At 34.1% G+C, this 65,000-nt stretch overlaps 2 protein-coding genes across 3 annotated transcripts in view; one reads left to right on the forward strand and one right to left on the reverse strand.

Moving 5' to 3' along the window:
- The window catches only part of LOC144976964 (zinc finger protein 830-like), a 20,008-nt gene extending 3,370 nt beyond the window's left edge, over window positions 1–16,638 (forward strand). Inside the window, exons 2-9 of the mRNA XM_078921621.1 lie at window positions 3,924–4,023; window positions 4,870–4,981; window positions 5,495–5,519; window positions 8,202–8,395; window positions 10,791–10,900; window positions 11,479–11,556; window positions 13,704–13,780; window positions 14,794–16,638. Of these exons, the coding sequence (XP_078777747.1) occupies window positions 3,924–4,023; window positions 4,870–4,981; window positions 5,495–5,519; window positions 8,202–8,395; window positions 10,791–10,900; window positions 11,479–11,556; window positions 13,704–13,780; window positions 14,794–14,953 (856 nt within the window). The 3' untranslated portion in view covers window positions 14,954–16,638. The remainder of the gene's footprint in view (window positions 1–3,923; window positions 4,024–4,869; window positions 4,982–5,494; window positions 5,520–8,201; window positions 8,396–10,790; window positions 10,901–11,478; window positions 11,557–13,703; window positions 13,781–14,793) is intronic.
- Window positions 16,639–18,347: 1,709 nt separating this feature from the next.
- Window positions 18,348–35,836, reverse strand: LOC144964158 (uncharacterized). Of its 2 annotated transcripts, none has more exons than XM_078898114.1 (6): window positions 35,754–35,836; window positions 35,047–35,213; window positions 30,893–30,979; window positions 25,235–25,401; window positions 23,176–23,376; window positions 18,348–18,899 (listed from the first exon to the last, which is right to left on the reverse strand). In XM_078898114.1, exons 2-6 carry the CDS (start codon window positions 35,100–35,102, stop codon window positions 18,832–18,834), a joined length of 579 nt encoding a protein of 192 aa, XP_078754240.1. In that variant the 5' UTR covers window positions 35,103–35,213; window positions 35,754–35,836; the 3' UTR covers window positions 18,348–18,831. The 2 variants fall into 2 exon arrangements, with proteins under 2 accessions (XP_078754240.1, XP_078754230.1); XM_078898104.1 differs by having other exon boundaries at window positions 18,348–21,340.
- Between the last annotated feature and the right edge of the window lie 29,164 nt (window positions 35,837–65,000).

Below are 65,000 nucleotides of genomic sequence, written 5' to 3' on the forward strand. Positions count from 1 at the left end.
GTTTTGTTGTTATAGTTATTGCTTTTCAAAAATTTTTTATCATGTTTTTGAAAAAAAATTTGATTTTAATTTTCAAAATTATTTATTTTTTTATATTTCGGTCATTGTGATCAGTATTTGTGTGCCATTTTTCTTGTTACCTTTGATTTATAAAATAATAATAATAATATTATTATTATTATTATTATTATTATTATTATTATTATTATTATTATTATTATTATTATTATTATTATTATTATTATTATTATTATTATTTAATTAATATCTTTGTATAAACGTACATCTGTATTCACTAAGTAGTGTGCTAAACTACAATCTAAAACAAAAACTATCTAAAACTTATGGATGTAGATGGGCCTATTCACAGAATTAGATGTTTACACCCCCAATGGCAGTACATAAAAATGGTGTGTTAATTGATTTTATTAATATTTATTGTCATATTTTAATTCATACTTCCTTACAAAGGGGTATTCTATTTCCTGTCCCATCATTGTTTTTGTTTATTCTTGTGAACTACTTCATTCACTCATATCTCTCTCGTTCTTAGTGTTTTATTCGTGTTTTGTTGATAAAGGGGAAACCCGGCACATCCACAGTAGCTGTCTCCATCTAATAAATGGAAGCTTACAATTCAACACTTATCAATATTTTTTCCTTTGAGCTTCAAGTAGCAATATTTTCGTAAATTAACCAGCACTGTCTACAGAGGTGCATAAAAATGGTGCGTTTGTGTACACCTTCAACGAAGGTGCATAAAAACGCCACCAAATAACATAAAACCTTGAGTAACTTTTAAACTACGCTGTGATTATTGCCAGACACTGTCTGGCAACAACAATGAACGGTTATTGCCAGATACATGTCTAGCAATAACAATGGATGATTATACACAGACACTTTTTTGAAACTCCACTCTTTTAAACATATATCCACATTCCAGAATATGGATAGGAAATAAGTAAAGTTGATAAAATATCGATGAAAGCATAAAATTAACCAACAATAAATCTGTCAATGCAAAAAAGGTTACTATATATACACGATATGCGTCAACATTCATGTGGGTGTCATGGCCGAATGGTTAAGTTCTCTGTCTTTGAAGGCTTGTCGGAATCGACGCTGTGTGTTCGAATCCTGGTTCTGCCCCCCCCCCCCTTTTTTTTTTTTTTTCTTCTGTCTTCTATCGACAGAGTGTAAGGATATGAAATAATTTAGCATATAAATCTAATAAAAAGATATATACAAATTAGTCTAAAATCTCATTACAAATTTACAATTTTTTTTCTGGAACATTTTGGTAAGTCGTACAGCATATTTCCCTTTCAATATGTACTTGAGTACTTAGGTTCTATTACGGATTTTATCCAAATCAGTTAGCAAACTCACAATTGTGGAATAATATCTCTCAAGCCTGTGTATCTTGCATTGTAGTTAATCCGTTTGGTAGTGCTGTGGTAGTGGTTGTAATGATGATGATGATGTGGTAGTTGTGATTGTAATTGTGGTGGAACTGATGATGACAATGAGGATAATGATGTGGTGGTAGTGGTTGTAGTATTAGTGATAGTTTATGATGGTGGTGGTGGTGGTTGTTATATTGATAACGATGTGGTGGTAGCTATGATAGTTGTAGTATTGATGATGATGTGGTGGTTGTAGTTGTAGTAGTGGTGGTAACGATGATGAGGAGGAGGATGATGTAATGGTGGTGGTGGTTGTTATAGTTTTGATAATGATGTGGAGATAGCTGTGGTAGTGGAAGTAATGATGATGATCTGGTGGTGGTTGTAGTAGTAGTGGTAGTTTATTGATGGTAACTATTATTTGCAGGAGCACTGAGATATGAGCAACAGAGAGAGTGAGACTATTGAGAGAGGAGAGAGAGAGAGAGAGAGAGAGAGAGAGAGAGAGAGAGAGAGAGAGAGAGAGAGAGAGCTTATAACATATATTTAACAAACTGTAAATAAAATAATAAACAGGGACATACTTTTCAGGAAAGTAATCTATGATATAAGGTCAAATAGATTTCAAGCTGTGAACAAATGATCAAGTCAGAGAGGTGAAAATTTTTTATTGGATTGGATTGAGGTAACAAAAGCAAAACACGTTCTAGTCAAGTTTCAGACTTGAAGGAAAACATGAAACGTTCGAAATGTCAATTCTCAGTCACACTGAACGTTACAATCATCCCTCCTAATCTTTTCTTCTCAAACTAACACACCCTCATTCAACTTCAATCCATTCGACAGTGCTACCATTTTTAACAGAAAGTAGTACTAATGCAAATGGTGATTTTGCCTTGAAAACACTTTTTGCAGTACTAATGCAAATAAGCACTCCGAAAACAAAATGGTATTGATATGATTTGAGTTGAGAAATCAAAGATTTGGTTCTGATTTTTGGGCTGGAATTTGGGCTATTTAACTTTAATTTTCGGAAAGACATGCCACTGTCAAGTTGAATAATTTTTATCAATATTTTGTCCAACAACTGAGTGGTCTCATTAGATTTTTTGATATTAAAAAAAAAATCTTCTTCCGGAAAGACAGGTCATTTTTTAAAGAGTTCTTGTAATTGCAAGGGGGCTGGCTACCCAGTTAGTTAAAAATTTTTTTTTTTTACTACAAGTGGCAAAGCACTTGATAATTTCAAGTACCATATATGAAACTTCGCTTATGTTATATGAGAAAATATTGTTTTTTCCCCTATATGATCAATGATATACTGTTATACAATATATTGTAAGTAACATAAATGCATTAATTTTATTATATGATCATTTGTCAAAATTTAGATAAAAATAGTATTTAGCCTTTTATCATATTCTTATTTTTTTTTTCACTCAAAATTGATAATTTATATTGTAAAGTGCCCAGAGCTTGTGTGTTACACGAGAATGAACGCTGTATAAATGTGTAGTATTATTATTATTATTATTATTATTATTATTATTATTATTATTATTATTATTATTATTATTATTATTATTATATATTATTATTATTATTATTTACTATTATTATTATTATTATTATTATTATTATTATTATTATTATTGTAATTATTATTATTATTATTATTATTATAATTATATTATTATTATTATTATTATTTATTATTATTATTATTATTATTTTATTTTAGACTAATAGTCTTCACTATTTGGTTGTCAATTTAATTATTTTTCTATTTTTTTATTTTTTTTTATTTTGGTTTTTGTTTTTGTTTTTTGGCAGCATAAACCATCTAACAAATCATTGGAGAAATTACTCTGCTTGGCAATGACTACTTCTTTCCAAAAGTTCCGAATTTTTAATAGATGAATAGATGGTCCTTAGCGGTGACAAAGTCCATCAATTTGGCTAACTTAGATTTCATCATGTCTTTACTTCTAAGCAAAATCTCTTGTTTAAAAAAAAAGAAAAGTAGGGGTTGAGGAGGGAAGTGATTTGTGATGGCTTTACAACCCTTGAGATGGGAATGCCTGAAAATCATTGATTTAGCTATATGCAATTGATGGAACGAAATACTCATAAACGAATAACTTTGAAACAGAATGAAAGGATACTGTTTACTTTTCTCTATCTTTAATTCGCTCTCATGGACTTTCCCTGTCTTTTGTGTTTTTTATTATTTATTTTTTTGTTTTTTTTATTTTCATTTTAGTTTGCATTTTACAACTCGAATTTGAATGTGATAAATACTTCATAATAAAATTCAGTTATGAAAAGTATTATGATGTCTCAAATTTTTATTCTGAAAAGAAAAATAATGATAAGATTCTTCGATTTTATTTTCTTATTCTCTTATTGTGCTGCTTAATAAGCACACCATAACACTATTAGTGAGAAGCTATATTTTATATCCCAAGTGGTGTTTTGCTTAATTTCTTTTTTTCTTTTCTATTTTTTTATCAGATATAATAGCCTTAATCAATTAGTCTGCATACTGTGTAAAACAACCTTGAAAAATGATCTCCTTTGGTCAGCACATATTCAAAGTAAACAACATAAAGAGGTTTGTCTTCTTCTTCTTCTTCTTCTTCTTCTTCTTCTTCTTCTTCTTCTTCTTCTTCTTCTTCTTCTTCTTCTTCTTCTTCTTCTTCTTCTTCTTCTTCTTCTTCTTCTTCTTGTTTCTTCTTCTTCTTCTTCTTCTTCTTCTTCTTCTTCTTCTTCTTCTTCTTCTTCTTCTTCTTCTTCTTCTTCTTCTTCTTCTTCTTCTTCTTCTTCTTCTTCTTCTTCTTCTTCTTCTTCTTCTTCTTCTTCTTCTTCTTCTTTTTTGACTATGGTTTTAACGGTATTACTTGCAGATCTCCATTAAACATATGCTTTTTTACAATTCATTTAGAGCAATCTGTAATGTTTAATTTATATGTTATTTTAAGGTAGATGTTGTGTACTTCATTGAATGATATAGTAATATTTAAAAGTTTCTTTTCTTTTTCTTAACGGAATGTTTCAAGAATTTGATATCTTATTATTAATATTATTAATAATTTACTCTTTTTCTCTTTTAATTTGGCAAATTATTGGCATGTGATTATTAGAAAGGAAAAGAAGTCAATCTAATGTTTACATAAATAATAATATCTAACAATTAGTGCCAGTTTTTCTTTGCTGTGAGATTTATGTTTTGTTTGTCATGAGGCCACATTATTATTCGAATTGCTTTGGATTTGATGCTGGATAAGGATAAACATATAGCATGAGAAATTGTACAGGTAAAATTTTATTAGAAAAATACTTGATCTTAGGTGCTATTGGACAACAGAATTCTACTCTGATTTTATTCACGTTGAATGATAACTACATCTGCATACTCAGTTTATAAACATTAATATGTGTATTTGATAAAATCTTTCAGATGGTGGTTGCTGTCAAAACACAGGGACCTACAAAGCCTACAGAATTACAATCATCTTCACTGAAGAGGAAAGCTGAGCACTCAGTACAAGACACTGCAAAGAAAAAGAAAGGTATGAAAATTTGCACATATGTGACCCCATGCCTCGAGCGGTATTGTATTAAGTCCGACTTTGGAAAACGAAGAAAATTGAAATTTTGAAATGGTCCAATTGATCAAACTTCTCTCTCTCTCTCTCTCTCTCTCTCTCTCTCTCTCTCTCTCTCTCTCTCTCTCTCTCTCTCTCTCTCTCTCTCTCTCTCATTCTTTCTCTCTCTGTCTATGTCTGTCTGTCTCTCTCTCTCTCTCTGTCTCTCTCTCTCTCTCTGTCTCTCTCTCTCTCTCTCTCTCTCTCTCTCTCTCTCTTTCTCTCTCTCTCTCTCTGTGCATGTTTGGTCACTACCAATAAAGATTACAGTCTTCTCTGGATTGTTTTGATTTTTTCGTCATTTATTTTTTTTCAATTGTTTTCTTTTGAGTTATAGTGCTCACAATCAACACTTGTTGTTATTAAAGTATTGATATATAAATGTAAACATGCACATTCACATCAAATGAAATATTTTTTACCGATGTTTTGTTCCAGATTCCTCAGATCCAAGAAACAAAAGGTATTTGTAATTATTGTCTCGGATGATGATTTTCTAGTGTCCTTTTTTTTTTAGCTTACTTTAATCATTTAGTTTTATGTTCCTTTTCAACAAATGTTACATGATTTAAAATGTGTTTTTATAAGCCAGTGATAATACATATTTATGGAATGAGGCTATAAGTAGCCAATCGACTTAAACTTCAAGTCCTCCAATGGGATGGGATGGTAGTATATGGAACTCTTTGTTCATTATTCTTTATAACTATACAAGTAAGGAATGTTATGGGATGGAGACAAAAAATGTTGCTTTAGGTTTCATTTGTTCTATAAAAAGCACCAAGTTATATATAAAAATGACACACTTTTCAAACTTTTCATCATTTTACTGCTTAGCCCTCATGAAAAAGGATCGTGTTTTGCTAATCTTTCCCTCACATTTTGCTTTTTAAAAAATTCATCAGTAAGAATAATTGCATATTACTTACTGACTTACTTACTCCTCTTTGGTGTTCCATAAACACATAAGGTCGACAGTAAGGAGCGACAGTGACTTCTGTCTTCTGCCAGATTCCGGACCTCACCCCAGGTCCAACCTAAGAATGGCATCCCTCTTTCCATCGATCTTCTCCAAGTTTCCAGTGGTCTTCCCCTATTGCGATTACCCTGCAGTGTCCATCTGAGCGTTGTTTTCAGGATTGCTCCCTCCTTCATCTGACAAACATGGCCAATCCATCTCCATCTTCTTGATCTGACTGTTTCAGAAATGGGGCATGTCAGCCTTTTGTAGATCTTTAGTTGATATTTTGTTACACCAAAAAATGTGGAAGATTTTTCGTAGACAATTGTTTTGGAAAATATCTAATTTGCAACAAACAGTTTTTGTTGATTTTCAGGATTCTGCTCCATATAAAAGAACTGATAAAACATTACTCTTGGATATGCGCATCTTTGTTTTTGTTGAAATTTTCTTTGCATTTCAAAGTTTGTTTAAAATATTATGAAATTGTTCACTCATTGAAGGTTTTTTTACATTTCATTAAAGAATTCATGAAATAAGAATTATTAATGTAACATTTTGTTTTATTTGATAGAGGAAATACGATTTCAAAATGCCAAAAGTTAAAGAATAGTTTATGATTTGAAAGTACAGTTTTGAAACTGCTTGAAGTGAGATGGACAGAGAGAGAAATATCAAGAAAGAGGATGAAATAAAAGGAATGAGAGAGTAAAACACTCACACTCACACACACAATCACACACACCAGAGAGAGAGAGAGAGAAAGTTTCACAGGCTTTTTTTAACCTTTCATTTATTCCCTTTACTGAGTTCCCATCGTCAGACAGTTTAGCTCCAAGAGAGCGAAATTCATCCACGTTTTCTATCTCATATCCCAATAGTTTAATGGGTTTTATTTTTATTTTTGTTTTGCATTTATTCTCATTATTTTTGTTTTTCTGTGTTTATCTTTAAGCCTATTTTCAGGGTATTGTGGGCAATCTTCTGTGGTTTTGTTTCCCATGTCCTGAAATTTTTGTGACAGGAGAGCAATGTCATCTGCAAAATCCAGATCTTCCAATATCTCTGAAAAAGTCCATCTGATTCCTGTTTTGGTCCCATTCATCACTCTTGCATTACCCAATTGAGTGCCAATAGGAAGTGAAATGGGGATACTACTCAGCCTTATTTTACACCAGTCTCTATTTGAAAGTTTTCTGAAAGTCCTCGTTTGCAAATTACTTTTCCCTTGAAGTCAGTATATAACATTTTTACAATGTTAATTATCTTTTTGGGGCAGGTTGTAGTCTCTCATGAGGTTCCATAGTGCCTGGCGGTGAATGCTGTCAAATGATTTTTCAAAGTCTAAGAAATTTGCATATAAAGTTGCGTTCCATTCATTGCTCTGTTCAATGATATGCCTTAATGAGAAAATATGGTCGGAGCAAGACTGTCCTTTCCAAAAGCCTGCCTGCTTTCTTAATTGTGGTATTTTACTTGGATACATCTGGTTTAGGAGTATCCTGCTGAAGACTTTGCTTTTGATTGAGAGGAGCATCATTCCACTCCAATTTATTCATTCAGAGAAGGTTGCCCTTTTTTGGGAAGTTTTACTATAAGACCTGTGCTCCATTCAGCTGGCATTTTCTCAGCATTCCAGATATCTTCAAATATTCTTCTAAGTTCTAAGCAATTCCAGGCTGAATTTCTCATCGGCTTTGAGCGATTCCGCAGTAATTTGATCTTCTCCTCTAGTTTTCCTGTTGTTTAGGGAGTGTATTACAATTTTAATTTCTGTCACTGTTGGGAGGTTTGTTATTATATCAAGATCTGTGTCTGCCTCTTTGATATTGGCTTTTAGTTTTGGAGCACCTGTTCAAAACAGATGAAAAGTGATTTTTCCAACGTTCTATTTGAGCTTTTTCATTTTAAATGACCTCTCCGTTTGTGTCTTTAATAGGTACATCATTATTGTTGAAGTTAGATGATAATGTTTTGGTGATTATGTTTTAATGTGTTTTTTTTTTTTGCAGCTGCATTTTCTGCCTCCAATGCAAGGTTTTCATGGTATATCCTTTGTCTGCTTTTGTTGACTTTTTAAAACATTTTTTTTACTTTTGTACTTCCTTGTAATTGCATATTATGATTATAATAACCATGAATTGATGATATCACTAATTTTAATTCCAAATCATACATGGTCAGTCTACCCACAGATTTCTTTGATGACAGTTCCAAACGTCCAAATGACGTGAAAGAAAGAGCAAAAGCAGCTTTGTTGGCGGGTTATTCATCATCATCAAGTGACGATGAGGACGATGATGCTATTAATCGAAGGTTAAATAATAAGGATCCAAACCAAAAAGCCCAGACTCCTTCTGGCAGTAATCTACCTTCAGGTCAGTAGATATTATTAACATTTATTTAGATGTCAAAAAGAAGTAGTTCTTTTATAACACTAGTTAGCCATGATATTAGAAAGATGAAAGTGTACATGTAGACTGTCATAATATTAATGTAAAGGAAGCTAATCATGCTAGAAAATTCTACTTGATCTGGGACACAATGATGACAGAATTCATGATTTTGATGTTAAAAGCAGAACAACAATTGCCGGAGAGCATAATATTGTCATATTTTAAAAATAGATAGGCGAAATTCGGTTGTCACTGAATTGAATGTCATTTTGTCCCCCCAAGTGACTTTTTCCAAGTTGCAGCTCTCGGTATTATGTCATAGTAAACCACCTGCTAAACAAGAATTTCAAAGTTAAAAGGACAAGAAATGTATTTGTCAGTTTAAGAAACAATCTATACATTTTCCTCAATAAAACGTAAAAACCTAACCCAAGTCATTTTTTACAATAAATTCAATCTTTATCATTTAAACCACCCCATCATAATTAATACTGTTACAAGGTGCTGGGTCAAAATTTTGTTTTAAAGTGGGTAAATAAAACATTGTAATAGGCTTCAACAGTCGTGACGTCACTTCCCTCGTAATGACGCACAGGTTCTAAACTATCGGAACAATAGCGGATGCCCTAATGAAATAATTCTCTGAAGATCATAAAAGTTTATCCAAAGGAGAAAAACATTATATATCTGATCATGTTTTGTTTTTTATATGTTCTGATCACATGACATGAAGAATGAAATGTACCGATTTTCTTTGTTTAGAACCAAGCTGCTTGTTGCTGGGCGGACGTGACATCAGACTATTGGATCCAATTGTAGATTGTTTGGGGGGTTTTTCATGTTGAATCTGATGCATGGGTGAAAGTTAACCGCCGGAAATTCCGTTTTTTTAGTAATTATAATAATCACCTACTGGCATTTTGGCTCTTTTGCTGGCTTTATCATTATTGCACTACTGGAAGGTTAACTTTTAATACCAGAAAATACCGGTGCACCGGGCTTGTGTAGGCTATTTTAATTTTCTTTCAAAGGTGACAATTTTACACATGTGTCACTTTTCTTTCATAGATTTGATTTGTTTACATCTGACACATCAGCTGATGCGTCACATTTTGTACTATACCATTTATCTTTTCAGTTGGTTATGATACGCTGGTGTTCACTAAAATCTTTCCCTCCATTAATGAAAATTTGCAATGAATTATGCATATAAACTTATTTTATACTTCAAATGGTCTCACATCGCATTTAAGCTTCTGCTTCTTGTGAAATAGAACTTGTTAAGTGAAAATAAGATAAAACCAACATCTTTGACAATGAAGCCTTCAATCAAGGACTATTGCCAATAAACATAAAACAGAAATGGGTTATATCCCTTTGTAATACAACTGAAAATACTTAATTTTGATTTCTTAAATTATTGTTATAAAGTGGGGAGCTGTAAGAACGCTGAATGTTTAAATTAATTGCACCATTTTTGGGGGTATTCTACTGGTATCTTACATAAATGGGTATTTATCATATTTGAACCAAAAGTAGTAGTAGTAGTAGTAGTAGTAGAAGTAGTAGTAATAGTAGTATAGTAGTGGTAGTGGTAGTAGTAGTGGTAAGAGGAAGAGTAGCACTAGGAGGAGGAGTACAAGTTATATTAGTAGTAGTTGTGGTAGTAGTATTAATCACCACTGCTACAACAACAATCACACCATTGGCACTGCCTCAACCACTATCACCACAGCATCATCATCATCACCACCACCACTAGAGCTTCATCGCTACTACAACCTATGGCAACACTAGCATCAAAACAAGTACCATGGTTGGGGTCTCTTGATTACTTTTTGTGATGTTTTGAATTGCAATAGCCCGAGTTAATGCAATTTCTGAAGATTATACTAATTTAAATTGATGACTTATCTTGGTGTCACCATTAACTAGATAATTCTATAACCACTAGAAATTGCTGCGAATCGAATGAGTGTTTAAATGACAACGATTATTTATTTTAATTTGGGTATGGTGTTAGCTTTTGTATATAAATTTTGCATTTTGCATCACTCAATTTTTGCAATTTTGTTTTCAATCGTGCAGGCAAAGTACTGTGTTGTTTTGTTGTTTTTTTTTTAGGTTTTTTGTTTTTGTTTTTTTTCTTTAAAAAACCAAAGCACTTTTAAGATCATAGGATTAAATACACTTTTCACTCTGTGAAGGTTAGCTCTCAAACGACGAGTGGCAGATTGCAAAAAATTAAATTAGCATCTTTTTCAGGCAAACTGGCTTTATCGGTCTGTCTTTCAGGCAAATTGATCCCTGTTAACTTATAACCTTTCACCCATGCACTGATGACATGTCAGTTTTAATTGTTCTCTCCTCCCATCAGATTTCTTTGACAATGATACAGAGTCAACCGATAATGAAGAGAAAAAGCCTAAATCTATGGCTGATATTTTGCCAGAGGGATTTTTTGATGATCCAAAATTAGACGCAAAGGTAAGTTAATGGGTATTTCTGGACTTGTTGGATATCTTGCTGATTGAAGCTTATTTATTTTCTCTTTGGTAAAATGTCAATAATAAAATTGGTGGTTACAAAAGGTTACCTATATGTAACCCGAATCTGGTCAGAGTGGTGAATTATTATGTTATTATTTTTGTTTGTTTGTTTTGTTTTGTTTTTATTTAAAGAGAACAAGTCCAATGTCTTAAATGACCAAAAAATGGATTATTTTCACTTGAAAATCAATTAGATCATACTTAAGGTTATACTCAGATTCAAACTTAAATATTAATTTATTGAATCCACTTTATTATTTTACTTTGTCATCAAGCTTTTGGATTATCTTTGGTACTTTTGATCTTAATTTGATTAATCATATTAGAGATTAAGGTATCATCATCATCATCATTATCATCATCATCATCATCATCATCATCATCATCATCATCATCATCATCATCATCATTTTTATTCTTATTTTAGTAATCATTATTTTATTTCATCATCATAATGATTGTCATCATGATTTATATTAAAAAACAAGTTGCACAATTGCTGTTATCCACCATCAGGTTCGGGAAGTGGAATATAAAGATAAGATGGAGGAGGAATGGGATTTGTTCCAAAGGGCCATGAAGGAGGAAGCTCATGTAAGTACTTTCTTTAAAATAGTAATATTCTTTGACTAAGAGCACCTATAATGAATCATTTGATTTCATTATATGTCGATTTCATTATATGTCGGGATGATCCTGATGATAAAACTTGAATTTAAGATCAGAAATAGGAGGTTTAGGTTAAATTTTTAAAATGATCTTTATTGCAGAGAATGAATATCGTTTCTTAAACTGAGAAAAACTAGAATTTAACTACTTCGGTTCTTTTAAGTTTAAAATACCTTTTTGGCTCACTGTTCACCCAGACATAATACTGTTTCTCATATTTCATTTTGTTTTTATTTATTTAAAACTGTTCTTATCTCTTGTTATATTGTTACTCTAGTTTTGTTGAATTCGGTTTCCTCTATTATCATTTGTTTGTTGAGTCAGCTGTTAGTGTCGTGACTGTGACATACATTCAAGTATGTGTACCTTACCAACAGGAGATTGCCTTATTGTAAACAAAGTTACATCTCATTGTTTGTTGAGTCAGCTGTTAGTATCTTGACTGTGACATACATTCAAGTATGTGTACCTTACCAACAGGAGATTGCCTTATTGTAAACAAAGTTACATCTCATTGTTTGTTGAGTCAGCTGTTAGTATCTTGACTGTGACATATCTACATTCAAGTATGTGTACATTACCAACAGGAGATTGCCTTATTGTAAACAAAGTTACATCTCATCTCAGTAAATTTCTTGTTCAAACAATGAATAATGAAGTATAAAATGTCTGATTCGTCATAGTTGTTAAAATTAAAACTGGTTCTTTCTTATTTCATCGCAATTAGATGTTGATCCACAGGCTTGTCAAACAAGTATAAGTATAAGATTAATTACAAATGCAATTTTTGTTTGAACATAAAATAATATGAGGACATTTAAAGAATAAGAAAAAAAAGAGTGAAGAGTGGAATTGTTTAGTTCTCTTGCAATCTAACACAAGAAATGATTGGTACTTCCAACCATCATTATTTTTTATGGAAACCATATTTTTCACATCTTTGGGGGAGGGGGGGGGGGGGGGGGGGGGAGCTGCTGTAAAAAAATATCAGACTTTTTAACTTTCACCTGATATGAGCATTGGTGTATACATCTTGGTCTCTAGTGAGTTAGATATTCCATGTGTGTTTTAGTAAGTTGCTCTGATTCTACATCTATCTCAGCCAATCTGTTGTCAAGACTTTTATTTCTTCGCATTCCCTATCTTTCTCTTCAAAACTTTGTCTCTATGAGTATCATGTTTTTGGTATAAATGACGTTTGATTTAAAAAAGACAGGTTATAGCCATAGTTATTGTCTGCAAACATTTTTAATATGCTTTCAGGAAATATGATTTTTGTCCCTCTTAAAGCACTTTTCATGAATTCTTTGGGGGCCTTCAACTTCACCCCCTGAACCTCCAAATCGTCGGCAATTTTCCTTATTTTTTGGATTTGGGCATTGGTAGCACTGATTCTGTATTCTGAACTGAACTCTTCAGAAGAGTTTATTTTGACAGCTTATGTACTTTACTTTTTTTGGGATTTTTTTTATCAGAGTAGATTGTATAGCAATCTGTATGTGGATAAGTGTGCATGTATGTCTGGGTGTGCAGGTGTATTTGCATGCTTGTGCTGGTATGAATAATTAATTTGGTCTTTGTGTATTTTAGGGCAATGGCATATTCGTTAGTGGATTAATAGTTGCTATATAAATTTATCATCATTATCATTATTCTGAATAGCAAGACAGACCTAGGGCTGTTGAGGGATATTCAGGCTCTCCTATCTCTGTTGCCACATCTATTTCTGAAGTTTCTTGACTTGTTTTTTTTTTTTTTTAATCGTTGTCATAAGATTGTTTTTGGGAAAGAAATAAGGGAATGCAGCTCAATAGCTCTATTAATTTGATGTTTGGACAGTGGATATCTTTGCTCCAGTATTAATGTAATAAATTCCCAATGATAATCGAAAAATGAAAATAGGGTGTCACTGGAAAACAAATAAATGGGTTGAATTAATTTTTTAAAAACATTTTTAAATATTAGATATTCTTTTTTTTAAACTTTTGTGGTGAAAAACATTTACATATTACCTTTAGATTTTACAAATTTTCATTGTCTCGCATTTATTAATTTGTTTGATATTCCAACAGGTTTCTGAAGTCATTATAGAAGAGGAGGATGAGCAGGCAAACCTAGGTAGAAACATTGATGAAATAGATGATCAGATGTAAGTCTACAAATTTATTATGGAATTCAGATTTGCTTTTTAGTTATGACAAATTTTATTTTATTTTCTTGGCTTGATGTAGGTCATAGTTTGGGGGTTTTTTTTGTTTTTTTTTTATTTCTTCAGTGATTTTCATAAAACCCTACCTCCAACATTCTTTTAAGGACATTATTTTTAAAATTAAGAGAGTTTGCATTCTAAGTTCTGATCCATAACAGTGATATGATTTGTTATCAGCTGGATAAAAACCGACACTTGAAGTCATGCACACAATTTAATTGGGGCCGCAATGGCTCAAATTTTAGAGCAGAAGAGTGACAATCAAAATGGTGGTTTTTAGTCTCTTGTTGAGGTTTTCTCTGAGCACTCTGTCCACCCAACAATGATTCAGTAAATGGGGCTGTGAGGTTTGAAAAATTTACTCTAACTCAATGGGTCATTTAGCTCTTACAAGGATTCTGTATTTCTAGTTTTTTGTGGAGTTTATTTTGTTTTGTTTTTGGGGGTATTTTTTGTGTTTTTATTTGAAGAAAAGGAACGGAATAATAACATTATGACTATGATTGTTTCAAGTTGTCTTGAAAAACTGAAGAATAAAAAGCATGAATATCCAATAAGTGTTTGTCAGCCTAAAATGAGCAATGCTCCTAAATAGTTTCTTTAGTATGATTTTTTTTTTCAACTTAAATGTCTGTAGCCTCATGTAATAACTTTCTCCTGATCACCATAAATGATAAAATTAGCAAATCTGGCTGGTTGTCCATTCGATTTAACACAAAAGGGTTTTAACATTGCATTTGGAATATCATCATCATCAATGTCATTGTGATCATAGTCATCATCATCATAAACATCCATCCTCATCATTTTCATCATTATCGTCACCATCATCAAATTTTCGAAATGTAGTAGACATTGGTAGGTGACATCAAACCTCTACTATTCCTGACTATTTGTCCATTCGTTTCGATTGTCAGACTATAATACTATTTTTCTTCTCTCTCATCTAACAGTGAAAGGTGGCGAGAAGTTGAAAACTTACATGTAAAACGAGAGACCATTTTGAAAGGATTGGTAGATGGACAGAAGAAAGAGGAGAGTGATGATGAAGTAGATGATGAGGAACTTGATGAATTTTTGGACTGGCGGGCCAAGAAATCATTGAAGGAGTAATGAAAGTTGTGGATCTACTTTTCAAGGATAATAATAATTCTTTATATTGACCGATGTAGTTGTCTCCAAAGTAATATCATGAGTTTCTGAAACTTTGAGAAGTGAGAGTAATGAATGACAAATTATTTTAATAGCTTCACCCTGAGAGAGAATATATATGGAAGGAATATTTTGGGTTCAGAGCCTTTTTTTCAGTCAAGCATACACTAAATTAAAAAGTCCATTTTACCTCAATGGAAGTTGTCTCAATCTTTTTTTATCAACGTTATTTATTAGTACGGAGTGCGGGCAAAACTGTTGTATACTGAGCTGTTTAAGAATGTTTTTGAAACATGAGTTATGTAAACATTCTAAATAGGTTATTTTATTCTTAGATATGGAAGCCAAATTTGGTCTGTAGGACAAAAAAAAAAAAAAAAGTTAGTTCTTTATGTCATGTTCAAAATGTGTGTTAATGTTAATTTCCCACATAAATTTGCTGTTATGTCTCATGTGTTATCCATTGAAGTATGAACACTTATTTGTGAGTCAGTCATCTGTAAATAACTTCATCTAGGATTGGATTTTTGGATTGGGTTTTTTCGAATGTATATAGTGATGAGTTATTTTTGAATGATACCTCTCTGTATGATTCTGTCTTATGTATATATGTTATGTTCCATTGTCCATGAATTCAAATAAACAATCATGATAATGGTGTCATTTTGAGGGGTTAAAACATTGGAACTTTTTGTGTGAGATAGAATTAGTATTTGTTATACCAAAAATTAACAAAAGTTGAAATGAAGTTGTGAAACTTTTTCGTCCAAATGGACAGAATTGATACAGATTCAGAAAATTGTTGAAGATGACTCCTAATGTCTCAAAGACTATTTATTGGATATAGATAAAAGAAATACAATACTTTGGCGACAATGTGGCCATAAAGTAATTTTTCGTATCCCAAACACCATTTTGTTCAATCTCAACTGAAAGATAATTGTCACCTCTCACAGGTTTTCTATCTCTGGGTTTGAATTAAAATCCGCATCTTGTAGGTTGATTTTTAAAAAAATTATGTTTATATATTAAGTAGAGGTTTTTTTTTTTTTTTTGGTTTTTATGGAGGGTTTGAATTTGGTTAAAATAAATTGTAATATTCAATATATTTTAGACATGGTTAGTTTACAATGCTGCTATAAGTAGGTATTCATTTTAAACATGATAGTACATTGAGAGAATGTGAGTAACAAGCTTTTTCCAGGGAAGCAACTTTGGGCTGCTCAGAGTGGGACTCGAACCAGGGACTCACAGGTCAGACGGTGGGTGTCATACAAGACCACTAAAAATAATTCCCTTATCTCCATTTCATATGTCCATGGGACAGTTAATGTATCTCACATGAAATTTTAGCATTGTAAAATGTATGTAAATGTGTACTGATTTTTATAAACTCAAACCTTTTAAAAACTTTTTTTTTAGGTTTGTTTTGTTTTCTTTTTGTTGTTTTTTTTTTTTTTTTTATCTTTCTCTATTCTTGTACCTAATTTACTTCTTCTTTCAATTACTTTTTTTTTTTTGTCATTATGATTTAAAGTTTTATCACACTGTGGCAAACCAGTTCAAATGTAAATCCTTCACAATGATGTCTTTAGATTTGATAATTACATGAGGAGATACCAACAAATAAAATGTATTTCAATGAACATGTTATTAACTTGATTATATTTTATACCTTTTTATACCAGCAATATGCACCTGTCCTGTCCTCTCTCTTATTGGACACTAAAATAAAAATAAACTTGTGTACATCTTTTTGGTGTCCTCGGCAAGCTTTTACGAAGTTCCCCATTTTCATGGAAATCATGAAAGTAAGCATGGTCAGTTATTGGATGAATGAAAATGAGCAACAGCCTGTATAATTCTGACAATTGTTGCGTCTTTTGGCAGTTACCTCACTCATATTACCCCATTCGACAATGGTGTGAATGAGAATCTCATCATAGTAAGTGGGTGTAATCCCCTTAGCCTTAGGGCGGGGGAAGGTGGACTACCCCACCCCATCCAACCCCCTTGGTTGACAGTCTTTATCGGTTCACAAACTTTCTCTTCTATCCCTCTAAATTATTTGCATGTACCAAGTTGCATTGTGTCTTTATTCTAGAGTGGGACAATTTTGTTTCGCCAGGGCTCTGCCTAAAGTATTTCTAAGACAGAAACAATTGGGTGGATTTTTTTTTATCTCTATGTGAGAGATGGGGTATTTTTTTCCTCCTAAATCATCTCTCCATAACATATTAGCTATGTCAATATTAGGTTTATGATTTTGGAACCATCTGAATATAAATCGTATTGCACTGTCAGTATAGGACTTTTAAGTGGTTCCAGGCTGGCTAAAAGTGCTGCAAGCATCATAACACCCCAAAGAGCAAACAAACAAACATTGCCATACTTACTTAAGCCCTTAGGCTCCCCATGGAGCATAGGCCATCAACTGTCTTCCTGTCTCTCACTCTGCTCTGGGCCATCTTCTCCTTTTTATTCCAGCTCATTCCTACCTTCTTTAGCTCTTCTGTTGTTGACCTCCTCCATGTGCTTCTAGGCCTTCCCCGTTGTCTCGTTCCTTGCGGATTCCATGTATGGGCATGCCAGGATGTTGATCAGTGGCTTTTTTAGAGTGTGCCCAATCAATTGCCATTTCCTGTGCTGGATTACCACACTGACAGGCTCCTCCTTTGCTTTCTCCCACAGTTCATCAATGCTAAATTTTTTTCTGGCCATCTAATTCTGTATATTTATCACAGACAGGAATTCAGGAAGGTCTGTATCTTCTGATGTAACTTCATGAATCCTGTCTGTAGCCATCTTGTCTCATGGACACCAAGTATTAAAATCCTGTTTTTTTTTCATCTCTTGTGACACTTGATGTGTCTTTCTAGTTTCGAACATAGTCCAAATATTTCAGGTGGCAATTCAAATTGCCTTCCTGCTTGAGAGAAGGAGAATTGGCATAACAGCTTCCGTTTGGCTTTCAATGTCATGCGCCAGGGATCTCTTAGTAAGAGTCCGTTCCTCTTCCAGGTGGAGTGAGATATTTTGGTTTTCCATTGCCGTTTCTGAAGCAAGCAGGTTTTTTTTTTAACGTGGCAGGATTGCTAGACCCACTCACAACCTTCCTCCTTTATCAAGAGACACTAATACTAGTTCTCCAGGCGGAGTTAAACATCTGCCATACTTAGAAAAATAAACATAAAAAAAATTTTGGCATGAAAATTTTTCCTTCAACTATAATCGTCCAACATTTGAAGGACTAGTTTTCTGGCCAAAATATTTTTAATTTGCTTTATCAGAGTATGGCAGCATTGTACTTGTGCCATAGTGGAGTTTGTATTCAATGTTACAATGAGAATTTGGATTGCTGAAACAGAAAAAAAAAATCTCTTTCTCTCAGCCAGATGGGGTTAGGTTGCAATGTCAGTTGGACCCCAAGGCTCTGACTCCGTGATATTTTTATTCTCTGTTTTCATCTGGTTCTTCTTCATACCCTATATTTCTCATCATTATTGATCAAGTGACCACTCAACACTTTTTCTGAATTGAAATTATCCACACCTTGGATAACATGAAATCTCTGACAAAACACATTTTTCTCACTTAAGCCAGAAATATTTTACTTCATATAAAAAATGATTTAAAACTGAGAATTTAAAAAGAACTTTTTGACGTTTCTGGTCCTTATAATCTATGAATAAACTATTTACACCAGAATCCCCATAAAGTCAACACTCTTGAAATCAACTGCTGCTTAAAGTCAATACGTCTTGTTGGTCCGAAATGTTCTGTTCTTTTATCCAAGCAGTTCCATTGATAATAGATAAGTCAACCTTAATTAAAGTCAGTCAATCTTTCTGGTTCGGCGGCGTGGGCATTATCAGGATTCCACTGTATACCGTTAAAGTTGTCTGGCCTAAAAGAGTAAAAAGTGTTTTGTCAGTAACAATAGAGTTAAACTTTGTCCCACTCATTCTCCTGTCTTCAATCCATTATATTGACAAGTATGCATAGCCAGATCACTTACTCTATTTGAAATGGAAATTCGAGATTAAAACAGACATTGTAGAGGATCTTGTTTTATTTTTCTCTTCGAAAAAGAAACTGAATTCCTAATGCTAATTTTGTTTCACTACATTGTAGCTGAGATCTGAGTTGTCAATTCAATTTGAATAATACAGTCCACTCCGGATAATCGCAACACCTTGGGATCAGCGAAAAAGTTGCAATTAACCGAAGTTGCAATTAACCGAAGTTGAGTTTCCTGTCCGCGATTGCAACATGTTACACATATATATGCTATATTCAAACACGTTGTTGTAAACAAAGTTCTTAGTCCACCACAGACGTAGCAATTTGATTGAAACAAAAACTATAGGGCATCCCTATATAGATTTCGACAAGCAAAAGAAGCTTTGGTGCAAGTCGACATCTTATTCAGATTGGATTAACTTTGACTCCTTTTGATTTCAACATTTGTGAGAGTCAAAGAGATTAGCCGTGATGAGAGACAATAAGCTCTTACCAAACTTGTGTGTCACAATGCACAGTTGTCAATCCCAAAACAAAGGATATCGCTCAGTCTCTCTTTACAACTTTGATTGTCCACCTGTTGTAAAACCTATGCCCAGCCCCCTCGCCTCCTATTTAATGGCCACAGATGATGTCGCAAACCCATACTGCAAAGCCCCGCCCTCTTTTTAGAATGTTGACACACTACTGTAGCAGTAAATCCCGCTCACTCTCGATTTTTCAACCTATCACGTTTTCTTCCAGAATCAAATTTAATCATGATGTTTTGTTTAATTGATTTCTTGAATTTACCACTTTTTTAGGGGAAAAATTTGTTGCGATTAACCGAAGTTTGTTGCAATGAACCGGTGACTTTTATATAGAATTTATTACGTTTCTTGGGAATTGTTGTGATTAACTGAAAGTTGCAATTAACCGAGTTGCGATTATCCGGAGTAGACTGTACTAGGAAATTTATTACATGTATATCTTGTAGGACATAAAAGCATTATGAGAGGGAAATACAATAATACCAAATGCGTAGAGTAAAAATAACATCTGCAACATAATGAATAATATGTCTTATACGACCTCCTATAGTAGTTGTAAAGAGAGGGCACCCATTAGAGAAGTGATTAAGATTGGCAAAGCTGCCAACCTTATGTTTAAAAAAAAAAGATTTCTTACAGATTTTGTTCATTGTACGCTTTCTGCTAAAGACCTTACGAGTTCAATTTCTTTAGTTAAACCGGTTTTTTTCTAAGTCATTCATTCTGTTAGTGTACTCAGACTTTTTGATTTATTATTTTACCCGGAAGTTCATGTTGGGAGTTCAAAAGGATATTATCTGGCTGGGTCATATCTGATTTATACATTGATTCTGGAAGTCGATACTATTTATATTGACTATGAAGAGTAAGTTTGTTAATTTAAATATCAATTATAATATTGCTATTAAGGTCTGGTTGCCCATCATCTGAATTAGAGCTCATTTTGTTTTTCAGGATTGTACGCATTTTTTTTCAAAATCTCACTCATTTTGGCTCTCTATTGTACACATCTTCATCGGCAAGGATTGGCAGCACTGGATTGGTTCATGCGTTAAACTTCTGACAACGTTTTCCGATGATGTATTCATTTCATTCATCACTATTTCTGTATTTTCTACTTTGTTATTTCTTTTATATTTTCTACTCAAGAATAGTATGAGATTGACCATATCAGAAAGGATTATCAATCCTAAAGGAAACGTCAGTAAAAGTGCCACAGAAACCCCTGCAATTTGTGACATAGGCCTGTCATCTGATGCTGACGTAAGCTTTCTTACGTATTTTGATTGCTCCTTAAAATTCACTATCAGCTCAGCTTTGAGCTCATCAGCTAGTTTTTGCTGTTGATGTATTGTTAGATTGGTGAACATTTTGGTATTGCTGTTACAAAAACAACCGCAAGAAGTAACTTTACATTCTGGACAGGATGTATTTCCATGCTGTGTTGTTTGCTGAAATGTTGTCATTGCATGTCTAGTTGTTGAGTGTAATGTTGGCTGAAATGTTGTTTGCTGAAATGTTGTCATTGCATGTCTAGTTGTTGACTGTAATGTTGTTGGCTGAAATGTTGTTCCATGCCATGTTGTTTGCTGAAATGTTGTCATTGCATGTCTAATTGTTGACTGAAATGTTGTTCCATGCCCTGTTGTTGGCTGAAATGTTGTCATTGGATGTCTAGTTGTTGGCTGAAATGTTGTTCCATGCCATGTTGTTGGTCGAAATGTATTTTCATGCCCTGTTGTTGGTTGCATTGTTGTTATTTCATATCCTGTTGTTGACTGAATTTCTGACACTCCTTTATTGATATGAGGAAGAATGGAAAGAAATGGTAAATATGAAAAATAAAATTGATTTACCTAAAGACGTAAGCAACATTAATCTAGTAAGAAGGGAATGTTATATACAAAGCCTTACTGCTTTACTAACAGGATGTTTAAAATATGAATATCTTCATCGATCAAATTATGACAGACATATTTCATTCCAATCAAGAGTGAAAAGATCAGAACTTAGATTAACATAGACGTGACAAATATATTGGTTTAACCACGTTTTTTTTTTTGTTGTTGTTGTAAATTCACATTTTTACATTTCTCCCTCTTAAATAAAAGCATCAATATTACATACACACACAAATAAACACACACACACAAACACACACAACACCGCTACTTTGAAAATTCTAATAGTCACTGTAAAGTGCTTTAATCTCGAGTTCACCCATTGAAAATCGAACAAACTTATTCGATTTTCCATGCGAGAGACTTAAATTAATTTGTCAACAGATCTTAACCACCAACATCTTCGCAATATTTGATGGCTACTGTGTCATTCTAATATATGAATATGAAAGAGATAAAAAATTGAGTATAAAATCAAATTCGTCAGAAATACAAAATTACAGCTTTTGCAGTTTAAACAGCTACTTTTAAATCCGACAATAAAAATATTTCATTTAGTTTATATTTTATAATTAAAAAAAAAAGCTTTCTTAAGGCACACTATCTACTAAACGTTTTCAAAGCGCTTTGCAAAGGGCTAAAGCCAACAGCTAAACTTAACATTAACATGTAGAAGGAGACATGTCACCTGTTAGGTGCTATTATAATTTAAAAAATTTCAATAGAGACAATGCTGTTATCAGCCGTACAACTCATTTTACATTTGAGTAAGGTGAAAGACTGTGAGCAAAGTGTCTTTTCTAAGGACTCAACTTTTTTGCCACTTTGAGCAGGATTCGAACCCGGAAACTCTAGAGCACAAAGATGCACAACTTAAAATCCATTTTTTTCAACAGGTTCATCAAGTTTACCCCCACACAATATTGAAAAAAGATGGTCGATCACAATTTAACTTTTAGACACCAAAACAACTTCAATTTAGTTATTTACAGTAGTTGTACTGGTCATACTGAAGGCATTCATGTTCATAAATATTATTCTAACTTCTTGTACTACTTAGCGTTTTTATATAGCGCAATATTCACTAAACGTGCTCAAAGCAGCACGTAACATGTAGATTGAGGCATGATGCCTGTTAGGCGATATTACAATTTTTCCGACAGTGGCAACGCTGTTGACGGCCATGTACTCATTTTACACCCGAGTACGGTGAGAGAGTGTGAGTAAAGAGACTTTTTCAAGGACTCAACTATGCGCCACTTAGAGAGGGACTCGAACCCAGGACCTTCTGATCCGAAGGTGAGTGTCAAACCCCAAGACCACAAAGCCGCACAAATTATATGATAAAAAAAAGTACAAGGGAAACGAACCTATTTACCTATATTTCACAATAGTTATCCAAATGATTTAATTCCGTCTAACAAGGACCATATCTAGAAATGTAGTAACCTCGTTTTAGACCTAAAATTTTTGTGCTATGTCGTCACTTGAAGCAACTTTTCCTGTTATTTTTTCTTTTTCTTTTCTTTTGTGTGTGTGTGTGTGTGTGTGTGTGTGTCTGTGTGTTTTAATTTTTTTATTGATAAAAAGGTGCCTGTTTTTCCTTTGGTTTGTTTGGGGTTTTGTTTAATATTTTTTTTTTTTTTTTTTTTTTTTGGTTTTGTCTTTTTTTCTCTCTCTCTTCTTCCTCCCCTTTACTTAATTGTTTGCTCCCTAGCTTTTCACCTACTGGCACACATGTAACCACAATTCCCAGATCTCCTGTCCTCCAACATGTGCAATCCCGTCGTAGTTGACTTTCCTTTTTTCTTTAGAACCAGTCTAGTCAAGGGATTCTCAGATATGTCATCTGGCTCGGTTCGTATTCCCTTAGTCGTCGTAAACCAGAGATCGATGTCCACCTTCTCATACCGCCAGTTGTAAAAATCAACTGAAAATAAATGATAGATAAATAATACATTTTTAAGTTATCTTCATCAGTGTCTTTTTTCACCATATCTTATGCTATTGTTATTCTAACTATTATTATTATTATTATTATTATTATTATTATTATTATTATTATTATTATTATTATTATTATTATTATTATTATTATTATTATATTATTATTATTATTATTATTATTATTATTATTATTATTATTATTATTATTATTATTATTATTATTATTATTATTATTATTATTATTATTATTATTATTATCATCACCATCAGCATTCTTCTTCTTCTTCTTCTTCTTCTTCTTCTTCTTATTATTATTATTATTATTATTATTATTATTATTATTATTATTATTATTATTATTATTATTATTATTATTGTTATTATTATTATTATTTACATCTTATCAAGAGGTCAACTTCTGGTAGAAAGAGAGCATAGAAGGGGATGGTAGTAGCATTTTCACATTCACACCTAAGGTGGGAAAGAACCAGATTCACTTTTGTAACCCGATTGTCAACCCGATACTTGTTTATTTTTAGAGGCAAAAGAATGATAAAACTATTTATTCATCAACAATATTCGCAAATTCCTCGATACTGATATCACTTGTTTTTAAAGGCTCAACTTTCTCGAAAGCTTTATTTATAATATAAATACCAAAAAAAAGGGGGGAAAAAACACACACAAAAAAAAACCCCAAAAAAAAACAACTTTAAATCATCTCAATATCTACTCGAGCTAAATAGGGAGAAAAAAGAGGAGCACAATTCTTCATATCTTGAGATCTTTTGTATGCATTTCATATCGAGTAGCCCAACCAGAACTAATAAGCATAATAAATGCCTTGTCCCAAATGAACTCATTCCGGACAATAGGCATATTCTGACTGGCTGGGATTGATGGGATAAAATTTGTGCAGCAATATTTATTATCAAAAGATATTTCCCGATTTAATGTTATCGGTTTGTTTTTGTTTTGTTTGTTTTGTTTATTTTTGTTTTTTTGTTTTTGATTGTCTTGGGGTTTTTTTTTTTAGCATGGGATAATTCCTTGCATAAAATTAGCCATTCCTCTGACACCACACTCTATCATGAATGGGGCCTATGTTACCTAACAATGGCCGGTGGTAATATTTTTGAAGTCACTTACGCTCGTTGGAGTTAATTTTGTTGTGATGTCTCTGGCCTCAAACTCCGCATCATCAACATTCCTTACTTCAGCCATAATATGGCAAACAAGTCGTGACGTGACACATTTTACTTTTCCGTTCCAAACTCCTTGGAAGTGTGTATGTAACCAGTCCCTCGGAGGACTAATAATGAATAGGTGACATATTGAATCATAAGGGGACATATCTATTTTAGTACCAAGGTGTATGGGCAGATTCTTAAGATCACGGAACGTAAAATAGCGAGGGTGGACGATCATTATTGATGACCAGTATATAATTTAGACTAGAAAATAAGATGCCATAATACTGAAACCAGATGATCAGTTTTACACACTGTATGTATCCAGTTCTCCGGAAGAGTGGTTTTACCCTTCCAATGAGATTGGAACCAGTTTTTTACACCACACTCTTATTTCCTAATAGGCTTGGGCGCGACGAGTGTTACACACTTTGTTTATAAGGAAGCAACTCATCACCACACTTTGCGGCATTGAACATGTCACCTTGCCCTAGCTAAAATCTTATGGCGCGGTACTGCGATTGACGCTTGAAATGAGAAATTTTCCCCAGGAACAAGTAAAGGAAATTTTATTTTTGTTTATTCGTTTAATTTAATCTATTTTATTTTGTTTTACATAATCACAATGTCATTTTTTAAAAAAGCCCTTACCAACTTCCTTCTCCGGGTCCACGATCTTTGTGACTTTGATCCAAATTTGCTCCGTGATTCCAAGGCTATTCAGTTTGTCTATGATCTCTCTCACTTCCTGATTAGTCCCAGGTTCATACTCTCCATACTCCTCTCCAAATTCACCATGGCACAGATCGTTGATGTCTCTGTTAATATTGCATTTATCATTACTTTCTGCATGACGATTATTTTGACAACAACAAATTTAGCCGTGTATTTATCTTGAATCTTTACACAAGATTATTTTCTTTAATTTAAAGAACTTATTCTTATGTCTTAATGTATGACACATTTCAATTTAATCATGTCACTTTTGATTGAAAACAGAAACATTAGGTGAAAAAATTCAATTATAAAATATGTTGAAGCAACTGAACTTTTTTTCAAGGATTGTTGTTATGTCAACTAATTTGACACACTTTTATAAGCTATGATAGACACACACAAAAAAACCCAAAAAAAACAACAACAAAAAACCAATAACATTGTCTATAATTTTCTTCACATTATTTAATTCTCAATCTAAGTATGGAAAATTCCGGTACGAACCCCCCCCCCCCCCCCCCCGAATCTCGATAACGGACGTACACTTTGTTTTGTTCGAATTTTACATCAAATACTTTATACCCGTACTGAACAAGGGTATGATCACATTATTACCCGCTGATCCAATCACGCACTTTCAACTCACGAGTTTATTTTTTATTAATGCTAAACATTATCATTGTTGTATCTGCGTCCAATGTGAAAAAGTAAGCAGGCTGATATTATAAATAATATACAGGGTGCCCATAAAGTATTTCCCTGATTTAAAAGATTTATTATTCTAAAACAATCATTAATATTTACATCTGGTTTTTCTCATCTTCTAAGGAAAAGTCACATATTTATACCTGTAAGTCATCGACCTTCATGACATCACTTTAGTTAGCAAAATGAACATGAATTTAAAATGCCTAATTTTTCTCTCCTCCTATTTCGGACCAAAACAGTAACATTGCGTCAAAATTGTTTTTGTGTAATATGATTGCATGGAACCTAATCGACATAAGTAGCTCAACAACGTTTCATGATTCATAGTCTAATTTGGCACAGTATTACAGGACCTGAAAAGATTTTTAAAAGAAACAAACAAGGAAAGGGGTAGTCTAAATTTGCTGAGACACAAAGTGAATGTTTGGTATTGGCAGATGCACAAAAGAGTTATAATTATAAGCCCATCTTTCTTTACTGTGAAAACGATTACTGTAAATGATATGCTAGAATTTTATACTGCATCCCATATTTTCATGGATATCAACCATCGATAAAATTTCAGCAAGAAGGTGTTCCTCCACCTGTGATAGCTGTGATTGAATCCATTACGCTACAAAAGCTACAAAAGACACGGAGAGAACTCGAAAATGGGTCGAATTTGCTTGTAGATAGCCATGGCAACCATGCTGAGTAAAAGATAATGGATACATAAGTCCATGTTTAAAGTATATTGGCTGTTACGTTTGCATTTTTAAGGGTATTATTAAACAGAAAAGACGTTTTGGAGATCCTGTATATATTCTGACTTTGCTGATTTAAACATTGTTGTTATAGTTTCACTTGTAATAATTCTTTATTATTTCGTGGTACGTTACATTGATACTATTGCTTGTGACCGGATATCTTAATCGACTAGCAGCAGTTGTCCATGTCCATGCAGCCAGAGCTTATCTCGCTCGGTGTCTGCATCGTTTTTCAGACAATAACAGGTGCTTTCTTTCATTTTGATAAGATACTAGATTTAGCAAAGTAATTTCCAGCTTATCTAACAATATCAGTTGTCCTATTTCTGCTGGGGGGGGGGGGGGCAAAGGAATAAGTGTAAACTACAAGACTCAAAGCTGGAGTCTATTTGCATGATAGTTATCGAGACCCCCTTTATTGACTTGACATTAAATTAGCGCAAGCTTTGAAGAGATACGATTCGTATTCCAATACAGATGGAACTGGTCCTTTAATATGATAATAATAATAATAATATGCGAACGCGATTTTTTTTGGTCAGATTCATTTATTGTATGTTCCTTTCGAAACACAATTAGTGGAAAAGTTAGAGATCATGAATTCAAACCTTACATTTTATTCATTGTCATATTTGCTTGTAGATACTGTCGTTTCCTCACACTTCGGCAGGATCAACACAACAGTCCATGTTTACAACCAAACGTCACATGTGACATGACAGTATTTCGCTGCGTTTAAGCACATCGAATTCCACCACGATCTGCAATACGGGTGATCGAATACGTTTCGGGAGGATCACCACAACGGCAGGACATGTTTACAACTTCAATTCAAGAAGACCACATAAAAGAAACAAGTGGGAACTCTTCCCAAGCTGCTTGGATTGTGTTGAAAAGCTTATTGGCATCCATTATATTGAGGTAGCTTATTCCAAAGGTAAACGCAGATGGAAAGGAGTGTTTCGTATCTACTTGTTTGTTTTGTTTAGTGTTAGATGTATAGCGGGTGTGTTTTTTTTTGTTTGTTTTTGTTTTTGTTTTTGTTTTTTTTTTGTTTGGGGGGGGGGTGTTGTTGTTTTTGTTTTTGTTTTGTTTTTATTTTCTTTTTTTATTTATGTTGGGTTTTTTTTGTATTTTAATTAAATAATATTAAGAATGGATAATAAAGACAATTGCATTGCACAATTAATTATATTCTGATTTCATTCAAAAAGGTTATGTAATAACAGCAATCAAATCTGAGACTCGATCCGCATTTGAGGAAGGCTGAATTTAAAAAAGAAATTTTTTTGGAAAGGGGGGGGGGAGTCATTCGGTTTGTTTTGTTGTTTGTTTGTTTTTTTTTTTTTTTTTTTTTTGTTTGTTTGTTTTTGTTTTGTTTTTTTTGGGTTTTTTTTTGTCTTTGGAGCGGGGGCGTATTTGTTTGTCTAGTTATAATTTTCTTTCTTCATTGTCTGACAGTGTTTCTACACTATAGATACTTTTTCAGAGTTTTATCTTGCAGTGTTTATAGAAGGAATCCATAAAAATGTTCACCTTCCGATCATTATACACATCCGTTCATTATACACGTGAAAAAGGTCATTTCCGTTAAGGATTGATGATCAATGCTGAAATCACGAAGTTTTATAATAATGCTTTCATCTTCAAATCGATTTTTAAAGATCAATTTTGACAAGATTCAAAGCAGTTTTATTTATTGGATCAATTATTATGATCGAATAGTTAGATTTTTCAAAAAGCGGTCGCTATGAACATGTGAGGTACATATCCGCCGTACTATAAATAACACATTTTTAATTACTGGCCACATTGGGGACAGTTTGAGCCCGGCATTTTTCACAGTGTATTTGAAACAAACACTAAGAGAAACATGTCAATATCTAAACGCCCCCCTCCCCCCCCCCCCGGACTTGAAACTACTTTTTAAAACATTATTACCCCCAGAAATTATATGATTGTACCAATAGGGCAAACAGGAAAAGATAAAATAACATAAAATTCCCTTTATTCATAGGGACATTTGTCTTTAGGGTCTATTCCAAAGGAAGACTGGAATAACCCAGGCGTCAGCCGCAGAGTAGCGCCGCAAAGTGTGCTAGGGCGAGGTGACTTGCTAAAAGCCACACAGCGGCGGGTGATCGAACTCTGTACCTTTCGGGTACGAAGCAAAGACCGTACCGCTGAGCCACGCTGCCCATTGGCCCCTGATGATTGGTATTATTCGTAGGTTTTCTTATTTGAATGTAACCATACTTCTTCAATTATTTAAATCCGTCATTAGACCCATACTATAATATAGGAACTTTATATGGAGCCCATTATTCAAAGAAGGACATACCTAGTTGTGATTTTTGATCAAGAATTAAACATCGAAGTGACAGATTAAACCACTACCAACCGGGATTAAGTAGTAATCATTTTTAAACATTAAAACGTAATTGCCAATCTGTATGTAGAACATAAAAATATAGCATATCGAGCATTCTGTAAGAATTGCCAATTTTGTGTAGAAGAATAGCGTCTGCAAACAATAACAAATTATAGTTATAATATCAGGGAGATCATTTATGTCAATAGGATTCAATAGTCGTAACGTCACTTCCTTCCTAATGACGCATGTTAACTTAGTAACACTGGGTCTAAACTATCGGAACAATGGCGGACGCCCGTATGAAATATTTCTCCGGCGAGCATAAAAGCGTATCCAGAGGGGAAAAAAACATAAATTTTATAATGTTTTGACTTTTACACATTCTGATTACAAGGCATATGAAAAGTTCTAGCCAGCATGAAGAATAAAAACTAATGATTTTCTTTGTTTAGAACCAAGATGGCCGCCGTTGCCGTGAGGCGTGACATCAGACTAATGAATCCAATTATAAATGATAATGGCCAGAGCACCGAGGGACCCCACTTATGACTCGGCTCAATTAATTCTGAAGCCTCATTTCTTACCATTGTATCACCGTGCCTAAGTGCTGAAATGAAACTCAACAAATACCATGGCAACCAAAATGCAACAAGTACCTCTGGGGGTGGAGGGAATGTTATAAATGAAATGAAATCAGGTGATTGGTGCCGTTTACAATATACGTACGATATTCTTTAAACTTCACGAAATTTTACCATATTTGTTTTGTCTGGGTTTTATTTATTTTTTTATTTTTTTTTGTTTTTTGTTGTTATTGTTTTTTTCGTGTAGTTTTTTCTGCCTTTCTTTCTCGACCCTATTTTTACTTATAGATTAAATAGCTGGGTCTGTTTTATAATGCAGAACGATCGATCGATAGCCTAGCATCTTATCCAAAGAAAAAAATACAACTCATTTTTTTTGTCAGTAAAAAAAAAAGGCCTTCAGAGCCTTAAGACTCATAGAGCCGGATTTTATCTCGGTTTCGATAGCGTGAAACGGACAAAAGTAAATGCTTGCTACCCTTTGGATAGGTACTTTCCGCCATATTTAAACGACCCAGCTACCCATTTACGTTTGGGTGATCAGGTAGGTTGGGGGAGGGGGGCTGGTTGGAATCCAGGATGGATCACATAGGCTTTATGACAGTGAATGACAAGATGCCAGTGGTATTACGATCATATTTCTAATTCCCTCAAATCATTATTCTGGTTAAATTGCATGCTGAAAAGCCTAATCTGCTCGAGAAAAAGGGAAGGTAATACGAACTCTCTCTCTCTCTCTCTCTCTCTCTCTCTCTCTCTCTCTCTCTCTCTCTCTCTCTCTCTCTCTCTCTCTCTCTCTCTCTCTCTAGAGAGATATGTATTATAAGATAAGAACCACGAAATAAAAGTGCTTGACTTTAATGTTAAAGGAGCGGTAAATATATGTAAATAAAATATAATAACAATGATTATGTGTGTGTGTGTATATATATATATATATATATATATATATATGTGTGTGTGTGTGTGTGTGTGTGCGTATGTGTGTGTGCATATATAATATGTATGTATGTATGTGTGTGGGTGTGTGCGTGTGTGTGTTTGTGTTCTGATTAAATAATATAAAAGAAAAACCATGTGTATTTGTCGCTGCAATACATATTTTGATTTCACATTTTCTATTCATATAGGGTAACGCTCTTGATTTCAAGTAATACTCTTTTTAAAAATTAAGACTTACTTGTTTTGGGAACCAGCGTCGATAATATAGACTTCTGTTCCATTTATGGTTACTGTGAACTGTTCAGATTTTTGTCCGAGACTAATCCTAGGGGAGGAAGGAGAATTCAATGTAATAAATCCATCTATTCTTCCAACTTTCAAGTCTTTGTCACCATTCGAAAAAAAAATGCTTTTTTTTGGTTATTTATTTACATTATCTTTTCATTGCAGTATAGAACAAAACCGGAATGCTTTGAAAGTTAAGCTATTCCTTGGTGATTCCAAAATCATTTTCATCATCATCATCATCATCATCATCATCATCATCATCATCATCATCATCATCATCATCATCATCATCATCATCATCATCATATCACCATCATCATCATCATCATCATCATATCACCATCATCATCATCATCATCACCACCACCACCACTAGCTTTGTGCTAACCACTAGTATGGGGACCAGTCCGCAGTTCACATAGGTCTTATAATGTCATCCTAGAGACAGACTTAAATAATTTGTCGAAATGTATCGATATAGTCGAGAAGTCTGTCCACTCTGATTGTGGAGGAGGAGTAAATGGTGTCCATGTGTCCGTGCTGGTGTCTGGCTAATTCTGGCCTCATGCCCTCTAGTTTTTCCTGTGACAATTCGTGCATTTTTTAGACAGTTTAAGGCCACTGATCTCGTTGTTTTCACCTTGCAAAAAAGAGTAAATTTTTTTCTTGCTTCAAAACTTTCTAGATCGATTATTTTCAGCTCTATTCTAACACTTTCACATCTTTGGTGAGGTGACGGTCTCATACTGTGCTTTCATATTTCATTATAGGTCTAACAATAATCTTGTAGGCAAAGGTTTTGGCCGAAACGGAGGACTTTTTATGTCTCTGAGGAGGAACGCACTTGTTTTGCTTGCTTTGATTAAATTTGTTTCATGTGATTACTCCATTTCAAGTCTTGAGAAAGTTCTATCCAAATGTTGTTCGCCCATTCTGTTATCCATTGAATGTGTATTTGAAGGATAGTTTTTGACCATTTATTTGTTATTGAAAGGAAATTGCATGTTTAAACCTTTGTTCCATGCGTGGTAAGTCACTGTCTCAGATGGTACAGTCATCCTCTGTAGGAATATGCATGTAATTTGCGGTATAAATTGTTAGGGAGGTCGTTAATATGTATATATATATGTAGAAAATGTCGGGACACGTACTGAACCTTGCGCTACTATCGTTGTCAACCTGCATACGGCAGATTTTCACCATTTATTACCTTTTTTTTTCTTCCAAGTAAAATGCGGCAAATCAATTTAGTGTTCTTTAATGTCTACGTTGATGAGTTTCCAAAGGAGTCGTTGATGGGGAACTTTGGCAAAGTCTGGTAAGATTATGTCAGTCCACCTTCTGATGAGAGGTAGTGAGTTGGTGAGATTAATTAGGTTTTGCATGAGCGCTGCTTGCGGATACTTATTTGTTACAATGTGTTCGGTAGTTGATATCATGATGTGCTCTAGAAGTTTACAATATATTCAGGTTAGTGAGATTCGTCGATAATTTTGCGCTGCACTTTTGTCTCCTTTATTAAAGATTGGTTGGTCTTTAGTCCATATTTTTGGAATTACCCCCGTATCGAGGGAGAGTTGAAAGAATTTTGAAAGTGATGGTACGAGTTCGTTTGTTATAAGCTTCATCATCCGAGGTGGTATCTTGCCGGGGCCTGCTGCTTTGTTGGGTTTTAGATTTGTAAGAAGTCTCTCCACTCCTTTCTGTGGTATATATAATGAGTTCTCCTCTGTAGTGAATATAGAGCAGAATTATCTATTTTGTGTGTTGGCTTTGTTTTTGTTATCTGTATATATTTTACTTTGGTCATTAAATAGTTCAACCCTGGAATTGTCACATTTTCGACACATTATATTTCTACAGATTTTTCGAATTGTCATCATCAACAAAATTGTTAACATAGCATCAGAATGAAGCTCTGTTGTGCTATCTGGTTTCCCCCTTAACGTGTGGTATATTTATCAGTCTTCTTTTGTATTGGTCTTTTATTCGAATAGGCAGCTAATTTCTTCCTAAAAAGGGTTTTCAATTTTTTGTCCACCCATAATTAGTGGAATTAGGTTGGGCATGTTTTTGTTGGGATGTGCTTTGCGATCATTGTGTTCAGGTGATGGTATACAGATTCCCATAAGTCTCTTGTTTGCTTGTCGTAACGTAGTTACTGAAGCTCTTCATCTCTTGGTTAATACCGTTTATGTCCGCTTTCTTACAAATTGTTACGTGATGTGATATTCTATTTGCAATAAGCTTGCTGTCTGTGATAATAATGTCATGTTCGCAATCGTTCAATTTGTTCTTCAATCTTCAATGGCTTGTATTTGCAAAAGGCCCCACAGGCCCATCACTGCAAATGTTCTATTACAGTCCAATCAAAATAGGGAAAAGTCACAGATTACTTTGACGACCAAATGCATTCAACACTGTTTTGAAAGTTTCCAAGCATTCAACATTCGTTATGTCCGGTGGCAGGACATTCCAGTCATTTATTGTTCGTTGCAAAAAGCTGTGTTTGTATGTGTCTGTTCTTGTAAATGGTTGTATGTATTGTGATTCATTGTATCTACGTGTAGCGCCCCTACTATCTGATTTGCTTTTTATGGGATGATGATTGGTGAGTTTGGGTCGTTGATGGTTTTGTGCAAGGTGACAATGCGGGATGTCTTGCGCCGGTTTTTCAATGGTTTCCATTCAAGTGACTGGAGGGAAGACGTTACACAACCCGGCTCTCTGGATTTGTATCCGGTTGCGAATCTTGCAGCTGCTCTTTGTACTTTTTTCAATATTGTCTATGTCATTTTTCTGTGTAGGGTTCCCACAAGGCGCTTGTATATTCTCATATTGGCATTATAAGTGCTGTGTACGCCTGGGTTTGAGTTTCCATTAATGAGAACTTGTTGCATTCGATTGCAAAACATGCCCTTGAACCAAAGTAGATTTTTTTCGTTGTTGTTCCATATTCTCCGACTGATTTGTTTCATTACCCCCAATATTCCGAATTCCGCTTTGCTCGAGTTTTAATAGTAATCGTTTTTGAGGTAGTGTCAAAAGCTTCAGAGAAGTTTTGTACCAGGAGATCAATTTATTTTTTATTGTTGCAATTTCTTCTATTGCATTGATTAATTGTTACAAGATGAGTCCGTTTGTAAGGAATGTATCAAATATTGTTTCCCTTGTTGGCTTAAAGGTTTTCCTTTTTTTGTTTTTTACTCTGACCAAGATCACGTATTTTTTCCCCCACGAAAGTGTTGTTTATTGATTGAGGATTTGGGGGCCAATCACTATATTTAGTGACTTGGATCACTTTGACTTGTATTTAGTGTCCATCTATGTCGGGAAGCATGAGAAAAAAAAGAAATGGAGATCTATGAGGCCAAAAAGAAAGAGAAGGAGACGGACTGCAACAAACTTTACCAGGCAGTGTCTTATATGGAACCTGCTAGATACGGGGGCGAGAGGGCGACCTAGAAATAACTGGAGAACGGCATTGATGGAGGACCTAAAAACTGAAGGCTTCGCATGGAAAGAAGATGGCACTAAGCCGGACAAGATGGTGGGGATTCGTCGATGGCCTATGCTCCAGACGGAGTGAAGGGCCTAAGTAAGTATGTCGGGAAGATAAAGAACCTTCCTTATCCATGCGCTCAGTTGTATCAAGACGTCTTGTTATTTCATATGTTTGTACCATTGTGTTTGAATTGGCTCTATACAATAAGCAATATGTAAGCTTTGTGTGTGTTGTATTTACTTTTGCAAAAACAGCTTCGACATTTGTTTTAGACAGGACTTCTTATGGGTTAAGATCTCGTTGTCATCTTTCTAGTTTAGACAAACTCTTAGACAAAGCCTTAAACGAATGATATTTCTTTTGCCTTGATAATCCCAGATAATCCCAGATTCACTTCAGTTTAAGTCATGTCAACAAACCTAAGACAAAAACAAGGTTTCTATTTAATTTAAAATTATTTTAATAGAAAAAAATGTCATCTGTCAAAATAATCACAAGCAGACATAGCTGAGAAAATGATTGCTTTTATGAGAATCTGGTGTTGTATTAAAAGAGAAAAAAAATCTCCATATAGGTCGAATTCCTTGTAACATACTTACCGGAAATATGAAAAGACACAGCAAAACGTCAACGTAATATAACAGGAATGTTCCATTCCCGATCAATGAAATCTCATCTGGTAACTTCTTGGCGTTTAATGCGATCTAAAGAAAACTGGTTACATTTCGATATCACAAATTTTTTATTGCTCCGTGAACTCAGCAGCCTAAAAAAGAAACGATTCAAATTATTAATCACATAGACAATTTTCTTATGTGAAGATTATTCAACTTAATATTGAAATGACACAAGTAATCACTGCCGTTGAGCAGCAGGGTTTAAGTTTCTTATTCAAAGAATAATAACAACAAAACTAGATGCCAAAATACAGGGGTCAAACCAGCTGACTTTAGATGATAGTGTGAAGCACGATTCACTTGGCAAAGTCGCCATTGATGTCCTTTTGTTTGTCTTTTTACTCTCTCTCTCTCTCTCTCTCTCTTTCTCTCTCTATCTTTCTTTCTTTCTACCTTTCTCTCTCTCTCTCTCTCTCTCTTGCTTACTCACACACTCTCTTTGTTTTTAAATTTTTAAAAAGTAGATAGACTTTTATATAAGACTGAAAGAAGGAGGCGTGAGGAGAGAGTTCAACTCAGTCCAGTGTATAACTAGGCCTTAAATTATTTGGCGACACGTCACAATTTTCGAAGATAACTATTTTCCAAGTGAATTATTTACATATTTTGAAACCATAGCCACGAATTACATTTCTTTTAAGATGATGGCCTGGTAGCCGGACTCCTTATGAAATGCATTTAGAAACACTCTTAGCGAATTATTTTTAGTTCATTAACAAGATACTCCTTTGACAAGTGAGACAATAAGACAACATTAATTAGTGGCTTGAAAACATAGAGAGAACAAAAGCACATTGTACACAATACATGGCCAATCAAACAAAAATCTAAAACATTCATTCACTGCAATTATCAATCCACGATTGATCGTTACCCGTTGTAAAAACCAATTTCCGACTCAATATAATTTTAAAAATCAAGTGCCACAAGTGCATGTTATAAATATACATTCTTTCACATTATGCTATTCGGTTTTCTATTCAGAACTGGAAAACAATAAACAATCGATTTCTGGTGCGAAATGGCCTTGTGGATAAAACTCAATGTGACATAGACGTAAATGATTTGAGTTACGCTTTTACTATTATTTTTTTATGTTTGTTTTTTTTTTTTTTTTGTTGGGGCGGGGGGTTCCTTGTCGTTTTTGTTTTTTTTTTGTTTTTTTTTTTGTATCGATACTAGTGTCGTAAGACATCAGAAATGACACGCCATCAGAGGTCCTTTTAAGTAAATCATCCATCAAACTCTTAACTCAAGTTCAGATGAAGAGCGGTCAACAAAGAAATACCTTACGAAAAGATCTTCTGATAGATGTGCTGGAGATTGGCATTTGATGAAAGCAACTTGAATGATTAGCCCATGACAAGGTCCTGGACCGAGGGGATTGATGACGGTTTCTTTTTGACCTATCAAGGATGACAGGTTATTGTAGTACCTAAAAATGCATACATGGGAAAGTTTATTAAAGCAGATATAAACAGAGAGAATGGTAGACTGGCAACTGATCATACCAAGAGGAGTGGCATCGGGGTCGAGGATAACCGCGGTAGCTTCATAACTATAATGATGTTTTCGGTTTAATAAATTATTTGATCAAATTTTAATCATATCAATTCGTGCTTTCTTTTCCACTATAAATTATTTGAATTTAAAACTGCCGGAGATACAACTTATCTATAATTGATTTTCTGATACAAGTGATTAATAATCAAACCGACGGCAGGCATTTGGAATCTGCCAGTCGCTCCTCTCTCATCAATCGTCTTTAACTAGTAAACTGTCATACTCTGGAAAGACACGTATTTAAAAATTTGGCCAGACACGAATTCGTCCTTCAAATAATCGATCGATTTAAAGGACCCTCGCCTTGGCAAAAACTCTGAGAGTTTTTGTCAAGATGAGTGTCCTTTAAATCGTTCTATAGTTTGAAGGAGAAGTTTTCTGGCCAAATTTTTAAATACTTGTCTTTCCAGAGTACGGCACTTAACTGGTTAATGAGCTAGCCAAATTTCACATCTCCTCAACAAATGGGGTAGGAATAATACTTATCTTCTTAGCATTTAATTACATCGAGAGCATATTAATTTTACATTAGAATAATAACTTAAAAACAAGTATTTCAGCATCTTTGAAAACACACCACTTTTCTGATATTATCTAAGGTTTCAAACCCTATTTTGGGTCATTTACACGTGGCGATCGGCCAAAACGATCGGCCCGTTGAGCATGCGATTTGCCCTGCGTGAAATAAAGATAAAGCATGTATATAAACTAACATTTTTAATAACGCATTTCCACAGAATTGTCATTCTCAATGTATTTCACAATGTTTCATTTATTCTCTCCAGCAGGCCATAATATGGATCTTATTTGCAATTCATACAGTAAAAGTCGTAGTGAGGCGTCCTTTTTTTCTATCATTCTTAAGATCTATATCTTACCTCTAACCAGGTACTCATGCAAACATGAGTCGAGTAGGGTAATGTGTGTTTAGTGTATTACCCAGGGACACAAAGTTGGACCCAGAATTTTCCACGATCACCCATACGGCCCCTGGCTACGCTTAAAACCGAAAACTTCTGTGACTAGACGAGATACCCGTACCGCTGAACCACCAAGCCAAACAAACCGCAATGATAGTTAAAATGTTTAATTTCAATTTTTAAAAAAAGTTAAACTGTCTTTAAGCATGGGGAGCGAACAACGATGGCCATCTTTTTACTATAATTTAATGAAACTGCCATGGGTAAGTCCAAATTCAAGAGCATGATAGTAAATTTATTTCTTAGGATACGTTTCATGATCCTAACCCATTCCTTGTTAAGAGTAGTGGACACAATTCACTTTTAGTCTTATCGTCGGGAAAACATTTTTCACTCTCAGTCTCTTTCTTTCTCTCCACCCCCCCCCCCCCCCCCCCCCCCCCCCGTTTTCCCCTTTCCCCGATTGTTCTATCCTATCTACCACTGTCTCTCCCCTCTTCTCTCAATATTAGCCTATCCTTTCTTCCCCCGGTGTCAGTTAAAAATTTGTCAAGCTGTACTACTGTATTTAGATATAGATAGAATGAAGTTGACGTCACTCAGGTCTTTGTTTCTGGTTACACATTCAAGGTTATACATAGTTTTCTGTGTTGGTCCATTATATTTCCGGATGGCCATGTTGTGAGTTTCTTAGCCAAGCGCACACTATCTATATTTATTCAAAGGTCGAGGTAGCCATTGGGGGGAAATGGGCAACACTTTTTTACATCGAAAAGCGGATTATTACAGGGTGAAAGACTTCGACACTTTTGTTTTCGCTGTCTCTTAATGATCTTGAAAGTAAAATGATTGATGATTCCATTGAATTACCAATACAGGATATTACAAGTAAATTATTCATGTTTGCAGACGATATAGCAATATTCAGTGAACCAAAAGAGGGTTTGCAGAAAGGATTAGACTGTTTACAAGAATATTGCACGCAAAAGGGAATTGAGGTAAATATCAGTAAAACAAAAGTCGTGGTATCAAAAATGAGGGATAATTGGGTAACAAAACAATTATCTAGGCTGTCATTTAGTGCATCAGGATCACTTGCAAAATGTCCTGCACAAGAATTAATAAACTCAGCCAGGAGAACACTATTCTCACTAAAAAAAAGTATTTTAACACGAACGCGGGAATTTTACCACAGAAGCAAATGAAACTGTTCAAGAGTACCATCACCAATACTGAATTATGGGGCAGAAATATGGGGTTTAAGATGAGCTGATCCAATTAAAAGATTTCTTAAATCTGTTTTATGTGTTAAAGCCAGCACACCAAACAATGTTGTTTACGGGGAACCAGGGGTATACCTTTTGCATAATGAAAAAAGAATTAAAGATATTAAGTATTTGTTGAAGTTTATTCGCTCAGAAAATAATTCATTTACTCGTGCAGTATACAAAGAACTAGTGCAATTGAATATTAATGAACCAAATGCAACAATTTGGGTAAGCCTGGTGAAGCAGTTGCTGGATAGGAGTGGATTGGGAACGTACTGCTTACAACGTTCTAGAAGACGAATACCATTGTCTGGTCGAATGTTCGAGAAACATGAGAGTAAAATTTGCCTGCCTGAAAAACTAAAAGTATGTTTGAATTTATAAAATTTCTCAAATGTAGAGATTGTAGACAGCAAGCTAATTTGGGTAGATGTTGCTTTAAGATATGTTTGTTTCGTTTTTAAAGGTTTTACGGTACTTGCAACACATTAAGGTCATATCAGCGCCAGTAAAAAGGAAGAAAATGGGATAGTAATAAGTTCTAGAATTACAATTAAAGCACCCAAGAAAAAGTTATACAAAGGAGAATTAGATCAAACAGGGAACAGATGTAGATTCCAAGAGCAAACCATCGAAGTACTTAGTTTGAGATCACCTAAAAGTCTTATCCAGTCACATGCACAGGTCCCCACTAAGAGGAATACACTCAAATGTTTACAAATCATATAATATAAGATGTAAATAAAGCATAATACATTACATAATAGACAGATGATTTACAAGGATAAAAATATCATCTCCCAAAACTAACTATACATTTGACTGTTTCCCTCTCACCAAGGGTATCCAGTCAGGGCCAGGACAAAACCAAGTAATCTCATTCCAAGACAAAGAAAGAAAGCTAGTTGGAAAACAGATATAGGGGGATAGAAGACAGCAAGTACCTCCCTGCCCACTATGAGAGGTCAGGAATGCTTTAAGATACAGATAGAGCACAAGAAAGATTTACAAGTATAAGTATGGTTTCCACGGCAAGGAAAATTTATTAAAATAGATGATAGAGGGAGTTGGTGTTGGGTTTTTTTCGTTGTTTTTTCTTTGGGTTTCTTTTCTTTTCTTTTTTTATATTTCTTTTTGTTGTTGCTGTTGTTCTGTATATATATATATATATATATATATATATATATATATATATATATATATATATATATATATATTTAAAATTTCCTTTTAGTGTTGAAGTATATGCTTTACTGATACTAAGATTGCAAAAAGTGTTGTATTATAATATACAAATGAGACAATATACATTTGTGTGAGAGCGTGGGGGAGGGGTGCGTTGATATTAAATATTGCATTATAGTTATCATGATAAAGATTAGTTCCGATTTCATAACTGGCTTGTTATTTATTAAAATGGCTGGTAAAACGATAAAGATCGGACTGACGTCAATTTTGTCACTTCTATGCGCTGATGATTACCTGTTGGTCAACACGTCAAGTTAGAAGTCCTATTCAATCCATATCAATTGATGCCTATAGGTTAAATACTCACAACATCCGCCAGCCCATTATAACCTACCAACACACAAAACTATGTGTAACCTTTAACGTTTGTAATCTGATTGATGAAATTTGGTGAGATCTTATCATTAAAATGGCTGTCTAAAAACAATATCAAAGAGCTGAGAGACGTCAGTTTCGTTCCATCAATACTTCGATGTGCAAACATCTATCATAAACTTTCTCACATAGAAATTGTAAAAAATAGAAAAATACGAGAACACGTTTATAATTGCGGAATCACAAAGTCCTTCTTAAAGAGTTAACAATTTCAGACTGAATCCCTATATAGGCGTTGTGACACCATCTCAAGCAACCAATCGTTGTGCAACACTTCTCTAGACGTTACCACAAGACAGGTACCATCTTCTATGGAGCTGTCACGTCAATAATTGAGAGAGAGAGAGAGAGAAAGAGAAGAGAGAGAGAGAGAGAGAGAGAGAGAGAGAGAGAGAGAGAGAGAGAGAGAGAGAACCCTTGGAGTTAATACGTAGGGAGTCCACCCAAAATCGCACATCTCCCATTAGAACTTCGCCAAGACTTTGGTGATCTGAAAGCCTCTGATATAAAAAAAAAATAACCTTTTTTAAAAAAAAAAAACTAATCATTTTTAATCATTAATTTTCTGTATACATAAAATTTCAAAACTGAACTTATTTCTTAGCGCCAGGTAAAAAGATAGTTCTTTATTTCTTTGGATTCGGATTTTATTTGAACCGAGTACAGTTGCACTAACTTGTTGACAACCAGCATTACAATACGCTATTTGAAAGACTGAACCCATTTTCAAATTCATGGGTGTTTAAATTTCTTTTAAATAATTGCTGTTTTAATGTGGCTTTGTTTTTTCCCTACTGTTTATTTTATTATCGATTTTTTTCTTTCCTTTTTAACTTCGATTTTTATTAATTGTCAAGAGAACGAACACATGTACTTTCATAATAGCATCAATCATGATTGTAAAATACAGTGCACTCTTGTGTATAACAATGATTATTTGTCAAAGTAATTTAGTTAAACATGCCAACCAATATAAATTTAATTAGATGTGTAAAACACATCTCAGAGTGATAATTGATCTAAAGGGATAAATCACAAGTCCACCTTGGTCAAAAATCTTTTACTTGAAAATGCTTCTCATATATTCTTCAACCCTCTCCTTACCACCCATAAGAAAATCCTCACATTCGTTCCGTACAACCAACATTATTCTTATTCAAATTTCTCTTGCACATCATAAAATTTAAAGAAAATGAACAGTGTGTTGTAGAGCATATTTTGCTAAAGTAATTATGTATCGCAAGAACTTACTGCTATTGTGTTTAAGTGATAAAAAAAACTATTTTTGTGTTAGTTGGGTGTGAAGTTTTGGGGAAAATCTTAAAATGGCTGGTAAGGAGAGAGTTAAACTTTCAGTAAATGCGAACAAAAGTCATTTGGACGACTATCCCAGACTCATGTTTCGAAGACTGAAGGACAAATTTCAGTGTACGAAAACGAGAAGGGTAAAAAAAAACTTAAAAGATTAAAAATTGTATGGAGTAATCACTTGCTATAAACCCATGATTGGCAAAAAAAAAAAAAATTAAGAAAAAAAAATTGGCAGTTTAGGAAGCTTCTCTGCCTCTTGGCCGAGGATATGATCTACCGAGTTTGTATCATGTCAGCAAAGGATTGACATTTCAACTCATCTAGAATAAATCAAATGCATAACAATTTTGTTTCAGTTTTCCAACAACAGTTGAATGCAGATAAAAATAGCAATCTGATTCTAAATTGCATGTCAAAAATCATTTCTTCACGACACTCTGGTTTTAAGCAAATTTACCAATTTAAATCCATCTGTCTGAGAATTGTGTGTAACAGGAAATCGCAAATTGAAACTTGTGAAATTATCAAAGCCAACAGGAAGTGCAGCAGCAAATCAATGAGCAGAGCATACATATTCGCCATTTACGGGACAGAAACCGCCCAAAGTCATTTCAATTATTTATATAGATATAATATGATCGATCGAAACTGCATTTTAACATTTTAACTATGACGTCATTGTTTATTTGTGTCACGGATCAATTTTACATTTTATAGTGCTTATATTTGTTATTTTAGTAAATAGATAATTCTAGTTTTTATGGATACGAGTATTACTGGTGTGCATAGTTGCATGTAACGCGATTTTAAAGATAAGAAAAAAGAAAGAAAATCAGTAAACTTAGACTTAGATTGAGATCGATGTGCACTTATTTGTCTGATAATCCAAATTCAATTATGGTTCATTTTTGTAAAGGAAATAATTCTCAAACCATGTTACTATTCTTTATCATCTCTTCCAACACTGCCTCCTCCCTATATGGGCTATACGGTAATTGATTGCATCCGCAATTCCTTCAATTATTTATCACTTTACTCTGTACACTTGTACACAAACACACACACACTCACACGCACGCACACGCACACACACACACACACACACACATATATATATATATATATATATATATATATATATATATATACATACGTATATAGCCACAGTTATTCCAACATTTATACTACCACCCCAAGTTCTCACACTTTCTCAATAGTTGTAGTTTACACGAATTTCAGGACAGTCAGTATTTAGGTCAAAATTACAGGTAACTCGGAAGATGAATTCAGCTTTAATCTTTTTACTTGTAAGTCATCTCTTGGCTTAATCTTACGAATTTGTTATGCATGAATCCTATATTGCATTTTGTTAATTGGTGTTAGATTCCCTACAAATACACTTTTCTCAGCAAATATTAAATTGAACGGAAGGTACTATTTTTATATTTTCTCTTGAATTTTCACTTCGATTTCAATATGCATTATCATTCACCATCAGCTAGCTGGCGGTTGGAAGGGGCTGCTGGTAAGCCTTTTATCTATCCCGCTTGTCCCTTTGTGGCTTTCTGTATGTGTCCTGGATTGAGATGACTTGGGTTTTACCCAATGAGTTGTTTCAAGCAGGGCACAGATAGATTGCTGCTCTATCCTTTTTATTCCTAGTCCCCTTTTGTCTTCCCTTTGTCTTAGGTACCTGAAACCTAAAGGTGTTTCAGGAAGCGATCCCTAAATCTACCTAGCTGTCCTAGTGTGTTGTTTTACATCTATCTGTTCTCAGGCACTTAAATGATCTCACGTGCCAACCTCTCGAGCTTATTGTAATTGTTATTTTCGTTCGTTATGACAGAAGTAGAATCAATGATGAAGTGATGGTGGTAGTGTGGTTTTTTAACTTAGCATCCGAGTTGATTTCGTCTCGGTGGAGCAATACGAGTTGCGTACTAGTTCTTTGTTTCCGTGTTAAATGTAATCATTTCCATGCATTTGCAACACAGATGAATACACTTTGATTGACCGGTGAAATTGTATTTATTTGTACTTCAGTATATGCTAATCCATTCATTTTCCGGAGACCTACGGATCAGTGGCATGTATTAGGTAAAATGTCGATTTGCAATGACCATGGAAATAAAGACACGCTGTGTGATTTGTTTTAATCTGTCATTATCTCATCTATGTGGAGCTAGGTCTTGAAACTATCCCATTATTGTATCTTCATTTCTGACTCCTACGTCTGTTGACATCTCCTTGCCATCACCTCCAGGCATTGACAAAAATTTCGCGTCATGGCCCTCTCTACTACAATTCCGATCACCATGTTACTATTATTTATCATCTGTTCCAATACTGCCTCCTCCCTATATGGGCTATACGGTAATGGATTGGATCCGCAATTCCATCTGTTTTCTATCACTTTACTCTGTACACTTGTACACAAACTAACTCACACACACATACACACACAAACACACACACACATATACATACATATATAGCTACAATTATTCCAACATTTATACCACCACCCCTAGTTCTCACACTTCCTCAATAGTTGTAGTTTACACAAATTTCAGGACAGTCAGTGTATCAAATTGGGTCAAAATACAATTCATTACAGGAAGCTCGGAAGATGAATTCAACTTCTATTTTGAAACAATAAGGCATTAAATGCCTGTGCCTTAGGGCTCCTAATCCTAAACCTGTTTTTGCAGTAATGTGTAATTCAGCAATTCTATCCGTTTTTTTCTTAAATATCTTATCCCCAATTGAATAATTTTAGAACCTGATGAAAGCGCATTCAATTAATTACTGGACAGTGGCTGATAACTTTTGGAATTTACATCATTAAAAAATCCTGATATTACAGATTTAACATTAAAACAAATCTACGTAAAATTATTAGGCGACGAGCTTGAGATAATTAAAGTCTGCATATAAAGAGGTGAATGGCTTTATATATATATATATATATATATATATATATATATATATATATATATATATATATATATATATATATATGAGTGTTGGTGGGTACTCGTAGGTACGAAAGTGCTCGATAATGATGGTTAGAGCTAATATAGAATGCAACTTGTCACTCACATTTTTTGTGACCGAGACGATTCGTTTCTGTGTCTTACACGTCTTCAGTCGGCGTAATCCATAGTAATGTCCGTAGACAAGTTCTTATTCCAAACTAAAGTACACCCCTCCTCCCCCCCCCCCCCCCCCCCCCCCCTTCCCCCCCCCCCCGCCTCCCCACGCAACCACATTCCACAACACTATCGCACACACATGTACACACCACACACAACACAGCTACACGCATACACACACACACACACACACTCACACACATAATACAAGCAATGAGAGCACATCACAACAATGCCAATACACATCAACACTAATCACCACTACACAACGAAACAACTTTAGTTTGGGTAAGAACTTTTCTACGGACATTACTATGGATTCGCCGACTGAAGACGTGTAAGACACAGAAACGAATCGTCTCGGCCACAAAAATGTTAGTGACAATTTGCATTCTATATACATATATATATATATATATATATATATATATTATATATATATATATATATATATATATATATATTATATATATATATATATCTGATTTATTGTGAATTTCCCTACAAATTTCCAATACATATTAAAGGTAGAATTAAATGCAAACAGGGCAGTCATGGTATCACAACTTTTATTTGATATTGAACCATCAGTTTAATTTTAAATTTCGTTCCGTTTTGATCATCTGCAATGCAGTCTCGGATTGAATATTATTATTAACAATGATTTAAAAACTTTCACGATCAAGAAAGCACTTTTTCTTGGATTTGCACAAGTTTTTGTATTGTTTCATAAAGACGCAGAATGATATTTTCCTGACTGGGTTAAGTATTTTATTCCCCTGTATCTCATTTCCCTTTTCCAGATTCCTTTTTATCATTGTATTGAAATGGGATTACTTTGTTTTGCCCTGGCCCTGGCCGGAGTCCTTGACAGTGGGGTGAAATCCAAATGTATATCTTTGGCCTCTGTGTGGGGGTCTTTTGACCTCGCAATGTGGGCAGGGAGACGACCGGTTGTGTCTCTATCCCCTCAATGTTTTCGTTTTACACGTTGCTTTCTGTCTAAAAACACAGTTGCCTACTATTGCCATGCGTCAAATCATGCCGCTATGTAGCCTTGTGGTATGACACTCGCCGTCGGATCTATCTGTTGTGGACTGTTGTATTTTTTGTTTTCAAGGCAATATTTTTTATACATTTGAGTGTGATCCTCTGTTGCCGAATCCTGTGCTTGTGTCTGGATGCGACTGTTGATAATTTCAAAGTAAATACACTTATAGTTTGTCTCTGGAATCCAATTATGTGGAATCAATCCTTTTTGACTTAATCTTTCTCGAGTGCTTTCCATTGTAAATTAATTTTTTCTTTTACAATCCCAATTGTCAGCCTTTTACTGGGGGACATTAGCTCGGTAAAAACAGATAATTTTGCAATATTACTTTACCTGTGGCAGCTATGACATTTGGTGGGACCGATTTAGACGAAAAAAGCCCATGTGATTGGTGTACTACATTTTGAACATTCAACATCAGCACAACTTCTAGAATGTTACTCGTCATTAATGGCCGATAATTGACAAGGTTGTTACTTGTATTTGTTTGAAAATAGGTTATTAAAACTGTTCCATAGTGCGGATTTTAATGTTACATAGTTTTTTAAAGGCTTTTAACGTTTTTAAATGTATTTTACTAAATTGATATAAAATTTCAATTAACACAAGTCCTGTAATTATTGAAATAAATTACCGTGAAATAGAAATGCAAATAAAATAACAGAATAATTTCACGATGGTCCAAGGTGCATATGTAAGCAGTTTTTGGTAACCTAACTCAATTATGGGTTTGTTTTAAGATTGTAATGGAATCATTTTTGCGTTTTACTGGAAATATTCACAAACCACCAAAAATGAGCCCGTAACAATTGGAATGGAAAAGATTATAAAAGTCAAATGGCATTGTTTTTTAGGTTTTAAATTCTTGACATTTCTAAAAGTGAATATACAAAATGCCATTTAAAGATTACCTTGAATGAAAAACATAATCTTACATTTTATAGTGGTTATATTTGTTATTTTAGTAAATAGATAATTCTAGTTTTGATGGATACGAGTATTACTGGTGTGCATAGTCGCATGTAACGCGATTTGAAAGATAAAAAAGAAAGATAATCAGTAAACTTAGATTGAGATCGATGTGCACTTATTTGTCTGATAACCCAAATTCAATTATGGTTCATTTTTTAAAGGAAATAATTATCAAACCATGTTACTATTCTTTATCATACTGGAAAATCAAGATTTTAAAAACTCAGTGGAATTGTATAGAAAAATTGAATATTTTGATAATTGTGCATTTTATCAATGTTGTGCATTTTTATTTTACCAATATTTAATGCCAAGGTGATGATACGACAATGTGATATGGCACGACAATATGATATGAAATGATAATATGATATAACACGACGTACTTTCATTTGATTTTAAAAAATTGGGATTTTAAAAATGTATTAACCTTCTTTCCCTCGTGGGCATCTATGTAATTTCATGATAAATTAAATTCTTCGGTGCACATATTTGTCTGATAACTCGGATTTAATTATGGTTCATTTTTGTAACGGAAATAATTCTCAAACCAACGCAAAATATTATCCATTAAAAGTTTATAACAAGCCCATAATTGTGTTTGGCTATCAGACCGAATTTGTGCAAGTAGGTTGGAGTAAAAAGAACTGGATTTTTTAAAGAAATTGAGAAAATGAAGATGGGAATATAATTAATTGTTAGATAAATCAAAGAAATATAAGGAGTGAGAGATTTTAGAAATATATCCATGTTTTGCATTTTATCATTATGCATTTTTATTTTACCAATATATAATGACAATGTGATGATATAACAATGTTATATTATAATGTGATGATATAACAATGTTATATTATAATGTGATGATATAACAATGTGATATTATAATGTAATGATATGACAATGTAATACTATAATGTGATGATATAACAATGTGATGACACAACAATGTGATATGACATAAAATTGAGCGTTTATATTACGCAATATCCACTGAACGTGCTCAAAGTGCTTTACATGACAATGCGACATGACATGACAATGTAACATAACATGACAATGTGACATAGCATGACAATGTGACATAACATGACAATGCGACATGACATGACAATGCTCGAGATTTTTTTTTTAATGTGATATGAAAATGTGATGATAGTTATATAAATGGGAAATAATCACTGAAAAATATGCAGGGGCTCACAAGTCATATTACTTTTGAAAACAACAGCAGCATCCACTGTGTTCAAACAATATTCTGTAGTACTATTTTAACTAATGTATTTTTTCAAAAATATCAGTTGGTGTAAATTTCCTTTTTACCCTCTTTCAAAAACAAACAAAAACAAAAATACAAAAGGGATTTAAATGTATCAATCTTTATAAGGCTTTTAACGTTTTTAAAATGTATTTTACCAAATTGATATCAAATTTCAATTAACACGAGTTTTAATTCCCTTTTTTTAAAAACAAAATACTGTGAAACGGAAATGAAACAAAGGAATGGTTTCACGATGGTCCTAGGTGCATATATATAAGCAGGTCTGATAACCTAACACAATTTTGGGCTTGTTGTAACATTGTAATGAAAACATTCTTGCGTTTTAATGGAAATATTCCAAAAACCAACAATGAGCACAAAAGAATTTGGATTATCAGACCTCAAAATAAGTACACGTTGCAATGGTCATTGTCTAAATGTTCTTAATTTGATATAAATCTAATATGTTTAAGAGGGAAAATAATAAAGCTGAAATTGACGCACTTTCATTTGATTTTTAAAATTGGGATCTAAAATAACATTTATTAACCTTCTTTACCTCGTGGGCATCTATATAATTTCGTGATAAAGTAAATTCTTCTGTGCACATATTTGTCTGATAACTCAGATTTAATTATGGTTCACTTTTGTTACGGAAATAATTCTCAAACCAACGCAAAATATTCTCCATTAAAAGTTTACAACAAGCCCATAATGGTGTTTGGCTATCAGACCGAATTTGTGCAAGTAGGTTGGGGTAAAAAGAGCTGGATTTTTTTTAACAAATTGAGAACATGGAGATGGGAATATAATTCATTGTTAGAGAAATCAAAGATATATAAGACGTGAGAAATTTTAGAAATAGAAATAAAATAGAAAACGGATGAATGTATAAAATTGATAGTGGAAAATAAGTTTTAAAAACTCGGTGGAATTGTATAGAAAAATTAAATATTTTGAGTTTTGCATTTTATCTATGTTGTGTATTTTTATTTTACCAATATATAATGACAATGTGGTATTATAATGTGATGATATGACAATGTGATATAATTAGATTATATCACAATGTCATGAAATGACAATGTGATATTATAATGTGATGACATGACAATGTGATATTATAATATGATGATATGACAAAGTGATATTATAATATGATGATATGACAATGTGATATTATAATGTGATGACACGACAATGTGATATGACATAAAACTGAGTTTTTATATTACGCAATATCCACTGAACGTGCTAATAGCGCTTTACATGACACTGTGACATAACATGACAATGTGACATGACTTGACAATACTCGATTTTTTAAAAATGTGATGTGAAAATGTGATGATAGTTATATAAATGGGAAATAATCACTGAAAAATATGCACGTCACGACAAGTCTTATTACTTTTGAAAACAACAGCGGCATCCACAATTTTCAAACAATATTCTGTAGTACTATTTTAACTAATGTATTTTTTCAAAAATATCAGTTGATGTAATTTTCCTTTTTACCCTCTTTCAAAAACAAAGAAAAACACAAATACAAAAAGGGATTTAAATGTTTCAACTTTTAAAAGGCCTTTAACGTTTTTAAAATGTATTTTACTAAATTGATATCAAATTTAAATTAACACGAGTTACAAAAAACAAAAAACAAATTACTGTGAAACGGAAATAAAACAGAAAGGAATATTTTCACGATGGTCCTAGGTGCATATATATATATATATATAATATATATATATAATATATATATATATATATATATATAAGCAGGTCTGATAACCTAACTCAATTATGGGCTTGTTTTAACATTGCTCATTTTTGTAACGGTCTCAAACCAACGCAAAATATTGTCCATTACATGTTTATAGCAAGTATGTTGAAATAAAAAAGCTGGATTTTTCAAACAAATTAAGAAAATAGAGATGAAAAAGAAATAAATTTTAAGAGACAAATCCAAGAAATATGCGAAGTGAAAGATTTTAGAAATAGAAAATAAAATAGAAAACAGATGAATGATTGAAATCTAAAGTGGAAAATGTTTTAAAAACACAATTGAATTGTATAAAAAAATTGGAAGAATATTTTGACGTTTGCATTTTTATCCATGTGCATTTTTTATTTTACCAATATATATAATGACAATTTGATGATTTGACAATGTGATGATATGACAATGTGATTTGATATGACACAACAATGTGATGACGCGACAGTGTGATATGACACGACAATGTAATTTGACACGAAAATGTGATGTGACACAACAAGGTGATATGACGCGACAATGTGATATGACGCGACAATGTGATATGACGCGACAATGTGATATGACGCGACAGTGTGATATGACTGGACAATGTGATATGACAACAAAATGAGATTTTATATAACGCAATAGCTAATAAAACGGTTCAAAGCGCTTTACAAGACTATGTGACATGACATGTCAATGTGACATGACATGACGATGCTAGAGGGTCTTTTTTAATGTGAAAATATGAAAATGTAATGCTGATATAGTGATAATGTGATATGTCAAATCACATTGTCGTGTCAAATCACATTGTCGTGTCATATCACACTGTCGCGTCATCACGTTGCTGTGTCATATAAAAGGGGAGTAATCACTGAAAAGTATGCACGGGATCACAAGGTTGATATTAATTTTCAAAATAAAAGCAGCAGCCACTATGTTCAATGATTTGTAGTACGTTAAAACGGACTCTTATGTAACTTTTTAAAAGGCTTTGATATCAAATTTCAATCGACACGAGTTTTAATTCCTTTAGTGTAGTTTAGTGTCCACGGTACACATGGAAGCAGGTCTGATAACCGCAATTATGTGCTTGTTTTAACATTGTAATGGAAACACTTTTGCGTTTTAATGGAATAATTCTCAAACCAACGTTGTCCATAATTTGGGTTATCAGACCTCAGATATGTACACATTGCAATGGTAATTTTAGCACCTGTCTATAACGTTTTTGATTATATACAATATACAGATCTCTAGTATAGCATTTTAAATGGAAAATTAATCAGGAGACCGTCTATATGTCATTTTATGATAATCTTAAGCAAATGCTGCTCCCAACACGGCTACCAACACTGCTAACAATACAGCTACCGACACTGCTACCTACACTGCCAAAAATTCTGATACTAATATTGCTACTAATACTTCTCATGCTGATACAAATACTACTAATACTGCTACTAATACTACTAATACTGCGACTAAAACGACTAATACTGCTACTAAAACTACTAATACTGCTACTAATACTAATAATACTGCTACTTATACTACTAATAGTGGAAATACAACTAAAACTACGACTACGACAACCAGTACTACCATTACTACGCCCACAACTTCTACACTTTGCATCTGGCATATCTTTCCATCAGACATTTTCGAGTAATGAAAAATGTATTTCGAAATAACTCTTCATACAATCATTTTTGCTGGAACCCCTGTAATATGATGACATAAAAATATGATATAATATGATGATATGATGATGTGACTATTTTAAATATGATGAAAAATGAAATAAATGCAACCAAAATGTATTGAACAAAACATCGTCTATTTTGATTTATCGGGTTCGTTTTATTTTCCTAATGGAGATCCACTTAAACAGCGACTTCCACTGTGGTCCTTCTGGGTGGGGTTCCTGACCTCCCATAGTGGGCAGGGAGGTACTTACTGTATTCTATCACCCTATATGTTTTCCAATTTGGTTTCTGTCTTTGTCTTGGAATGAGATTACTTGGTTTTGCCCTGACACTGGCCGGATACCCTGGCTGAGAGGGGATCAGTCAAATGTATTGTTAGTTTTGGGAGATGTAAATCATCTCTCTGTTATGCACTGTATTATGTTTTGTTTACATATTATATTATATGATTTGTTAACATTAATTTGAGTGTGTTTCTTTTAGTGGGGACCTGTGCTTTGTCTGGATGCGGCTTTTAGGTGATCCCAAACCAAGCACTTTGATAGTCTGCTCTTGGAATCTACATCTGTTTCCCATTTGAACTAATTCCCCTTTGTCTTACCTTTTCTTGGGTGCTTTAATTGTAATTCTAGTACTTTTTACTATTCCATTTTCTTCCTTTTTCTTTTTTCCTGGCGCCGTAAAACCCTTTTTAAAAAAACAAACAAAAGAAAACATAACATAAATTAATTTGCTTCTCTTTTATTGACCCAGTTTCCCCATGTCTTATTTTTTCTTATGTTTTTGGAGTGCAGATATATATATATATATATATATATATATATATATATATATATATATATATATATATATAAAGCAAAAACCATGCAATAATAGTGCTCAACTTTTTGATAAAAGGGGCTATTAGGACAATCTACGGGAAGTAGATTTCCCGTAGATTGTCCTAAGTGACAAGAAACAGATCTGTAGGAGTAATAATAATTATATTTAAAATGTTTATATATATATAATATATATATATATATATAATATATATATATATATATTATATATATATATATATAAGTAAAGAGAGAGAGAGAGAGAGAGAGAGAGAGAGAGATAGAGTAGGTACGAAAGTGCTCGATCTGGGTGGGGATCCTGACCTCCCATAGTGGGCATGGAGGTACATGCTGTCTTCGATCCCCCCTTACCCGTTTTCCAATTGTTTCCTGTCATTGTCTTGGAATGAGATTACATACTTAGTTTTGTCCTGATCCTTGCCGGAGTTCCTTGACTGGGAGGGAAACAGTCGAATGTATAGTTATAGTTTTGGGAGATGATATTTTTTTTCCTTGTAAATCATCTCTCTGTTATGCATTGCATTATGTTTAGTTTACATATTATATTATATGATTGGTAAACATTTTAGTGTATTCCTCTCAGTTGGGACCTGTGCTTGTGTCTGGATGAGACTTTTAGGTGATCTCAAACTAAGTACTTTAACGGTGTGCTCTTGGAATCTACATATGTTCCCTATTTGAACCAGTTCCCCTTTGTCTTACCTTTTCTTTTGTGCTTTAATTGTAATTCTAGAACTTTTAACTATCCCATTTTCTTCCTTTTTAATGGTGCTGATATGACCTTAATGTGTCGCAAGCGCCGTAAAACCCTTAAAAACAAAAACAAAAGTGCTCGATAATAATGGTTAGAGCTAATATAAAATATAAATTGTGAGTGGTACGGTCTTTGCTTTCTACCCGAAAGGTACCGTTCAATCACCCGCCGCTGCATTGTGTGGCCTTGAGCAAGTCACCTCGCCCTAGCTCACTTTGCGGCGCTGCTCTGTGGCTGACACCTGGGTTATTCCAGTCTTCCCTTGGAATAGACCCTAAAGACAAATTATTTCCTCTTTGGGATGAATAAAGGGAATTTTATTTTATTTATTTTAATTCTATATATTTATATATAATACTGAAAACTTATATATAGCGCTATAACTCCGAGACACCAGACTCTAAGCGCATAAATTACAAATCACCTTGGTTGGAACATACTCATTTACACGCACACACACATATACACACACAACACACAACACAAACCAGGCCTATTTTACTTCTCATATCGACTAAAATCGAAACAGATGTTTTAAGCGAACGTTTAAATATAGACAGATTCTTTTTCACGAATGCTCTGTGGTAAGGCGTTCTAAACAGAGGGTCCGAAATGAGAAAGGGATCTCATTCCAGCATTTTTCCGTATTCGAAGGACTAGTTTGGTGGAATCACTGGCCGAACGTACGGGCGGGGTTTTGAATATCTTCCAATTAGTTCCGAAAGGTAGGAAGGGGCAGTACTTTCAAGACAACGATACACTGAAACACAGGCTTTGAAATTAATCCTTTTCTCAACAGGCAGCCAATGCAGGTCATGAAGCAGAGGTCTGGAAGAATCGCACCTACGCTTCACGAATACTAGTCTGGCAGCGCTGTTTTGGACAATCTGAAGACGTCTCAGATTATATTGCGATACGCCAAACAACAGAGCATTACAATAATCCAATTTCGATAGTACGAGGGACACAACCAGGTGTTTTGTCACATCCTCATATATGAACCGTCTAATGGAAGCAATCTTTTTTTAGTTGGAAAAAGAGAGATATAATCAAATTATTAGCCTGATGCTCCAAGAATGTGCCAAGGTTTTTCACTGTCAACAATTTGAATGGAGGCATCCCCCAGCTTCAAATCTGTTTCACTTTTCCACTTCCTTTTCCCCACATACAGCACCTCCGTCTTATCACCATTTAGTTTCAGTCTGATCTCATTCATCCATTTCTTAACAATTCGGATACAATTCTTACTATCGGCTGATACTTCCTGTAAATTTATCGTATTGGAGACGCAGTACAATTGCGTATCATCAGCGTATTGATGGTAAGACAGATCGAAACTTCTGATGAATTTAGACAGAGGGCTAATGTACAGAACAAAAAGAACGGGTCCAAGAACTGAACCCTGGGGAACCCCACAGTCAAGAATAATTTCCTCAGATCTATATTCATCCACCGTAATAATCTGTTTACGATTAAACAAATATGACATAAACCAATCAAGCGCTGCACCAGACACACCAAAAGTAATTTCAAGACGTTTGAGGAGGATTGTGATCAATAGTATCAAAAGCAGACGATAGGTCAAGCAAATTCAGCAAAGAGCATGAACCATTATCTATAACAGAGAGGGATCATTAAAAACCATAACAAGTGCGGTTTCCGTCGAATGATGTTGCCTATAAGCCGACTGAAATTGTTCTTCAAGGCAATTATTTTTAAGATGAGACAGTAATTGTTTCAAAACAAGCCTTTCCAAGATTTTAGAGAGAAAAGGAAGATTAGAGACACGGCGATCGTTTTTTAAAGTTCTCTTTATCTAGATCCGGTTTTTTTCAAAAGGGGTCTGGCATGAGGAACTTTGTAATTGTCTGGTACAGCACCTGACTGCAACGCATTATTAACAATACATACAAACGGTGTAAAAATTACATCAATGCATTTTTTTTAAAGCATGGCAGTATATACGGGGTCTAAATCGCAACTTTTAGTTGGAGACGACATAATGCAGTCACGTAAGTCAGCTTAAGCGATCTTTGAAATATTTGTTAATGAAACACCATGAAACTTGTCAAATGTTGTTTGGATCGATTCAGATGAGAGTTCTTACCTGATGGTATCCGATTTTTCTTTAAAATATCGACCAAAGCGAGTTGGTAGATCTGCACGATCGATTAAATATGGGAGAGTTTCTTGCGCCTGTTGTCCGAGCAGTTCCTTGATCAAGGCAAAGAATTGTCTCGAACGCCCGCCTTTTTTCAAGCTGTCTTCAAAGAATTTACCTGAAATTGACGGCTTTCGCATCATTTCTAGCCGCGATGAACAGTTTCTTATCAACAGCATCTCTGGACTTGAGCCATGTTCTTTCTGCCCGCCTCCTGGCTAATCCAGTCAACTTAATTTTTTTTTTCTTATTTTTTTTAACCTCAGGAATAAGAGACACCCAATGTTTGCCGTCATTTTGCCAGTTTAGATTTATCTCCATCTTTTACATACGACAAAAAACATAAGTAAAGGGATATTGACATTAAAAAAAAAGAATAATAATAATAATCCAGTTAATGTTATTTCTGTATTATACCAGGGTACTTGACGTCTCACCCTTACTGCTCTAGTTTTTAAGGGAGCATGCTTGTCCACCGTATCAACAATTGACTCGTGGAGACCATTTGCATCATGTTTATTTTTAATGCTATGGTCAAGGTCTTGTTTTAAAATGGTCATGTTTATATACTTCATATTACGAGATGCTATGATCTTTTTTATTTCGTGCTTCATTGGAAATAAAAAGGAAAAGACATTAAATGATGATCCGAGATTAATCTATCAATATTCAAGACAGGTGAAAAGAGAGAATATTCAATGTCTGTAATGACATGATCTATTGTGTGGCCATGGTTGTTTGTAGGACCGCTTACAAGTTGAATAGACTTGTTTGTACCAATAAGCTCCCGAAATACTTTGGATTTGTTTTTGTTTCCGAAATAATAAATGTTAAGATCACCTATAAAAACATTATGCTTTTTGTTTATGGATTGAATTGACAAAAATTCTCAGAACTCTGATAAAAATCAATTGTTGATATTTTGTTTTGTTGGCTTGGTGGTGGGTGGTAGATACAGTGAAACGACTTTTAAAATTTATTTTCATCAATCGCAAATCCAGTGTACTCAAAACTTCTAAAATCGTCATGGTGGTATGACATCTTATCAAAAAGTGAGAAGTTGTAATTAATTGCAATTCCACCTCCTTTCCTACCAATGCGTGGAAATGATTTAACACAAAAGCCTTCGGGTGTAATTGTTATCAGAACTGGGTCGTCATATAAATGGTTAAGACATGTTTCTACGATGACAAAAATAGTCATTTTGTGATCTTCAATTATGTCGATTATATCTTGAGTTTTACGGCACGATCTAACATTTAGCAATCCGATTGTAAGACTCGTATGATCACTACGTGCAGGTTTTCTTCTTCTTCTTCTTCTTCTTCTTCTTCTTCTTATTGTTGTTGTTATTATTACTATTATTATTATTATTATTATTATTATTATTATTATTATTATTATTATTATTATATTATTATTATTATTATTATTATTATTATTATTATTATCATTATTATTATTATTATTATTATTATTATTATTACTATTATTATTATTATCATTATTATTATTATTATTATTATTATTATTATTATTATTATTATTATTATTATTATTATTATTATCATTATTATTATTATTATTATTATTATTATTGAACGTATTGATGTTATTACCATTCGTGTATTATTGTGTGGTGTATCAGTTTATTTTTTGGTTCCATTTACCTTTTTTTTCCACTTTCATGTATGTTGGCATCAAATTGTTGATTTATTGGCGAAAGCCTAATATTGAATAAACTTGAAACTTGAAACTTGTGGTTGTTGTTGTTGTTGTTGTTGTTGTTGTTGTTGCTTGAAACGGTGCTACTGCTGCGATTTGTTGTCACGGTGGTTGTTCATTTTATACAGTCTGTCACGGACAGTGTTGACATTTGACAAGGAACGGTGAGGAGTATTTATTGAAGTGATAGATTGGATGGAGGACGAGTGTTGATTAATTTCAGTGAGGATTGAGGTCGTAGTGGTAGCGGGCGTGGGGGTGGCCGGTGACCAATGACGATGGTAATAGGACGTTGTTTTTGTCTACCCCCTCTGAGTCTGTTCATAAAATGAATGGGTAATATAAATAGATCTATGTACACGGTAATTGTTAGAAGTTGTAAAATAAAGCGAATAAAGTTTCCAATATGTCTGTAAACAAATAGCAGTTTAAATCTATGTTCGACTTTGGAAAATACATATTTAAAATTTAAATATTTTGAAAAATCTTCTTTTAGAAATCGTTAATATTATGTATACCAATAAAACCAAAGAATATCACAAATTAGATGGTGTTAAAATCCAGGCGAAATGTCAGATAAAAATCACTCACATCACATGAATGTAAGAGCCATATATATATATATATATAATATATATATATATATATATATATATATATATATATATATATATATATATATATATATATAATATTTATAATGGCTCGCACCAACTAATCTTGGCAGGTTTTTTTTAAAATTTTCTTTGTTTGTTTTGTCTTAACAAATCTAAATATTACCTGTATGACGCTGTCGTTTTAAGTGATATCTCTTCCAGTTAGCATTATAGGTCTCTTGAGCAACATTAACCTGAGGTATGAACATAACTAACTCCTTCCCCTCCCCCGCTACCCCCCACCCCACTCCCACCTTACCCGTTGACCACTCAATGCTGCTATTTTTCTCTGATACCTCTTCCAATTAGCATTATATGTGTCTTGAGCAACATTAACCCCGGGCATGAAACTCCTTCCCTGACCCGCTAACCCCCCCCCCCCCCCCCCCCCCCCCTAAATTATTAGATCCATAGTTCTCAAACTAAATGATTTTTTAAATATCGGAAATCATCCTTTCCAATAGAACCTGGAAGACGATTATTTTGATAAATTCTTCTAAAAGTTAAATGGGCTATGATCTGTGTTGCCTGTAGGATACCACAGCCACTATAACATGACCACTTGGAATATATTATAACACAGAATGTATGAGATAAATGATAAAGACAAGAGCAACAGAAAATGAATACGTTATACAATATAGTCTTCATAGGGTACCTATTCATCCATGCCTTGGTAAGGATGTGACCATTATGTAAGATAAAAATATGCCACTTTCATGCAACCCAAGCATATCAAAACATGTTAAACTGCAAGAAACGCAGTTTGGAATATTCATCCTTGAATCTTCTTAAACTGAATGAGTATTTGGTTTCTTTTAAAGGACAGATTGTTGGTGATTGCCAAGCCAGTGATGATGAAACTGTTGTTGATAAGGATGATGATGATGGTGATGATGATGATGATGATGATGACGACGACAACGACGACGATGATGATGATGATGATGATGATGATGATGATGATGATGATGATGATGATGTGACTGGGTCCTGTTTACAGAAACACTATTGTCTTAATTGGAAAGATGAAAAGTGTTCATGCATAAAACTGTGTTTTTAATAAATAGACGTTTTGCTTTTGAATTATTTCACAACCAGTAAGATATTAACAGATCAAGGGTTAAGCACAACTCAGAAAAGGCTTTCTAAATAATGTTCTATATCTAAAAATAATTTCTTCGTGTTATTTAACGTATCTTAAAGCTATATCCACATTGTCATACAATTGGGCGGATAGTTACCGCTACCGTTAGATGATCACATGTTTTGATGCAAACAAGTAAAGTTATCCGGTTCTGCTTTGTAGTTTCGCAGGCTATAAAAACTGCCAACCTTTGTAAAACACAACGCTATTTTGTGTTCTTATCACACAGGACTCAAACATATTACGACAGAGTACAATCGGCTTTTGACTTTTACGCTCATGATTTATTCGTAAACTCTTATTGAAAATTTTCCATTCATATCTTTTATCTTCTTCTTCTTTTTTTTTTATTTTTTTTTTTTTGAAGTATAGTTGATGCTTAGTCGATCAACTCAATTTTTTTATGATTCAAGTGTCGAAGTGTAAAACCCTACAAACTGTGGAGAAGAAGAAGAAGAAGAAGAAGAAGAAGAAGAAGAAGAAGAAGAAGAAGAAGAAGAAGAAGAAGAAGAAGAAGAAGAAGAAGAAGAAGAAGACGTTTGTGTAACCTCGAAATCATTTATTAGCACTCCGGCACGAGAGAATTAAGATTGTCAATGGGGTAAATAAACTATTTTGTCTCTATGCATTCGATTATAAACATTTTAATTTCGCCTCAACGCAATAATGTAATCGCCTCTTTAGAGAGTTAAGGCTATCACTATCCACCGTCCCATGAGTTGTTTACATTTTCATAAAACAAATCACAACACACCTGACTCTCCGCGAAATTTTATTTTCAGTTGCCCGGTCTTTCGAGAGAGACGACTTCATCCACAGGTAGGAATTTTAATATTTTTTGTTTTTCGTGATTTTTTATTTTATCATGTTTGAGTTTCCAAAATGAAATCGTAAATACCTCTATGTCACATTAGATTGCCGTCGGGATTAAACAACATTAAGTGATGAAAGTAAACATTTTTCTCAATATAATAATTATTCGTGAGTTTAATGATATTTTTTATTATTAACGCTCGAAGTCAAAAATTTATAAGTTATTATCATTAGGTGGCCAGACTGCATATCTTTCAAAACATAATTTCTTCGATCATTTATCTGTTACAAATTGACAACATAAACGAGAATTACGTGTGTGTGTTTTGAATTCACTAAAGGACGGCATAGAGAGATGGGATTGGATTGTTTTTTCTTCAAAGGATGGATTCCACAAGATGATTGTGGTTGGCATTCGCATGGATTTGAAACACAGATGAGTGTGCTTCTACAGGCGGAGGTGTATTTGTTTGTGTCTCAGGTGCATACCCAAGTGCAGTAGGAGGCCTGCCGGAAGCCCGATTGTGTTTGGGCAGATTGTTGATTTACATTTGTCTTGAAGACGGGGGATAGGGATGTGATTTGTTTGACTCTTTCTGGTTGGGTCATCTCGATCCTGGGTTTGGAATTGTGCCATTTATCGGATCTTTACTGTTGAACCTGCTTCTATCATTTTCACCAAGCCATGGCTTCCACTTATTACCACTAACCTCACAGCATGGTCTCTTCTATCACAACCCCTATGACTCTACCATTACTTCCCGTCATCCCATCCAAACTATCACTTCCCAACGCAACCACTGCCATCAGAATCACCTACCGTCATCACCATTTCACCACCATAGCACTGCCAGAGTGACTTCCATCATTACGGCACCTGCCTTGCCATTTTCACCATCATTGTCACTGCTGCTGCTTTCATCATCTACATCCCAGCCATCACTTCTATATCAACACCACTTTCTTCATCTTGAGCTCAGCTGTTGCAATCTCTGCCAATCTGACCCTGAAAGTTGCTCTTAGAATGTCATGACCATTTTCAGTGGCTTTATCACCCCTGCATTGTCAAGCAAGTCAACCAAGACTTCGAGGTAGGAAGTCCTTTTATATATATATATATATATATATATATATATATATATATATATATATATATATATATATATCTTTCTCTCCTCTTTCTCTCTCTCTTTCTCTCTCTCTCTCTTTCTCTCTCTCTCTCCCTCTCCCTCTCTCTGTCTCTCTCTCACTCTCTCTCTCACTCTCTCTCTCTGTGTTTGTGTGTGTGTGTTTGTGTGTGTGTGTGTGTGTGTGTGTTGGCTCAGTTAACCTGGGAAGGCGTTGTAGGGAAAGGACGTCACGATACTTTGATAATTAATTATTGCTAGGCCTATACATAATTTAATTAATAATAGAATAGATAATGAATGGATATATAATAAGGATTAAAATACGAGGACACGAAGACTTTTTAACAGCTGTAAACTGTTGACTACTGGTGATAAAAAATTAGATGAAAAAACGAAACCTATGAAACGGGTTCAGGGAGTTTAACAAAAAATCGAAATGTAGTCTACTTGAAACCAATGTCATATTAAACAGCAACACTACCCGTTTGAGGGAGACATTTCGTAAGCTATTCGGGTAGCATTTCTTTCAATTTGTATTTTCACCGTCGTGGGTCTTTTGCAAGCCATGAGTTTATTTATTACGAGAGTACTAGCTAGATAGACTAATCTATCAAGACTAGACGTCCATCCAGATAGATAGGTCTAGGGTCTATCAAGATTTGTTCGAGAGTTTTTATATTGACAATTTAAATAAATAAACGCATGACAAAAGACCCACGGTGAAAATACAAATTGAAAGAAATGCTAGCACAAGGAGCTTTCAGGCCAGGAGGCCTCCCGAAATGTCCTATGACCATTGTTTTGGTTCTCCGCCGCCAATATTGGAAGGGGAACGGGAAGGATTTCCGAAATTTCACAGCACCTAGGTACTATTGTAAAGAAGTGGTCCCGGCTGAGCGGAGTAATTTTAAAGATGATTTGACTAGCAGTGGGGATATTTTGTATATCTTTTTTTTCCTTCCGAGACAGGGATTTTTTTTTTTTTTTTTTTTTTTGGTATAACCAGGAAGGGGGTAGGGGTGGACTACCGAATCCGAGGCATATTTTCACTATTATTGACAGGTGCCAAAACGATGACACTTGGCATCTTCCGAAATGTGGGTTCATCTAAGGTAAAGGGTAATTTGCTAATATGATATTCAAAAATATAATGTATTTATTTCAGATTCCATGCTTTTACCCTCAATGCTAATTTTTCTTAACATTATGCGTTTCTATTGTAATATCATGGCAATATACCAATGTGTACATATTAAGGGCCTGATAGTGGAACGCAACTCTGGTCTTGATTAAACGTTGTTGTAATGGACAATACTTTGTATTAGTTTGAGAATAGCATGAGGGGCTTACAAACTACAGAAAGCCTCCCAATTTGCGATATAGAATATCTCACTGAAACAAATGCAAATAATTCCCCTCTATGATTACATCTTAGCAGGCCTGATAATGGAATGCATTCATTGGCTTGATTTAACATTATGGTAATTGTCAATACTTTGCATTAGTTTGAGAATATTTCCATTACAACAAAATTCAATGAGCTTATAACAGTTAGGGTAATCAGACCTGCAAATATGTGCTCTTTGCAATGTAAGATTTTATTATATCCCATCATTTTCATTGAGACTCATCACAATTATTATTATTATTATTTTTTTTTTTTTTTTTTGACAACATAAAAAAATTGGCTGCTATTTATCTTCAGCAACATAAAACATCTGGCTAACAAAACATTGGTAAAATTACTCCACTTGGCAGGGACCACCTTTTTTTTCCGAAAGTACCCCTAAAGAGGGGATTTTTTTATTATCGGGGGGAGACCCTTCACCCCTCCCCTGATCCCTCCATCAACTCGACTAGAGATTATGTAACCTGATGAAAAATATTTGCCATCACTTGCAATATCATAATAGATGGGAAACACAGTAAGTAATAATGGCGTTGGCCGGAGTTGTAAAAGACAACCAACTCAGCAAATTCGTTTTTGAGATTTAAAAAAAATCACCACTTATAAAAATGAACCTTATCTTAAACAGTAATATTTATTACAACTAATTGAAATTCTATGTAATGGCTAAAGCTTAAGTAAAATTATGAAGGTGCTGTGAAACTATGGAAGTCCTCCCTTGAAAGGTAGTGCAAAGCAGTCCTAGGATTTTTTTTATTTTTTTTATTAGAGTTAGCTCGTGGTGGGAGAATTTTTTTCTCTATTTTTTTTTAGCTTTGAGCTTTTATATAGCGCAATATCCACTAAACATGCTCAAAGCGCTTTACAAGGGGTCCCTGGCCAACAGCAACACTTAACATCTAGGACGGGACATGACGCCTGTAAGGTGATATTACAACTATTTTCTTGGACAGAGACAACGCTGTTAACGACATGGTACTCATTTTACACCTGAGTACGGTGAGAGAATGTGAGTAGAGAGCCTTTTCCAAGGACTCAACTATGCTTCTGATCCGAAAGAGAGTGTCATACCGCATGACCACATAGCCGCACAATTTTGGGTTAGTGATGTCTTAGTAAAGGTCCAGGGTGCTTGTTTTTCCTATTAGAGTCATTTAAAGGTAAAGTACAGCTCGGCTACAGCGCGAAATTTTTAAATCTCTGTTCTACGGCCTCTATAATTCATAATATACGTTGATTTTTAATAGAAGTGTTAATTATATACTTTTGCGTTGTGTTGTACATAGGTCATAATGATGAGAGAATTCAAGTTCAAATGCCGATGATGATAATGACTATTGATAAGAGTCCAAACAGAGTTAGTCCGTCGTCAGCACGTCGCCGTTCCGTGCCCAACCCGTGATCAACCTGTGGCCAACCCATCGCCAATGCGTAGAAAAAACGGATTGTCGCTGGACTGGCAACGTCCTATCGCCCGTTCCGTGCCTGTTCCAGCGCATAATTTGAGGAAACATGGATACTGAGATCTATTTTGTACTGTTTAAAGCAGAAACGCCATTATCTCAGGTGAAGCTATTGGGTTCATAGTATCCACCAGAAGAGAGAAACCTACGGGGAGTTCTACCACCTTGTAGATGAAGTGCTGAATGATGAAGAACAGTGCTTAAAATACATTCGAATGAACCCAAGCACTTTTTACTTGCTGCTTGACATCATTCCTGGGTTTGAGCCTAGCTCGGCGCATAGTTGAGTCATTGGAAAAGACTCTTTACTCACATTCTCTCACCGTAGTGACGTTAGTTATTTCGAAATGCTGTTATTGGCATTGCGTGATGTTATTAAAATTGATACTCTCATTTTCTCTTCTCTCTTTGTCATTTTCTCTTCTTTCTCTCTCTCTCTCTCTCTCTCTCTCTCTCTCTCTCTCTCCCTCTCTCTCTCTCTCACACACACACACACACTCTCTCTCTCTCTCACTCTGTTGTTATTAATATTAGTAATACTCTCATTTCCTCTATCTCCCATTTTCTCTTTCCTCTCACTCATTTCCCGCTACGGACCGTGCCAGTCAGTAAATGAACAATCTACTGTTAGCAAGTTAACAATTACATTCCCAACCTAAAATGATCTGCTAATGATAAGGAAGAAAATGAATATCTGTCCTAAGACTGAGGACAAATCTTCGGGTTTTTTTCCTCGTCGTTTGTCTTCTTTTTCTTTTTCTTCTCTCTCTCTCTCTCTCTCCCTCTCTCTCTCTCTCCCTCTCTCTCTCTCTCTCTCTCTCTCTCTCTCTCTCTCTCTCATATTTCCCCTTTTTGTCATGGACCATGCCAGTTGGTGAATTGTCAATTGTTTACTATTTACTGTCACGAACTGATGTTGTTGCACAAACCTGTTACGCGAATTGGTCCTTATTATGAGAATGTGCAGTATATTTTCCTTTAAAAATGAAATCCTACTTTTTTTTTTTAGTCAATCTGGTATTATTTATACTTGGTTGGGATTTGCCCGTTCGTTTTTCTGTTTGTTTTTTTAGTTGAATTTGAACTCTAATCTTTGATTTGATACGATTTTAACTCATCTCGGAATTCATGAATTGTAAACAAATCTTTAGACGATTGACAACGAATGAATGATTAGAA

This window comes from Berghia stephanieae, chromosome 1, assembly GCF_034508935.2.
Source record: "Berghia stephanieae isolate SIO BIC M18660-M18661 chromosome 1, UCSD_Bste_1.3, whole genome shotgun sequence".
Lineage (NCBI taxonomy): Eukaryota > Metazoa > Mollusca > Gastropoda > Nudibranchia > Aeolidiidae > Berghia > Berghia stephanieae.

Bases quoted from the DNA above. Each gene is read 5' to 3' on its own strand.
- LOC144964158 (XM_078898104.1), bottom strand. From the start codon at position 35,102: ATGGAACATTCCTGTTATATTACGTTGACGTTTTGCTGTGTCTTTTCA. The intron at 30,980-35,046 runs GTAAGTATGTTA...TTCCTCCCCTAG, and splicing joins TGTGTCTTTTCATATTTCCG to GATTAGTCTCGGACAAAAAT. The intron at 23,377-25,234 runs GTAAGGGCTTTT...ATTTATTTTCAG, and splicing joins GGACCCGGAGAAGGAAGTTG to TTGATTTTTACAACTGGCGG.